Source organism: Equus przewalskii, chromosome X (genome assembly GCF_037783145.1).
Source record: "Equus przewalskii isolate Varuska chromosome X, EquPr2, whole genome shotgun sequence".
Lineage (NCBI taxonomy): Eukaryota > Metazoa > Chordata > Mammalia > Perissodactyla > Equidae > Equus > Equus przewalskii.
The window spans coordinates 120,958,468-121,030,556 of record NC_091863.1 but is presented as its reverse complement, the minus strand read 5'-3'; the positions used below and the strand labels follow the sequence as shown (position 1 = coordinate 121,030,556).

Here is a 72,089-nt window from a genome sequence, read left to right as displayed (position 1 = left end):
TCTTGAATTGCAGTCCTTAGACTGAAAATAAGCAGGTATATTGAAATGTGGCACGCTTAACTCTTTGGCTTTTAAGAAGGGAGGATTTATGTTGGATGTGGAGTTTTAGTTTTTGTTCTAAGTCTAATTTCTCTTCTTTCATCTTGTTAAAAGGAGCCCCTAAGGCTAGTCATTACATTTCTTTGTATCCACTACTTAATTTGGTCTTTCCATAGATGTCAATAAGACAATTATTTAGGATGAGGGTTCTCTAAAATTTATCAGATATGGGTTTTTCCAATTCACAAGATCCATTGTCTGGCCATTGATGTGTAGGGTCTATTAATCTCAATAGCAACTCACACTAATAAGACTTTTTATGGCTTAACTAAGGATGCAAAAGCCATCCCACAAGAAAGTGCAAAAAGTTGCAACCCTCACTAGATCCGGAAAGTTCCCTCCCAAAGTTAGTCTAAGAAAATAAAAGACCTTCATTTCTGTATGAATAATAAGACAATAAGGATGTTGTAGTGAAAATAGTGTCTCTGGTTTCCTATGAGAGCATGAAACATCTCCAGTCACAGACCTACTAATCTGTGATAATGGGCAGGCACTACTGCAATGGGGTTTTTCCAGGACTAACAAAGCAACGAAAGTTGAGACAACAAAGGTCCTTTATGGACTAAGACCTCTTATGACAAATTTCCCCAAGAGTTGGCATGGCCAGACAAAGGGAGTCCTACTTATGACCTTGTGTCTTGGAATCCCAGTCTATTCAATTGGCCACCATGGTACACTCTGATAAGTGCACCTTCTGGATGACAAGGACCAGAAAGAATATTCTCACTGGTCACAAAGCCAAGTCTTCAGGACATAGAACAAGACAAAAGGGACAAATGACACTAAAGATAAAAGAAAACAATGACTATCTCTGGGAGGAAGAGTATCAATAGTAAACAAGAGTACTGGTAACAAATTTTTACCAGAGCCTCTATATCCAAGAAACTAATTACACAAATATTTTCTCCCGCTGAAAAGAAAAGGACTCTCACCACTCTTGCTTCTATCAGACCCTGCAGGCAGAGATGTGGGAGACTGACATGGTAAGAACTCTCATCTTCTTCCAGCTCTTGTCAGAGGTCCCAGGATCTCTTAGCTGCAGCAGTCCCAGAGTGAGCAGTGCATAGCCATTGAAGTATCCAGTCAATTATGCTGATGGTTGGGGAGGAAAAGTTTTTCCTCTGTCTTTCTAGGTCCTTCTGGCTGGTCTAAGAACTAAATCGACATGAGACAGATTAACAGGAAAAACATCAAATTTAACTACACACGTACGGGGGTTCCATAAGAATATGAGGCCTGAAGACTGTAAGGCTATTTTGAGCTAAGGAGAAGGGGGTAGAGGTCTGGGACTTTGAGGGGAGGAAGACAGTTCACAGGGAGATGGGAAGAGCAAATGTTTGGTCAATCAATATTTGCCATGCCATGCGGAACAGTATTTCTTGTGTGAAACAAAGTTGTCTTTGGTAACAGCCCCCTCCTCCTGGTCCAGACTCCCTACCTAAATTGTTTTAGACAGTTAAGGGGGAGGTAAATAGTTCTTCTTGAGTCTGTGGGGCCTTTATTGTCTTCAGCTTGAAATAATCCACAGGCCAAAGTAACACATTGCGGGGAGACTTGCTCTGAACTTTGACAATAGTAAAATGAATATTGCAAAATTAATCAATGAAGTTATGAAGATTTTAATAAATAAGGAAAATTAAAAGGCTACCTCGTTCAACATTATATCTGGGTGCTTTCAGAAAGCAGTTAAAGCCAATTTAAAAGTTTATGTCATTTCTCATACTGAATCCTCTACTTTGATGTAAGAGGAAAAAGAGTTAATGAAGATTTTAGCTAGAGACAAGACGTGTTTGTGCCTTTTTTTGTTGTGGTGATTTTATTGTTTATAGTCAATAAACTTTCTAATCAGCAGTAATTCAACTATGCAGTTTCAAATATTTTGAATGAAGTTGAACCAAATATATTGTATATGTTCTATTTTTAAGATTAACATGCAGACGATTCTTTTAAATCCTGCTACATTTTAGACAAAGCCTATATTTGGACACAGCTTACTTGCCAAATAAGAGTCTGAATTTAAGAAAAAAATCTATATATACACTGTCTACGCTTACATCTATTATTAACTGAAATTCAAGACTATACCCCTATCCATAAATTCATGCTCTTGTATTATTTGCTAAATATTTGTGGACCTGGGTCGCTTCTTCTTCACTAATATATTTGTAACCCTACAAATTAAGCCAGTGGCTTTAATTCTCAATTCAGTTTGACGCCATAAACATATGTTGACTATCTATTATACACAAAGCAACACATTTTATCAGAAATATTTCAGCAGCAACATTTCAGAGCTATTTCCTCAGAGAAATACATGGCTTGTTAACTTTAGAATTGCTTCTTTCCATACAACGGTGTTTATGTTGGCGAAGTTGATATTTACGTATTAATCAAATGAAATGCAACATTCTTCAACCACTTCCCCCACCTCCTTTCCAGTTTCTAGCCCCAAGAAACTATTTTTAAATGGAGGGAGCATCAATTTTCCAGATGCTTGATATAACTGTGCTCTTTTTGTGTCCACTTTCTCAACTTCCTTTAAATTCACTCGTTTCACCTCCTTAATTAAACTCCCATCCATTTTGTCTAGCACTGATATTTGCTCCTCTCTGACTACTTTTAATATTGATCCTCTTTCATATATATGTTTTTGTATTGAATTATCTATTTATAAATTATAAACATTCTCTAAGACTTTCTTCTCCAGCCAGATGGTAATTTTGCAATAAATAAGGACCACGTCTGATGGTCCTTGGTTCTTTACTCTTGGGCATGCCGTGAGAACACAAAAAGTGAATGTGTATCGATCGCTTGCTAACCCTGCAGTACAATCTGCAAATAAACTGCAAGCAACTGATAGACATATTGTCTCTTGAAAATTCTGGAAAAGCTATAATCAGTCATTCAAAAATTCAGTCAAGTCTTAGATACGCTTACAGAGGCTGGGAGTTGTCCTAAAACATTCCAAAGTTGAGCTTAAAGAATATTTTAAAAGACAGCCAATTTCCTTATTTCTATGTTTATCAGCAACACACGTGAAGATTAGAAAACAATTGCCGGGAGCCTGTACCAGGGGAGTGATAGGAATGACATGCAAACAGGATGCTACTCCCTCGGAAATGGATGATTTTAAATTTACTTTAGGACTGGGTACTCCTTAGTTGTGTTCACCTATGTCCCCTCCCTAACCACTCCCCCAAATTCATGCACACACATTACTTAGCGAAGGTCACCCTGAGAGCTACTGTCGATGAAAATAATCCATAACCAATCTATAAATGAAAATTTGGGTGAGTTTATTCTGAGCTGAAATCTGAGGACCATGGCCTGGGGCCTTTCTTCCCGAAGGAAGAAAGGGCACCAAAGAAGTGAGATATACAGAGTGGTTATATACCCACAAACAGGACGTTTCACATATGATTGAAATGTCCCTCCCACAATAGTCACAAGATTGCCCTGTCGGCACAGCGCTTGATGGACACAGCAGGTAGTGGGTCTGCTATCCCAGAGGGCGTAGCAGGAGGCGAGTCTATTGTCTTGAGCTGGGTGGTCACAGGTGAGCGCAGCAGTCAGTTCCTAGCCTAAGGAAAGATACTTAATCCTTAAGGGAATGCCAACGTTGGGAGGGGGAGGGAAGTTGCACCTTTATCTCAAGGGCCTTTGTTCTTGCCATAGGGAATGTCTAAAGCAGATATACAATGCATGCTCAACGGCCTCGGTCAGGCCCTTTTGGAAAGACAAGGTCAGGTCGAATTAGGTTTATAATAAATGGCTTCCTCATATTCTCCAATATATCCTATTGCTTGCCATTTTTATTTGTCACTACCAAATATGTAATTTCAGTCTTTTTTGTCCTGATTCCTCAGAAATTCAGAATGTTTAAATTAAGAATTTGTAAGTTTTGACTGTGGAGGAAACTTGTGGCTGGTCAAGTCAAAAAAATCTCCTGGGGAGCTTAGTGTTTCTCTCCTGAAGGAAAATGACCAAGCCCTGCCTAATGTCAGCCCCAGGGAAAGACTTCAGAATCAGGAAGAAGGATTTACAAATTTTTTAAATTGCCCTCTGTTTATACTATAATTTTGAAGACTCAACAATTCCTTTAAATTCTGCTCAATGCCTTAACCAGAGTGTTTCCATATTGAAAGCATTAAGTGGATAGCTTCTGGCTGGAAAATACAAACAAGTTTATCAGTTATCTTGATAACTAAGAACCAGAGAACAAGGCCCACTCTGCCTGGCAAATAAGCACTTCGCTTCTTGGATTTGCGTGGCTAGTTGAAAATAGTTAATGAACTTTCTAATAGCTGCTGCCTGTTGAGAAATTAGCTAATTTCCCAGCCCACAGACAGATTGTGAGGGGCGGAAACTCTCAGTCAAGTTGTTTCCGCACTTCTGGATCCCACCAGTAAAAAAATCACTTAATGATTTACGAGAGAGAGAATATTCAATATTAACAAGCATCTCAAAAGCCATAAGCTTCCCAGTGTACAGAAAGAATAAGGTCCTTCAAAATAATACCTGAACAAAAAAGTTCAAGTCTCCTTTGGGGGCTGATTTCCCAAAACCTCATGACTTTACATTCCATGGGATGCAATCGCCTGCACCCTATAGGACACTAAGTTTTGTCCTTCTCTTACATGAATTCATTATTTATTCACACCTAATACTTGAAAATGGATTGACTTGCAACATTGGGCTGGGAGACTGGACAACATTCAATGCCAGGCAAAATTGTGGAAAATGATTCCCTTCGAATGTTTTCAAATTGTGTACTTCCTTACTGATGTGGTAAAATAAGCTGTAATTTAGATGGCCCTTCTGGATAGTGTTGCAGGTTGGTTTGTTGTTGAACATCCACATATCTCTTTTCAACTCTAATTATTTGTTTATTTGAACTAGTCTTAACTATGGTCAGTGATGAAATGTGAGGGGCTGATTTCAGCAGATGTTTGAAGTCAGCTTTGCTGAGAGCTCTGCAGGGTGTCTCTACACAGGACCCTTGTGTTAGGATGAGAGGGAAGGGGCTAAAGGTTGGGGTCATAGGTAAATCGGCATCAGCTTCCAAGGAGTGAAAGAATCAAACTAGAGACAGGCCAGGGTCTGATCCTGGGAATTTGGAAAGAAAGATGTCACACAAAGACATAGGAGATTGGAACAGAATGGGGGAGACGATGCAGGGAGGTCAGGACTGAGTAGCTGAGGGCAAAGACAAGCTAAAACAACAACTAAGTGTATGGTTGGGCTGTGAAAAGGGTGAGATCCAATTTGATGGTTAGTTGGTACCTTCTATGAGAATGAAGAATAGGAAGAAGGATGTGTGTACCACTTCCCTTCTAATTATTGCTACCCAGACACTGTCAACCTACCATTTTGGAAATGCATGTGGTTGATCACAAAAACAAGTTGAGAAGAGAATGGGCAAGGCTGAATGTACCTCCATCCATCCACATGGCTAGACAAACAGCACCTACCGCCTATGAGTCAGCACAACCTTGGCGCATAAAGGGCCCTCTGAGCATTCATTTCAGGACACATCTCCTATAGAACAGCTCAAAAAGGTCCCTTGCCCCTTTGTTCGTTTCAACAGAGATTGATCAGCGTCTGAGAGACGTATCTGTCAAATGAGGACAGGACAGATGATCCATCAGCTGATTCGAGAGCTGTTAAGGCTCCTAGGACCACATACACACAAAGAGTATTCAAATGAAGGTAACCTTTCTGCAAAAAGGTCCCTGCCAATTAAAACTTTTAAAAGTTGTCTTTGTCCCCTTGTGGAATACCATGGTTGTTAAAAAGCTGCCATTCCATTATGTTGAACTTTAAATTGAATATTCAAAATATTTACGTAATACCTCTTCAAACTAAATTGAAAATTTCAAAAATACGTATATTTAAATTACACTCTCATTGTATGAAATTAGAGGACGTGGACAAAACATTATTTTTTTTGGAGAGTAAGTGACCTTTTCATGTAGTAATTTCAAAGGGTCACTTAATCAACAGAGAGATCTCTGGGGCCATCATTTGTGCCTTTTACCAACATTACCCCAGCACTGTATTGGTAACTGAGTGAAGAGTATACATTTTGCTTTTTGAAAACAGGAACTAATAGGAATTGTTTTCCCTATAAATAATGCATCAGGAAGAAAGCACAATCCTCTTCATTATTATTTGTGGAGTACTTTGTTCTAATCATTTTGAAATAATTGAACATACATCATCGTTGTCTCTTTATGATTATAAAAGCAACGCACATCTTTGTAGAAAAATACAAAGTTTGAAGAACAAGTTTAAAAAAACATAATCTCTTCAGGCAGAAGCAATCATGATACTATCTTGGTCGATTTCTTTTCATTTATATTTCTTTTACATAATTGAGACCTTATTGTAATTATAATTTTATATTCTGCTTTTAGAAATTAACATTATAATGAGTTTCTTCTTTATCTTATTAAATAAAGTTCTAAAACCTTATTTTAATGGCTGCATAATATTATGTGGAGATATCATAATTTATTTAAACATACCCCTACTATTGGACATTTAGGCTCTTTCTACTTACCCCTATTATAGTGTGACAATTATCTTTGTGCATAAAACTATTTCCTTAGAATAGAGTCAAAGAAATGGAATTAATTATAATATCAAGAAAAGTCTTCTGGCCCTTGATACACATTGCCAGATTGTTTAACTAAAGATGGCTAAAAATTACTTTTCATAATGACTAAATCCTTCACTTAAATTATTCTCTAGCCAGCTCTTAAATAGAATAGAATTTGAATAATCTTAAAAGGGGCCATATTTACTTACAATTAAGCTTCGTTTTTATCTTTTAGTCCTGGACTTTCCGATATCAAATAACCAATAACCTAATACAAATGAAAGTATTTCTAGAATTCTGAGAGCTTGGAGGCATCTTGGTGAGCATCTTGTTTCATATACGATATTGCAAGGGTTGTTTTAATATTAAAAATCCCTGTAATTTTATTTTAACCTTGACCAAGCCAGCCCATTAGCATCACTACTTCAATACAGCAAGCTAGATACTCTTATCACTATTAACCAAAGATTTTATACAGCGAGGGATCTAGAATAGATATACATGATTATTTACTTTCTGATCCTTATTTGATCTGTACCTTATGGTTTGTGCACTTTTCTCTAAGTATGTTACACTTGAACACTTTTAAAAATCGTATATTATATAGAAGCAAGTCTGGAAGCTGGGGGTATATGGATCCCTTGGTCCTGAGCTCAGCTGGGAAGAGTTGAGCTTCCAATATGCTGAGCTGGGGATGGATAAGGAAGAGCTCCTCATGTTGCCATTCTGTAAATTGCCTCTCCAGTGTGGCATTCCTTTTGATACCAGATGAATCTTTTCCATTTTAAATGATCTCCCTTTCTTATGCTAGGTCCTCCCTGGACTTGTCCAGCTCTTTGTGTGCTCTTTGTCCGTATGTGTCATCAACACATGTGTCAGGAGAGCCCCAAGCTTATTCCTGTCAACTTGATTCCTGCTCCAGTTTCGTTCCCTCTCCTTCTGTCTTTATCTAGGCTGTCTGTCCTTCATTTCCATTCTTGCTGCTGATTCCCATGTACTTTCTAAGGTGGCAGCTGCCACACTCCAGAAGGCACCCACTAGACATAAACCAGTTGGGGAAGCAGTGATATGAGGTGCAACTTCTTGCCAAGTAAAGACATATAAAAGAAGTCCAGTTACCATCTACTTAATTACCACTGTTTCAAAAAAAGACGAGTACCTATTATCAGGAAAGTAGGCAAAATTAAAAATTTTACATTAAAACATTTTGAATACGTTTTTCTTATGAAAAACTCTCCACACTGTTCTGCGGTATACATTCACACAACAAACACTGGTTCATGGGAGGGCAATTTGGAAGTGCTCACCTAAAGAACACATCTGACTGCACCCTCAACCCTCACCCTCACCTCCACCCCAGCAACTGCACCATGACTCCCCTAACAACCCCCACCCCCGACCCCGCTCTCTGGCACAGTCTTGTTATCGGCTATTTATGGATGAGTTGGACTGCTTTGCAAGACAGTGAACATCTTGAAAGCAGAGATCCCATCTTTCTCATCTCTGCATGCCTAGCACCAGGAGAAGGTGCAGGGGCTGGCAGAAAATAGAATCTCTACAAATGTATGCTGAATGAGTAAACGAATAAGTGAATGAATTATTGCCCATTGTCAGAATCAGGCTCTCAGGGCTCTCTCGATCTGACCCCTGCACACTGTCCTACCAGTCTTACTACATTCAATTCTTCTTCCCAACATGGACTCTCCTTTCCAGTCCAACTGGTCTACTCCCTTATCCTCAACAGTGTCCTATATCATCTCACGTGCTCACCATGGCTGTGCTTATAACTGCAGGTCCTCCAGGACCAGTCCAACTGACCCCATCATATCAACAGAGTAATTAAGAGTGTTTTTTGAGGAACTGAGACCCCTTGTCCAGTTCAGGCCTGTTGAGACCACCAACCCATCAACTGGGCCTGCGCAAATGCTTGATAAGTGATCTTTTTGACATCAAGGAGCTATAAACTCCACCTTCAGATCATGGTAACGCTGCCGTTTTGTGAACATGCATCCTATGAAGAGGCAAGAAGCTCGACTACACTTGCGCAGATCATCGATTACCTCACTTTTCCTCACCTCCAATCAACTATCTCCACATTTCAGACCACCCTGCCCTTCATCCCCTAAATTCTACCCCAAACCCTGGATTGTAGATACAGATCTGAGAGCATATGCCCCTATCTCCTTGCAGATCAATCTAGCAATAAAGCTGATTTCTTTTCCAAAAAGCTGATGCTAGAATAATTGGCTTTTTTGGGGGCACATCAGGCAAGAAAACCCCAATTTTGTGTGGTAACATGCTCTTGCCCACAGCTCTGCTTATTTGAATGCTCCTCCTCCCTTATTCAAAGCCACTCTTGAACCCGGCCAAACCTTTTCACCGGTGGACATCTCAGAGCAGACCAGGCCTATTTCCATGAGGGCAGACAGAGAACTCTCAAATGTGACCAGCTGGCTCGTATGTCTTCACCTATGCTATTGATAGAAGTAGTGACTGGAACAATGCCAGAGACAGTCTTGTGGCACATGTCATTAAAAGACATTTCTCCAATTCAACAGCAATTTTTTAATCAGCTCACTTTGGGAACAGATGTCCAACGAGCCTTCAAAATTACCCCGTCTTTAGTTTTTGGAATTCATCTCTTTCTGTTTATGGAAAGTCAGAGTAACTCTTGCCTCTTTCAAGTCTCATTCTTCATGATACTGCAAAGAAATTTGTTTTTTGTTTAAAAAATATTTAAATGATCACCATGAGCCAAACAAGTACTGCTGTTACAAGTAGTGTGTTTGTTATTCCATCTAAAAATGACTCCGGCCCAGGGGATGGATTATGTATGGGCAAAGGGGCTTTGATTTCTTTAAAACTGCTATGTATTCTTTCACCTTTGTCTCCTTAAACCTGGGCTGCAAATCTCTCTTTACTGTAGGGGATAGTTGAGGGTAGCTCTTCCTGGATTGGATGTCCCCCTGGAGCCACTGTTCTGTGTTACAAAGGGATACTCACTCCCCTTGTTACATGAGCCATCCTTGGAATTTGACCACTGCAAACTTTCTGCACATCAAGGGTAAGGCGTTAGTCCTTCTGGGCCATCCCTGCATCCATTATAATCACACTGCCATTGAAACAATGAGCTGTGGCCTCAAAGTGTTTCATCCTCTGTTAAATTGCTATGATCTAGCTTTTCAGGAAAGAAAAACAGTAAAATCTACACCAGAAGGCTGGGTTGGGCTGGAACATATGCTTTCTCTAATGAATGCTTCCTTTGGTTGCACAGGAAGCAACCAACCCACTCCAGGGTTCCAGAGCATTGCACAGTGCTTGACGTTGGAGAGCCTTGAGAAAATCTTTGCTGGCAATAACCGTGACAATTAAGGAGGGACATTAACAGTGATAGCCATTCTCTACATGTGCACAGTGCATCATTGCTTACAGAGTGCCATAGGACAACTTGTCTCACTTGATTATTGCTAAAGTACTGTGAGGTAGGCAGGACAAGAATTATTATTCCCATTTATCACAGGGGGAAACTGAGGCCCAGAGGGGCACAAGGTTTATTTAGGATCGCGAAACTAGTAAGTAGAAGAGCTGGAAGAAGAACCTAGGATTCCTGACCTCTGAGCCAGAGTTCATCCTTCTGCGATCTGCCTTCTGGCTAAAGTGGAGCTATGAGAGCGCTGAGTCCCTAGAGTGGCTGGGTGACGGAGGAGCAAGTCAACATGGCTGTTCTTGGGCTGTCTACCTCCAGGAGTGACAGTGCTGCCTGATCTTCCAGATGGTCATTCGTTTCTTCATTCATTCAACATATGTTGAGCCTCTAGTATGTTCCAGGCACGGGGAATATAGCGGAGAACAAAACCGAACACGGTTGCTGACTTCCTAGAGCTTATAGCCTAGTGGAGGAGAGAGCCATAGGACAGAAAATTACCAAAATAATTACAAATTGTCACGGGTGCTATGAAGGAAGAGTATAGGGTGCTATGAAGCAGAATAAAAAGGAGAACTCATCCAGTTTTGGAAGGTCAGAGAAGGTCTCTCTGACAAAAACATGTTTAACAAATTGAAACCTAAAGGATGGAGTAGGAGTCACCCAAAGACTGGTTGAGGATGGCCAGGTAGCAGGTGTTGCAAATGCAATAGCATGAGTGAAGGCCCTAAGACAGGATCAAGCTCAGTGCATTAGAGGAAGAAAGAAAAGACGCATGTGGCCAGAGTGGAGTGAGTGAAGGCGAACTTGGAGAAAGATGAGCCTGAAGGGTGAACAGAGGCCAGATCATGTAGGCCAGGGACAATCTCCTTTTGAGCTTGCTTTGAATGTACTTGATTGAGCCCTTGACTCCTGAGGACCCCGTGAATAATTATGGATTATTTATTCAGGCCCCTTCCAGTTCATCTTAGATGTTCTGGGGCCACCTAGAGGCCAAAATGCAGTGCCCAGTGGGGCAATTAAGGCTAAGAAAGGCAGAGGGTGTTCCCTGCTAGGGAGATAGAGGGTCGGGGGTTGCATGGGGCATTGACCTTGGCTGGCAGCTTCCTGGCAGCCAAAGCAGAAAGGGAAACTTATTGGGTTTTATGGTATTTATTCTCTGGCAACAAAAAATTAAAGTGAAAACCAACTGAGCAGCTTCCAAGGCCAATGAGTCCTGAAACTCAGCTACACAGAGAAGTCTTCACTTGGGACCTGGGTAAGAGTGTACTATGTCTAAGCAGGTGCTGCCCCAAATGAATGGCAAGCTGCCCACAGCTCCATCAAACCCGGGAACATGAACTGCACTCTGCAGGAAGAGGGGGACAGAGGCATTTCTGCAAGCTGGGGAGATAACAAGGTTCAGATACTCTCATCTCTGATGTCTGAGCTTAATGCAGGAAAATGAACAAGCACAACTTGATGATGGAGGAATTAATGTGTGCACTAGCTTACCTCACTCCATTGGAAGATCTAAATACCTTTGGAACTGGGCTGAATTGCAAGTACTTTCCACTTGAGGCCCCCAAAAAGTGCTGATAATGTGGCCCACAGTCGGAAACCCAAACCACTTGGAAAATGAGTCCAATTTCTTCATCTTATATGAGAAAATAAGCACCTTCTTTTTACCCTCCAGAAACTGATGATGGAGTTTCTTAAAGGTGGAAACTTCATACCCTGGACCAAGTCAGCTGGATTTCCACAAAAATAGAAATCTTAAGTCCTGTTAAAAAAGATTCTGGAAGCCTGGGGAGCCTTAACTACAAAGGCAGACATGACTTGTAGAACATTAAAGCTGATGTTACAAAAGCCAAATGCCATATGGACAGAACAGCATGTGACCGAAGGTATCTGTGCCTAAGTGGCTAAAAGCTCCAACTTAGCCAGGATGGCTGTCCCTGCCATGGACTGGAGTCTGAAAGAAGGAGACAAATCAGGCTTGGTGACAAATGGGGCTGCCTTCCCAATGGTATACCTGTATTCCTGGAACAGGGTGGGGATAGGCAGGAAGTAGGCAGGAGGTGGGCAGGGCGAGGCAGGTATGCTTCACGTTGGCTGGCATCAGGGGCTCAAGGGGTGCTCATTGACACAATAGTAAGGAAGGAGCTCTAACCTCTTCCTCAGTGAATGTGCTGACTTTGGCCAAGAGATGACTGCATACTGGGCCAGAGGCCCAGGATCTGGGAGAGAACCTAGAACCTGGTAGTTGTAAGTGCCCTTAAGGCTCCGAGGTATGATAAGCGGTATGAAGTTTCAAGAATTTGAGGGTGAGATCAAGCCAAAGAAAGGTCTGAAGAAGAGCCTGAGGAAACAGAATTATAGCCTGTCCTAAAAAGATATTGCCTAGCACCACGCTCTTTGTGTACAGATAGGATCTGGAAGCCAAGAGAGGGGCAAGGGACATACTGAAATCACACAACCACTGAATGGCAGAACCAGGGCTAAAATCAATTTATTCTACTTCTTGGGCTACCACTTGAGCATAGGTTCAAGTATTCTCAGGATAAATATGGCTGACTTGGTCAAAGACTAAGGAGAAGTCCAGGGGATAAACATGGAGGATTATTAGGCTGCCCTCAGACAGGACAGACAGTATATGGACACCAGGAAGAGCGGTAGGCAGAAGCACGAGGATACCATCATTTAAAGGGCGGGCTGAGGAAGAGTTCACTAGACTGCACACTCTTTCAGGGCAGAGACTGACTCTTACTTACTATTGCATTAATATGACACTTTGCACATCGCAGGTTCTCCGGAAATATTTATTGGATGGACAAAGAGGAGTTCACAAAAAAGACTGGGAAAAAGGACACAGAAATGTGAGGAGAACTAGGATGGTGCAATGTCACAGAATTAAGAAAGCAGAAGGCTTCAAAAAGAGGCAGATGTCAACTGTCAAATGCAACGGAGGAGCCAGATAAGGTCAGGAAGATGTTGTATATGTCGAAGAAACACCTCCAAGCTGGTGGGCTCCCCAATCTTGACCTCTAGTCCAGATCTTTCCCCTTGAGCACAAACCTGAATATCTAAGTCGTTGCTGACCATCTCTACCTTGACATCCCATACGTAGATAGATGTTCCACAATGCGCCAGCTCCCCAAATGAATGTATTATCTATCTTCCAACTCTTGATGCTCCTCTTCTGTTCTCTATCTTATAAATGGCAACACTGATTCTGGTTAACAAACTAAAAACCTAGGAGTAATTCTAGACTCATCCGATTCCCTCTGCCACACAATTAGTCAATCACCATGTGCTGTTTATTCTACGTCCTTATAGTTCTCAAATCTGTCCACTCGGATCCAATTCCTCTGTCACTACCCTGACCCAGTCTCCCATTATCTCTCATGTGGAAAATTGGAATAATAACCTCTTAACCGGTCTACTCGCATCTACCCTTGCTCCCTCACAAACCTTTATCCAAAAATCAGCTAGAGAGATTTGTTTTCCATTTATAATTTTCTTAAATTAAATTTGTTTTTATTTACATTTAAAAACATTCCCTCTTTTGGTATACAGTTTGATGAGTTTAGACAACCACTACCACGGAGTCATGTATCCATTACCATAACCAAGACACAAAACGGTTCCGTCACTAACTCCCAAAAAGTTTCACGCTACCCTTCATAGTCAAAGCTCCTGCCCCACACACATAACCGTTGGCAGCCACTGATCTGGTCTCTATCCCTATATTTTTGCCATTTCCAAGATGTCATAGGGATGAAATCATAGAGTATGCAGCCTTTTCAGACAGGTTTCTTTTACTCAGCATAATGTATTTGAGATTCATCCATGCTGTTTTTCACATCAATAGTTTGTTCTTTTTATTACTGAGTAGTATTCCATTGGATGGATGTTTCCCCGTTTAGCCATTTCCCAGTTAAGGGATGTTTGGGTTGTTTCCAGTTTTCGTTTGACAAGTGTGAATAAAGTTGCTGTAAGCATTCACATACAGGTTTTCATTTCACTTGGGTAAAGACCTAGGAGTCGGATTGCTGGGTCGTATGAGAAGTGTATGTTTAACTTGAAAAAAGTCCTGCCAAACTGTCTTCTGAAGTGGCAGAGGTTTATGTCTATTTACTTTTCTTTCCTTTTTTATTTTTGAGCAAGCTTACCCCTGAGCTAACTACTGCCAATCCTCCTCTTTTTGCTGAAGAAGACTGGCCCTGAGCTAACATCCATGCCCATCTTCTTCTACTTTATACGTGGGATGCCTACCCCAGCATGATGTGCCAGGCGGTGCCATGTCCGCACCTGGGATCCGAACCGGTGAACCCCGGGTCGCCGAGAAGTGGAACACGTGAACTTAACCGCTGCACCATCAGGCCGGCCCCAGTTGATTGAATTTTGAATGTTGACCTAGCCTTGCATTTCCAGGATAAACCTCACTTGGTCATGATGCATTATCCTTTTTATATATTGTTGGATTCAATTTGCTAATATTGTGGAGAGAACGTTTTACGTTCGTGAAGGATGTTCATCTGCAGTTTTCCTTTATTGTAATGCCTTTGTCTGGTTTTGGTAATCAGGTTAGTGCTGACCTCATGAAAGGAGTTTGGAAGTATTTCCATCTCTTATGTTTTCTGAAGAATTTGTGTAGTGGAATGAGTATTATTTCTCCCATAGATATTTAGGACAAATCACTGACGAAACCATCTGGACTTGAAGTTTTCTTTCTTTCTTTCTTTTTTTTTATTAGGAAGATTAGCCCTGAGCTAACATCTGCCACCAATCCTCCTCCTTTTGCTGAGGAAGACTGGCCCTGAGCTAACATCAGTGCCCATCTTCCTCTGTATATGTGGGACGCCTGTCACAGCATGGCTTGCCAAGTGGTGTGTAGGTCCTCACCCGGGATCCGAACTGGTGAACCCCGGGCCACTGAAGCGGAATGTGAGAACTTAACCGCTGCGCCACCAGGCTGGCCCCTGAAGTTTTCTTTTATGGAAGGTTTTTAACTATAAATTCAATTTCTTTAATGAAAATATGACTTCTCGGGTTACCTTTTTCTTAAGTGACTTTTTATTAGGTTGTATCTTTCAGGGAATTTGTCCATTTTATTGAAGCTGTCAAATTCCTGGGCATAGAGCCTATGACTTAATCACTGGGCATATTACTTAATCATCCTTTTAATGTCTATGGTATCTATAGCAGTATCCTCTCTTTCATTCCAGATTGTGGTAATTTGTGTCTCCTCTCTCTTTTGTTTGGTCCCTTGGGCTAGAGGTTTACCGGTGTTACTGATTTTTACAAAGAACAAGCTTTTGGTTTCATTGATTTTCTCTGATGATTTTCTGTTTTCAAATTCATTGATTTCGGCTTTGATCTTTATTATTTCCTTAGTTTTGCGTTCTGCTTGCTTTGCATTTACTTTGATACTATATTTCTAGTTTCATAAGGTGGGAGCTTATATCATTGATTTGAGATTTTTCTTCTTTTCTGATGTAAGCATTAAATATTATAAACTTCCCCAAAAGCACCGTTTTAGCTACATCCCACAAGTTTTGGTTATGCTGTTTTTATTTTCATTCAACTAGTGATATTTTATAATTCCCCTTGAGATATAACCTTTGAACCATGAATTGTTTAGAAATGTTATTAAGGAATGTCCCACATCTTTCTCTTAGTGATTTCTAGTTTAATTCTGATATAGTCAGAGAATATACTTTGTATGATTTCAATTCTTTTAAATCTGTTAAAGTTTACTATATGCACCATGATATCACATATTCTAGAGAATGGCCCATATGTGCATGAAAAGAATTTGTAATCTACTGTTTGGGGTGGGTTGTTCTATAAATGTCATTTAGGTCAACTTGGCTGATACTATTGTTCAGCTCTGACTTATGCTTTCTGATTCAACCACCTGTGCTCTGCATTACTGAGAGAGGAGTGGTAGATTTTCTGGGAATATTTGTGGATTTTTCCTTTTTCCTTTCATTTCTGTTGTTGCTTAATGTATTTTGGAACTCTGTTATGAAGTACATACACATTTAGGATTGTCATATTTTTGAGGAATAGATTATTTAATCACTAGATAATGTCCCTTTTATCCCATGCATTTTGCCTTATTCCGAAGTCTCCTTCTTGATAGTAATATACACATGCTTGCTTAATTTTCATTGGTGTTTACTTGTTATATCTTCACCAATTCTTTTACTTATAGTTTATGTAAATATATTATTGTTTGTATATTTGTTTATGTTTATGTATATTTGTATATGTTTGTATATTACTTGTTTCTATAAATGTATATTGTTTGTAAAGCACGTATAGTTGGGTCTTGTGATTTGTTATCCAATTTGACAGTTTCTCTTTTAATTGGTGTGTGTATCCTTTTATATTTAATGTAATCACTGATATGATTGCATTTAGGTCTTCCATTATATCAGTTTTGTTTGTTGCTCCTGTGCTCTTATTTCTTGTTCTTCCTTTCTTGACATTTTAAAAATTATTTGAATGTTTTAAATATGCCACTTTGTGTATTTGATTTTTGGCTGTATCACTCTTATATATATATATATATATATATATATATATTATATATATATATATATGTATTTTTAAAGACTTCATTATTTTAGAGCTGTTGAAAGTTCACAGCAAAATAAAGAGGAAGGTACAGAGATTTCCCACTTACCCCCTGCCCCCACACATGCATAGCCTCCCCCATTATCAACATCCGCCACCAGAGTGGGACAGTTGTTACAGTTGACAAACCTACATTGACACATTGTAATCACCCAAAGTCCATTGTTTACATTAGGGTTTAGTCTTGATGCTGTACATTCTATTGGTTTGAACAAATGTATAATGACATAGGTCCACCATTATAATATCATACCAAGTACTTTCACTGTCCTAAAAACTTCTATGCTCCACCTATTCATCCCTCCCTCCCCAGGCCCTGGCAACCACTGCTCAATTGACCATCTCCATCATTTGCCTTTTCCAGAACGTCATATTGTTGGAACCACACAGTACGTAGCCTTTTTGGATTGGCTTCATTCACTTAGTAATATGCATTTAAGTTTCCTCCATGTCTTTTCATGGCTTGATAGCCATTTCTTTTCAGTGCTGAGTAATATTCCATTGTTTGGATGGACCACAGGTGATCCATTCACCTACTGAACAACATCTTGGTTGCTCCAAAGTTTTTACAATTATGAATAAAGCTGCTATAAACATCCCTGTGCAAGTTTCTGTGTGGACATAAGTTTTCAGCTTATTTGGGTAAATACCAATGAGCATGCTTAAGGATCATATGGTAAGAGTATGTTTAGTTTTGTACGAAACTGCCAAACTGTCTTCCAAAGTGGCTGCACCATTTTGCATTCCTACCAGCAAGAGAGTCCTTGTTACTCCACATCCTCATCAGCATGCTGTCTACTTTATCCATTAGAGACCTTAGCATTTTAATCATCATTTTTTAAATTCCTGGCCTGATAATTCTAACATCCCTACCATGTCTGGTTCTGAAGCTTGCTCTGTCTCTTCAAATTATGTTTTTTACCTTTTAGTATGCCTTGTAAGTTTCTCTTCGTAGCCGGAGATGGTGTACTGGGTAAAAGGAATTGTAAATAGGCCTTTATTAATGTTGTGGGAAGTTGTAGGAGAGGGGAAGTGTTCTGAAGTCCTATGATTAGGTCTCACTCTTTTAGTGAGCCTGTGCCTCTAGACCTAAAACTTCACAAATGTTTCTCAGTGTTTTCTCCTCCACTTAGGTGGAACAGGATGGCTAGAGTGGGCTGGAGTTGGGTATTTCCCTTCTCCCACATAGAAAGCTAGAGCTGACTGGAGTTGGGTATTTTCCTTTCCCCAGGTCAGTTTGGCTCTGATATTACCACAGCAGGTTAGGCTCTGGTTAACTAGGTTCTCCTGAGGGCAAGCCTTGTTAAGAAGAACAGAGTTCTCTGGCATATTTTAAAATAGTTCCTTTTTCCCTCCCCCTGCCAGAAGCATAAGGGAAGTTTTCTCTGATATTTCCTGTGGAAGCTGGTTGAGGTCCTAGATGTAGATCTCACATTATTCACACTATTGCACCACACCCGACCCCCCCCCACCCCCGCCTGCCTCATGACTGGTTCCCCTGCAGTTTTTAACTCTGAGAGTTTTTGTCAACGACTCTAAGTTTTTAAGTCCAGCAATTCATCAGTTACAGTTCTGGTTTTCCGACCCCAGCACTGGTTCCTGTGGTGGCTTCAGCTTCTGGTTTTCTGTCCTAGTAAGCTGAGACTCCTTGTATTCACCTGTCTGTCTCTCCAGTCTTGGGGACAGTGGTTTGTCCTGTGTTCTGCTCTTAAGAGTCTGAGAAGAGTTGATTTTTTAGTCCATTCAGCTTTTTACTTATTGTTAGGATAGAGTGGCAACTTCCAAGCTCCTTACATGTGAACTAGAAACTAGAAGTCTTTTTTTAATGGTGGCTCTAGAGGTTATAATGTACATATGTAATATTTTATAGTCTGCTTAAAGTTGATATCACCCCATTTCAAGGAAAATGTAGAAGACGTACAAATTTATAGGCCCCCTTGCACTTTCTTATGCCATAGTAATTATATATATTGTATCTACATATATTGAACCCCACCCAGATATTACAATTTTTCTTCAAGTGCCATTCATATTTTAAGAACTTGAGGAGAAAATATACTTACCCAGTTATTTATCATTTCTGCTGCTCTTCCTTCATTCTTGATACCCCAAGTTTCTTTCTGATATTATTTCCCTTCATCCTAAGAAATCCCTTTAAGTATCTCATTTAGAGCAGGTGGAAATGCTCTATGGAAAATCAATTAGCATATGGAAAATGAATTGTCTTAGTTTTCCGTCATCAGTTAATGCCTTTATTTCACCTTCATTACCTGAGGATATTTCCACTAGGTATAGGATTTTGGGTTGACCATTCTTTTATGTCAGCTCTTTATTTTGTTTCGCTGTGTGTTCCACCTTCCATGGTTTCTGATAAGAAATCTGAGGCCATTCAAATGATTGTCCCCCTATATGTAATATGTCATTTTTCTCAGGTTGCTTTCAAGATTATTTTTCTTTGCCTTTAAATTTATTCAGTTTGAGTATATGTGTCTAGCACAGTTTTCTTTGAGTTTATCCTGTTGGGGATTCACTGGGCTTCTTGAATCTGTAAATGTATGTTTTTTACCAAATTTGGGAAGTTTTCAACCATTATTTCTTCAATAGTGCACCATATTAATACAAGATGTTAATAGCATGGGAAACTGGAGGAGGGGGGAGGCGAATATGTGGGAAATCTATGTACTGTATGTTCAATTTTCTATAAATCTAAAACTGTCCAAAAAATAAGGTATATTAATTAAAAAACTAAACATGCAACTATCATATGACCCATGAATGAGTCTTCTGTGCATTTATCTGAGAGAAATGGAAACTTTTGTTCACTCCAAAATCTGTATATGGATGTTCATAGAAGCTTTATTCACAATAACTAAACAATGGAAACAGCCCACATGTCCTTCAGTGGGGCAATGGTTAAACAAACCGTGGTATATCCATACCATGGAAAATTACTCAATGTTAAAAAATGAGCTGTTGGTACACACAGCAACCTGGATGAATCTTCAGAGAATTATACTAAGTGAAAAAAACAAATCCCAAAAGTTTACTTACTGTATTATTCCATTTATATAACATTCTTGAAATGATGAAATTATAAAAATGGAAAACAGATTAGTGGTTGCCAGGAGTTGAGGAGGAGGAGGTGGGTATGGGAGATGTATTAGTCAGCTCAGTCGGCTATAACAAAATACCATATACTGGACGGCTTAACAGAAATTAACTTCTCACGCTTCTGGAGGCTGGGAAGTCCAAGATCAACATGCCAGCCAATTTGGTTCATGGCAAGGGCCCTCTTCCTGGTTTGCTGATAGAAGCCTGCTTGCTGTATTCTCATATTGCAAAGAGAGCAAGCTTAGATCTCTCCACCCCCTTATAAAGGCAGCAATCCCATCATGGGGGTCCACCCCCATGACCTTATCCAAACCCAAGTATCTCCCAAAAGTCCCACATCCAAATACGATCACATCTGGGATTAAGGCTTCAATATAGGAATATAGGGGGACACGAACATTCAGTCCATATTAGGAGGGAAGTGGATGTGTCTATAAAACAGCAACATGAAGTTTCATTTGGTGATGAGAATGTTCTGCATCTTGACTATGTCAATGTCAATATCCTGGTTGTGATATTGTACTATAGTTTTGGAAGGAAGATGTTACCATTGTAGAAAACTGGGTAAAGAGTACATGAGATCTATCTGTATTATTTCTTACAATTGCATGTGAATCTATAGTTATCTAAAAATAAAGTTTAATTAAAAAATTGTCTGCAAACAATCCTCCCTTTTATTGCCTGCACCAGGGGTGAACGACTCCTACTGCCCCACCATTTGTAGCCAACTGTTCCATCCCAAGTTTCCTTAACAAGACAGTGGCCTAATCAGTGCTGTGTTTGTAGCCTACAAACAGTATTATGTCAGTCCTTGGGGGTGCCATCGTTGACTTTTAGTAGGGTGAGGTTTTTGGTCCTTTGGGGGGGCCTTTAGTTTAGGGCAGGATGTAACAATCACTACTTTGAGGTAGGTGGCCTAAAGGGGATGTATTTATCTGCCTTTTTGAGGGGTAAGGTGGCACTGTCATTCCACACACTTTGCCCAATGGGTTCCTGAAATCTACACCCTGATATTGCTGGCCCCAAACCCCCTGCAAACACATGCAGAAACACCAGACATTTTTCCTGCTTGTCTGTGGGATAGTGTTAAGGAAGAAGTTTGTCTTTAGTGCTGAGTCCTGACCCAATCCTTATCCCCACTGTCAGGCTAACTGGACCTTCTGATCTGACCCCCGACCCCGCAGGACTCACCTCCCTCCCCCTCACACAGCTGCCTCTTCCCTTCCTTCCCCGCTCCCCCCATGAGAGAACTCGCAGAGACACACACATTTTCACAACAGGTCCGTTTTATTGAAATCACCATCAGGGCACCCTGCTGCTGTCAAATGACGTCGGCACCACTGGCCATTTCTCAGGGGTCAGACGTTAGAGACTTCTCAGATGATTCCTCTGTGAGGTCTCTGGCCTCGCTCTGAAGTTGCTGGTGGTGCAGGTAGGCACATGAAGTGCTGGGCTTCTCCATGCTCTCTGTGTCCTCCTCTGGCTTATCTTGATTCAGCTGTTCATTCAGCCTGTGATAGTGACCGAATAGGGTTGTTCCTCTCACTTCCTTAGATTTGACTGAAGAGGTGGGACGTTTTCTAGAGGCTTTTTTAGTGGATCTCCTTCGAAGGGGTCTTTTGGCCCACGTAGTTTTCTTGGCCGCCTGGAAAGACAATAGGGTGAGCCCAGAAGGGCACTGGTTTGAGGGAAGAGTGGGGGGGGGGGGGATGGGTGGGAACAGGGGCTTCCTGAGAAGGGACGTGGGCTGAGGAGGGGCTGTGTGCCAGGCAAGGACAGGGGCGGAGTCTTGGTGGGGGGAGTCAAAGGGGAAGAGGAGGAGCTTGGGCGGGGTCATCTCACCTTGACACTGCCTCCGGACCTGGGTTGACAGGAGCCCTTCCTCATCTTCCTCTCTTTGTTCTTTGGCGAGGGTTGTTCCGTGACTGTGCTAGAAGCCTGGGATTTCCCGGTCGCCTTTGCCATGTCAGCGCCTCCCAGGGGTCTGTCTACTCCAGGCCTGCTGACCTGCCTATATATACCCCTCTATAGGACAGAGAGGGGCCACACCCTTCAGCTTTGTTTGGTCAGCAAGGCTCTCCTCCAGCCAATGGCAGCCGTGGGTTGGGCTTAGACATCACAAAGCTCCACCTTGACACCTCTAGGGGAGGATGGGGAGCAACCAAGATGTTCTGGTTGGGGGAAGGGGGCACCCCTAAAGAGCCTTCCAAACTGACCTGCCCCCCTCCTCATCTCCCCAGTCAATGCTGGTGGCACACATGGCAGGGAGAGGATGTTTCCTCCAAACCGTTCCCCACAGCCACCCTATTCACTGCTTCATTCTCTTCCTTCCCCCTTCACCACTACCCAGTTTCTGTATGTCTCACCTTCAGTCTATCCATGGTAATGTGGCCATATTGAACTCTACGAGCAGGTGTGAATCACCTAATTTCCCTCCTACACACTTTGAAGACCATTCTTCACTTGGCCACTACCAGGGATCTTTTTCATCCACCTCCTCCTCCCAGTGTCCACATAGCTCTCCTCAGTTTTCGGTTTTCCATTCTGAAATCACTGCCTTCAAGCTGTCAAGACTTCAGTGAATAAACTTGCTCTGCTGGGTATTCTAGTCTTGTTTCAAACGTGAGGCTCTTGCTCATCTCAGTGGGTGTCCTATCCAGGCTGAGGTTTTAATATGTAGGGGGATGAGGCAGATGCTGCAAGTTGTGCTGGGTGTTTGCATGCAGAAAACTACAACCTAAAACTGATGAATGCACCTAGGAAGGGACTTGGCTTAACCGGAGGCGTGTGTGCCTTATATACAAAGCTCTTCTCAACATGTATCTCCACCCACAAGATATTTTTATTACCTTATTTTACTACAGGCACTGTTAGCATCCTAACTCCTTTCCTTCTCCTGAGATTGTCTGGAGAAATAGACCTTACCTTTCTAGAGGGACATTGGTGGAATTCTTTGTTTTGAACAGCTATAACAAGCTTCCAGCTTCTTGGTGGAGACACTTTGTGATCTTCACCAAGTCCGTTTATCTCCCTAGACAGAGGGCCTCTCATTTGGGTTTTGTCCCTGTAGGAAAGAGATGATGGAGTTAGCCATAGGCAGAGTGGCTATATTAACATTAGACAAAAGAGATTTCAGATGAAGCATATTATCAAAGCTAAGGAAGTCATTTCATAATAATAAAGTTGTCAATTAATCAAGAGAACAAAAGTGTTAAATATTTTGCTCCTAATAGCAGAGTTTCAAACTATATGAAACAAAAACTGATAGAACTGCAAGGAGAAAGACACAAGTCCACAATCATAGTCAGAGGTTTCAATACCCTTCTCTCAATAAGTGAAAAATCAAGTAGACAGAAAGATATAGAAAATTTGAACTATGTTCTCAATTAACTTAACTGACATTTACAGAATAATCTCAATAGCATTAGAATTCACATTCTTTTCAAGCGCACATGAGACATTTACTAAGATAATATTCTGGTCATAAAGCAAGTCGCAATAAATTTAAAAGGATTCAAGTCATGTGAATTTTATTCTCTGACCACAATGGAATTAAATTTGAAATCAATAAGAGAAATACATCAGGAAAATCTCCAAATATTTGGAAACTAAATAATACACTCTTAACTCATGAGACAAAGAAGAAATCAAAGAGAAATTAGAGTATATTTTAAACAGAATGAAAAGGAAAACACAACATAACAGAATTTATGTGATGCCACCAAAGCAGTACTTACAGGGACATTTATATTACTAAATGCATATATTTTCAAAGAAGAAATGCCTCAGATCAGTGACCTGTGCTTCTCCCTTAAGAATCTATATAAAAAAAAGCACATTAAACCCAAAGACAGCAGATGAAAGAAAATAATGAAGACCAAAACAATATCAGTGAAATAGAAGACAGAAAAACAACAAATAAAATCAATGAAACCAAAAGGAGATTCTTTGAGAAAACAATAAAATTGATAAACCTCTAGGGAGACAAATGACAACAAAAGGAGAAAAGACACAACTAATTGATATCAAGAACAAGAAAGGTGACATCACAACAGATTCTACAGATAATAAAATAATAAGAAAATAGTATGAATGATGTATGCCAATAAATGTGACAACTTGAAGGAAATGGACAAATTCTGTGAAAGACACAAACTACCAAAGCTCACTCAAGAAGAAATACATTTCAACTATACCTGAGATTATGCTAATGAGGTGACTTGGTGGAGCCCTAGATAACTTCTGGAAAGGATGTTGGCTGCCAGGGGAACCAGCCATGTGGTTAGAGGGTTGGAACTTTTAGCCCCACCTTCAACATTTGGGGAGGTTGGAGGGGCTTGGAGACTGAGTAAATCACCAACGACCAATGATTTAATCGATCATGCCTATGAAATCGAATCTCCATAAAATCCCTAAATGAAACTGTTTGGAGAGCTTCCAGGTTGCTCAGCACATCAAAATTCTAGGAGGGTGACACGCATGGAAAGGGCATGGATTACGCGTGCCCCTTCTCCCATACCTTGCCCTATGCATCTCTTCCTTTCGGATCTTTATGAGTTGTATCTTTTATAATAAACTAGTAATATTGAGTAAAAGAAGGAGGAAGAGGAGGAGGCCAAAAAAAAAAAAAAGAGCAGAAGAAGGAGAAGGAATACATAACCCAAATAGCCCTTTATACATTAATAAAATTGAACTTGCAGTTTAAAACTATCCCATAGAGAAAATTTCAGGCCCAGATGGCTTCACTGGTGAATTCAACTAAATGTTTAAAGAAAAACTAACACTAATTCTTCACCAACTCTTCCAAAAAATGGAGGAGGAGAGAACACTTCCAAACTCATTCTCTGAGGCCACTATTGCCTTGAAACCAAAGCCTAAGACATCACAGGAAAAGAAAACTACAGACCAATAGCCCTTATGAATATAAGCACAAAAATCCTCAACAACATACTGACAAACTGAGTCCAGCAACCAATAAAATGATTATATTGCGTGACCAAGTACTGTTTATCACAAGAACGCAATGATGGCTTAACATCCAAAAATCAATCAATGTAATACCCCATATTAATTGGTTAAATGAAAAAAACCCACATGGTCATCTCAATAGACACAGAAAGAGCATTTGACAAAATCCAACATTCTTTCATAATAAAAACACTCAACAAACTATGAGTAGAAGGAAAATTCCTCAAGCTGATAAAAGCAATATACAGAAACACCACGGCTAACATCAAACTTAATGGGGAAAGACTATAAATGTTTTTTCCCTAAGATCAGGAACAAGATAAGAATGCCCACTCTCACCACTTATATTCAACAGGGCAATTAGGCAAGAAAAAGAAATGAAAGGCATCCAGATTGGAAAGGAAAAAGTAAAATTGCCTTTATTCACAGATGATATGCTGCTAAAACTAATAAATGAGTTTAGCAATGTTGCAGATTACAAAATCAATGTACAAAATCAACTTTACTTCCATCTGGTATCAATGATCAGATATTGAAATAAAAAAATACAATATCATCTAAAAATAAGATAAAGTGAGGGGAAAATTTAACAAAATATGTGAAGGACCTGTGCACTGAAAACTATAAAATGTTGCTGAAATAATTAAAGAAGGCTTAAATAAATGGAGAAGTAGCCCTTGTTCACTGGTAGGAAGACGCAGTAGTTTTAAGATGTGGAAGTCTTCCCAAATGGGTCTACAGGGTCAACTGATCCTGATCAATATCCAATAAGTTTTTTGGAGAAATTGGTAACATGATTTTAAAATTCAAATGAAAACACAAAAGACTAAGTCAACTTTAGAAAAGAACAACGTTGCAGGACAAACAGTGCGTGATTTTGAGTTATTACAAAGCTACAATAATCAAAGCAATGTGGTTTGGGTATAAAGATAGATAAATAGATCGATGGAACAGAATAGAGTCCAGAAATAAACCCACACGTATCTAAACAACTGATTTTTGACAAGTGTAAAGGCAATTCAGTGGAGCAAGTATAGTCTTATCAACATATGGTGCTGTAAAACTTAAATATTAATATGCAAAAAAATAGCATTCTGATCATCTATATCTCCCATCACATACAAACATTGATTCAAAATGGATTAAAGACCTAAATGTAAAACTGAAAACTATAAAACTTTCATAGTAAACTATAGGAGAAAATGGTTGTGATGTTAGGTTAGGCAAAGATTTTTAGATGTGACGCCAAACCACAATCCATAAAAGAACCAATTGATAAATTGGACTTTATCAAAGTTAAATAAAAACTTCTACTCTGTGAAGGACACTGTTAAGGGAATTAAAAGACAAGCAGCAGACAGGGAGAGAATATTTATAAACCATATATATGATAGAGAACTTGTATCCAAATATGTGAAGAGTCCTCAAAACTCAATAATAGGAAAGCAGATAGCCAATTTTAAAAACTGGGCAAAAGATTTGAACAGACGCTTCACCAAAGAAGATACTTGAATGGTTAATAAGCACATAGAAAACGCTCAAAATCATTGGTCAGTGGGGAAATGCAAATTAAAACCTAAATAACATACAACTACATGGTCATTTGAATGGCTAAAATCAAAAAACCTAACTATACCATGTGTTGGCAAGGATGCAGAGGAACTGGAACTGTCCTACACAACTAGTGGGATGGCAAAAGCACATTGGAGAACAGTTGGGCACTTTCTTAGAAAATCAAAAACATACATCTGACAGCATGATTTAGCCAGTTCACTTCTACGTATCTATCAGAGAGAAATGAGAGTATGTATTCACACAAGGACTTGTACACAAGTGTTCATAGCAGCTTTATTCGTAATAGCCCCAAACTGAAAAGTGTACAGATGTCCATCAACAGATGAATGGATAAACAAACTGTGGTATAGTCATACAATCAGCATACAAGACTACTGAGCGATGAAAAGAATAAACTATTGCTACACTCCAGATGGATGAATCTCAAAACAATTATGCTGAGTGAAAGAAGCCAGAGCAAAAATTGTGCATACTGAATGATTCCATTTACATAATATTCTAGAAAATTCACACTCATTTATAGTGACAGAAAGCAGGTTGTGGTAGCTTGGGAAGTGGGGGTGTGGAGGGGGTAGGAGCGAGGAATTACCAAGGGGCACGAGGAATGTTGGGGGTGATGGGTAGATTCACTATCTTTATTTGATCATGGTTTCCTGGATGTATACATGTGCCAAAACTTATCAAATTGCACAATTTAAATATGTGCAGTTTACTGTATGTCTACTATACCGCAACCAAATTATTAATAATATAATGAATATAATAAAAATAAATGATAAACCTTAGTCAAAATAGGTCAGTCCTTCTGAGTCTGGCCCTAACCTTAGCGCTGTGGGTCCACTGTGGGATTTGCCCGACTGTCCAGGCTGACAGTAACAAGAAAAAACTGCCTTTACTGGGCACTTACTTCATTCCCGGCACAGTGCTAGGTCCTTTCATAGGTATTATCTCATTTAAGCTTCAGCAAACTTATGAGGAAAGTTAAGAGGCTAAGTGACTTGCCTAAGGTTGACTTGGGGTGGAGTTGGCAGTGTACTCAGCATAGAAAAAGCAGCCAGACTTCTTATATGCAGTGACTCACTTGGCAGGGTCTAGAGCAGAAAATTCAATAAAGGGCCAAGTTTTGGGCATCATTTTAGCTAGTTTTCACTTTATAACAACACCAGACAAATGAAGCCACTTTTGTTTTCGTGTCTTAATTTTGAAAATCTCACCAATTACCCTGACATACACAAATATCTGAAATGAAGCTATTTGAGTTCTGAAATAGCTATAGTATTTTTTCACTAGTGCCAGATGAATCTTTCTAAAAATACTTCCTTCCTCTAAATCCTGCCTTAGCTCCCTACAATTCACAAAAGAAATTCCAAAACCCAACATTCATGATAAACCCAGGCTACGAACCCAGTTATTTGTTACTAATACTTGATGAACATTTTATAGTTTTCTAAGCTCTTCTTTATAATTATCTATCTATACTTCTCATAAAAGAACAGGAATTAGAGTCTCTGTTTTGCCTCTGTGTATCCACTAGGATGGCTATAATCAGAAAAGACTGACAATAACAAGTGTTGATGAGGAAGTGGAGAAATTGGAACCCTCATACATTGCTTGTGGGAATGTAAAATGGTGCAGATGCTGTGGAAAACAGTTTGGAAGTTTCTTAAAAAGTTAAACATAGAGTTACCATACGTCCCAGCAATTCCACTCCTAGGTATTGACCCAAGAGAACTGAAAACATATGACTACACAAAATTTGTAAGTGAATGTTCATGGTAGGATTTTTCACAATACCCAAAAATTGGAAACAACCCAAATACCCATCAACTGAAAAACAGATAAACAAAATGCAGTGTATCCATAAAATTTAATACTTTTCAGCCATAAAAAGAAGTGAAGTACTGATACATGTTACAACCTCAAAAACATTATGCTAAGTAAAAGAAGCTAGACACTGAGCCACATAATGTATGATTCCATTTACATGAAATGTCCAGAATAGGCAAATCCACAGAGACAGAAAGTAGGTTAGTGATTGCCAAGTGCTGCAGGGAGGGAGGGAATGGAGAGTAACAGCTAATGGGTATGGGTTTCCTTTTAGGTTGATGAAAATGTCCTAAAATTGATTGTAATGATGGGTTCAAAAGCGTGAACATACTATCAACACTTCAAAAGGGTAGATTTTATGGTATGTGAATTATATCTCAATTAAAAAAAACTCCATTTAGCAGATGAGGAAACTGAGGTTAAGAGAGGTTAAATGTCTTGCCAAGGTTTCCTGCCTCCAGCTTTGTGAGCTATTTTGAACCACAAAGTGTTCAGAGAGAACTTGGGTTATATCCTCCTTTCCATCTGGGCTCTTCTCTGTCCCAGAGCCTGCCTTGTCCTTGCTTGTAAAAGCCACCACTTACTGAGCACTGACTCTGCTCGGCACTATACCAAGCACTCAACATGTATGACCTCATATCTTCTCCCATAAGATAGGACTATTATTTTTCTTCCCTCATTTTAAAGAAAAGAAATTGAGGCTCAGAGAGTTTAAGAGACTTGTCCAAGGTCACACAGTAGTAAAAGGCAAAGAGCCTAGATTCAAGTCTAGGTCTGCATTTGGGCTCATTGCCATTGTCATTGCGTTATCTCCTCTTCTCATTTTTCCCCTGCCCTCCATACGTTCATCCCACCCACCAGAATGCCTTTCCCTCTCTTCCACATATCCAGAGCATACTCATCCTTTCCCTAGGAACTATTTGTTTCTCTACTGTAACTGGAGGACCAGATTCTAGCAGCATGTTGGAAGCATTAGATAATTAGATGTTTTGATTTTTCTAAGGAAATCAGCCTGATTCATTTTATTTTTTTTTCAAAGATTGGCACCTGAGCTAACATCTGTTGCCAATCTTCCTTTTTATTTTCTTCCTCTCCCCAAAGCACCCCCGGTACATGGTTGCATATTTTAGTTGTGGGTCCTTCTAGTTGTGGCATGTGGGACCCCACCTCAGCATGGCCTGATGAGTGATGCCATGTCCGTGCCTCGGATCCAAACCCACGAAACGCTGGGCTGCCCAAGCGGAGCATGCAAACAACCACTCGGCCACGGGGCCAGCCCCAGCCTGATTCATTTTGATATTCAAGTTCCTACCTTGAAACAAAAGGGAGAAAACAAAGTTTTGTTTGTATAGGATGCACGTCAGAAATGACAACTCTCAAAACATACTGCTTCTGCCAAGAGTAAACTCGCCGCCCCCATTTAAAAGACTGCACTGGCTCGCCACCTGTTTAAGTGCCATCCTACAGAAAGTCTGATGCTGGAAGACTGCAGCTTTTCAAAAACTGCCCAGCGGATTCAAAGGTGCAGTTGGGGCCACATTTCACTGGGTAAGGCCCCTGGTGCAGGTGAGCAGGGTGACGTCTTTCCTAAACCCCTCTTGTAGAAGTCACCTTTCACTTCTCTGAATCCCCTTCCCTGCCTCCCCAAACGACACAGAGTTCTACTACTACATGTAGGACACTGCCGAGTATTTTCCCATGTATTCACCCTTCTGCTCAGCCAGACGCAAGGTCCTTGAGGGCAGAGCTGTGCCTCACTTGACTTTGTATCCCTTACTGTGGCTGACACAATGCCCAGCACACAGTAGGTCTTTCTCACATATGTGATTGCACACTGAATTTGAGACTAAACAAAAGAGAAATCGGATCTTTTTCAGCCTTGGAAGAAAAAAATTCTCACCACCTTATAATGATCAATTTCACTTGGCAAAGTTTCCCTTTTATCTTGTGAAGATATGAAAACATTTCCCAGACTTAATCCTGAGAAATGTTGCAGCAACATTACATCAAAGTTAGAGGAGACAACAGTATTGGAACAAGGGAGGGAAATGAGGAACTTTGCTCTGCCCTTGCCTACCTGAGGGACGACTGCTGTAGAATGGGAGATGGGTGGCAGCAGAGAGTTGCTACGTAGAGCCAATGAACCTGTTCTTGTCTGGGGAGCTGGTGAGGCATTTTGCTCCTGACATCTGAAGGTTAGCACTAGAGAAAGATGCAGGCCAGTGGAAATTAGTGTGAGGGCATTAGGGTGGGAGGGAGCTAGTGAGCCCCAGGACAGAGGAGAGGTTGGACGACGGGAGCAAGGGAGGTCCTGAAAGGTAGGCACTGAAACACCAGGCAAGTGATGACGACAAAGGCAGTTCCTGAAAGGTGAGGGTGAGACCAGCAGCCAGACCAACCAGCATGCTGAGCACGCTGAGATCCTGACCTGAGGTTGCTCCAGACTTCCTGGGTAACAGGTTGGGTCTCAGCATCTGGGCACCAGTGGTTTCAGATGGGAGCAGAGAAAGACTATTTCCTGGCAGAACAGAATTACAGAATTCAGCGCTGTCGCTGAGGCCCCTGACTTTTCACCCAGAGTTGTCTTGATTGTGCTCATTGCTTTCACATGTCACTGCATTTAATCATCATGGCGAACTAGGAATTGAGGTGTCATTACCCTTGTTTTAGTGGCACTCAGATAGGTGAAATAACCTGTGCATGACTCACGCTAAGGTCTGTCTGACTGCAAAGCCCAGGCCCACTCGTTCGCCTACTCCTCATTAGTAGAGGCTGCTTGAACATTTGTTGGGGATGTTGGAGAAAAGATTCAAGCATCACATGGAAGGTTGCGTAGTTAACCTCCAAGGTAATCCAAACCAGAGAGCTCTTGAGTCCTTACAAAGGCAGGAAAGAGCAGCTGATGGAGGTGCTCAAATGCCAAGCATGGTGAGAGCTAGAAATCGAAGTGATGACCATCAAGGAGTCACATCAGTTCTTGAATAGAACAGTGACCTAGGTAACCTCTTCGTTTCAAAAATGGTCTCAAGTAATCTTCTATTTTAAACGCATGTCTTTTTACATGAGGCATATTCTTGAAGACAACGTTTTAATATGCATTTCTGTTAAAATTAGATTTGATTTTAAATGTTCTGGGGGACTATATTATTGAAAAGAGCTCACAGTAGCTCAGTGTGAGAAGGCTCTTTCCACAGTTAGCACACTCAAGAAATATTTATTGTGCATCTACTAAGTGCCAGGTGCTGCTCCAGGCACTGGAGAACACAGCAGTGAATAGGGCAGACATGAATGGAGCTGGCATTCCTTAAAGAGAAAAACCACATGCATATTCATCTGTTTATCAGGTCACCTCTTCAGTGGGTAGGCTGAGAGCGCTCTTGAGGTCTTTCTTTGGGACTGCTACCGAACCTGAAGTGAGTTCGCTCACCCGTTGCGCAGCAAGCCAATCTCTGACACCGGGGGTTGTGGAAGAAAGTAGGAACTTTATTTTTGCACAGCGCTGAGCAAGGAGAGAGGGCAGCTAATGCTGAAATCCCAAACTCCCCGAAAAGCTAAAAGGAAGGGTTTTTATTTGGGGCTTTAGGTAGGGGAGGGGGAGCATATGGCCTTGCTGGTTGGAGCTTTCCCACCAGCCTGTCTTTGGCCTTGAGACACTTGCGGAGAGGAGGGAGCTCGTGACCTTGCTGGTCAGCAGCTTTCCCACCAGCTCTTATCTCTTTGTGGGAGGAGATGGTCCAGGTGCTAGTCCTTGACGGTGTCTGTCTCCATGGAGGATAGCGGATTCTGGAGCCAGGAAGCCAGAGAGTAAGCAGGGAATGAGTGTTTTGGTTTTAACCCCATATATGCTGGGTTTAGTGTGGGGAAACTGATATCAGGGTCGATATCAGGACTTGCCGTTTGGTAAGTCTGTTCCACTTTCCAGAATCTTGCCCTTTGCTCAGTATACCTGCGGTTCATAGAGCCCACCTGCTTTTTAAGGCTGATAGAGCTGCAGACCACTGAAAACACACAAGGAGACTGGTACCTCACTAAAGATACAAATATTTGTTGAATTCAATAAAAAAAGTAATAGGACCAATAGCAGTATCACTGTGCATTCACATTTTTCAAAGTCAAAAAAAGTCAAGATGGTTTTGATGCGGGGTCGGTGAGCCGAGGAGTCGAAAGAAAGATTTCTTAGACTCTCAAGATCTGGCAGTAGTGCTCTTTTATTTAGAGAATAGTGTGGAATAGCATGGGGACAGGACCCATGGGCAGTCAGAGCTTCTGCTGCCGCCGCTTCTGCTGCCCCCGCTGGCATGGGGACAGGACCCATGGGCAGGCAGAGCTGGTGCGTGGGGACAGGACCCACGGGCAGTCAGAGCTCCTGCTGCTGCTGCCCCGAGTTGAGGGTTAGTACTAAATTTAAGGCATAGGTATGTGAGTCATCTCTTTACAAGACAAAGAATATGTAAAAAAGTTAAAATGGTATCAGTGCCCGTATGGTCTGGCCATTTGGCGGTCCCACAACTTTTAGATAAGAATCAAACCGGATTGAGTAAATGGCAGAAGTCACCGCTTGAATTTTATCCTCGGCTAAAGACAAAGGAGGATTTTGGGGGGGGGGGGTCAGTTACATGAGGTTGGCAGACAGTAACCAATTTAAGTTCTTGCCTCTGGCATTGATTAAGAGCTTCTAGAGATAAGACCATCCCCCCTTCTTCCTGGCACAGAGAGGGAGGCATCTTCACAGATAGAGGTTTCCCTTAGAAACGTAAATGTTTCCCAACAAAGGGGCAAACAAATTCCACTCCTTTGAGCCTGAATCTCATCTGTAGTTTTAAAACTAACCAGCCTAAAAATCCTCATCATAAGCCATTTTAAAATTAAGCAGCCTAAAAATCCTCATCAGTTTGAGCCTCAGACCATACCAAGACTTGCAGAAGAAAAGTAATTTAATTTTTAAAATAGGTTGTAAAGCTCAAAACAGAACAAAGCTCGAATCAGGTTCTGACGTAAAAGTAGATAACATTCTGGATTTTGTTTCATGAAAAGAATAATCAGACCAATACTTCACTAAGCAATTTCAGTTATACTGACAAAAATAAAACTATCACTAATTTGTAAAGTGGCTACTGCAAGTGGACTGTCAACTTTCTGAGTGCGTCTGTATTGGACACTAGCTTTCCTTATCATGAAAATCTCTTTTAAAATGGAGGATGTGGGAAATATTCCTTCATTTCCTCTATAATTTTTAACAGTTCTTCAAAGAATAGCATCGATTATTTTTTAAAGGATATTAGGGGGAGGCCTGGCTGAGAGTCCAAACTGCAAAAATGAAACTCCAAGGAAAATGTTCATCACCAAAATCAATATAATTCCCAGAAATAAGAAAATTTCATTGCTTATTTTTGCAGTCAAAATTTCTAATAATGTCAGTCAAAACTTGACTACTTTGCAGAGCAGTAACCAGGTTTAAAAAGAAAATCATTTCACCTCTACCTCCCTTCTTGAAGCAGGCGGAGATGCCACTGAAATCCTCTAACTGGAATATGTGGATGCTTAGGGAGATAAATGGAGAAGTATGTCTTTGAAGAGCAAGGCTAACTCATCAGACATAAGATTTCTGTTTCCACAAGCCATATCTACTGAAATTCCTGGCTGGATGGGACCTTGGACATCGGCTAGCTCAACACCTCAATCCCTCAGAAAGAAACTATCTCTGGATCGTCCATCAATGCAGGGCAACAAAATAGGCCCTTCCAGGTGAGCAAACCCCACTTTAATATGGCCCAGTACATGACGTCAGAACAGCTGGATAAAAGATAGGTGATTCCCTCTGACAACCGGATGAATTGTCTAAGGACCCAAACCAGGATCTTGTTCCTAGTGCCAATGACCAGGCCACTCTCGGCTGGATCCCACTACATGGAGTGCCATATGTTGTGTCAAGGCCCACAAATGGATCTCCGTAGGCATCCATGGGTCGGGTAATGCACAAATGTTGGTGGTGTAATGGCTAGATTCTGAGTGCTGGCAACCCAGTTTCCCGGTATGATTTGATGCCTGCACCTTGACCCCTCCCTGCCACAATGCATTAAACAGTGCATTCTAATGCAAATGAAGAAGCAAGAAGTTAAACTAAGGGATGTTTTAATACAATACTTTCAATGATGTTTCTGCAGAGTAGCAAACACAAGTGAGGAAATTGACAGGAGTTTGACATTTTCTTGTTTGACTTTAACATTGACTCATCACAATGATAAGAAGGTTAATACATCCAGAGAGACGAAATGCCAGAGGCATTTAAAAAGTATTGACACCATGTCAGTCTTTTAAGTTGGTAACGTTCTTAGAAATCATAGGGTGTGATTGCAAATAAACTAAATAATGAACAATAACATAAAACAGTGGGAGAACTGCAACTTAACTCTCTTTACTTCATTGCCCAAGGTTCACTGACAGAAAATAAAACCATAATTCAATTCTCTCTACATGTGATACCAAGGCCCAGGGAGGACAAGGGACTTCCCCAAGTCGATAGCAGAGACAAGACTGAGGCTCAGACCTTCCTGGGCCCTACGCCCGTGCTTTGTGAGTCCTGCTGTATCCATAAGTCTCTTGTTAGGAGTCCATGAATTCTAGCGCATGGCTCTTCAAAATTTATAGAGCCATCAATGTCTGCAGTAAAAAGCTCAGCTAGATTTCATTTTTAATGAAAATACTAAAAACACCATTTGAGAGAACATTGTTTATTTGCAATATCTCCTCCTGTTAAGCTTGATTTAGTGGAAGCAGAGAGATCTAATCTCATATAAATCACAACAGAAAATAATTCAGGTTTCAAATCAGATAAGGTATGAATTAAAATTCTAGTTTTGTGTTCCTTTCTCTAATCGACATGCAGCCTTTTGCTGCCATTTGTACAGGGAATAGTGTCTCACCTATAATCAGATGATTTCTTTAAATTAAATGCTGCTCAGCTCCCTTCTGCTTTGAAGTTTTCTTTAAACAATCAGAATCCACTAGTTTCTCAAACTCGAGCAGACATTCATTTTTGTTTGCTGAAATGTTTTTAAATTTCTATGTGGAGGTGGAAGAAATCCGTAGAGTTTTGAAGTCTTAATTATAACTGAGTTTTGTATATTGAAATTCTAACACTTAAAGACAATATTAGATATTTGGATGCCATGTGGTGTACACTCAAAGCTCATCTGATTTCCCATGGGCAGATGAAGAGAACAGAATTTCAATCATTTGCTCATTCTGACTTCTGGCTTTCCATGTCAGCAAACATTTTCTAATTGCCCATTCTGAGCAGGGCACTGTGGTAGACCCAGAGACGAGCTGTGGAGCAGGGGGTGCAGGAGGGGTAGGGCTGGACAGGTACAGGGATGACTAAACCCTGTCTTTGTCCTCCCACCACTTGTGATCTAGAAAGAGTATTAAGACTGGGACATATGTATCACTCAGGAGGGTCTATGGAGAGACGAAGTGTTCCAGGGCAGAGTTTCAGAAGGGCCTCCCAGAGGAGAGTGGATGGGAACTTGGCCCTGAAGGATGGGAGAATTTCAACAGCGCATCCGGGAGGGCTGGGAGCAAGAGAGTATTCCAGGTGGAGGGGACAGCAACAACAATGGTAGAGGGGGGAAAGGGCACATGAGACTGGGGACTGAATGGAAACAAGCCCATAAACTTTGATTGACTGTGTTTGGTAGGGCTCATGTGTGCAGCAAAGCCATATGGCTGGCTAATTAGAGGCATTCATTTCAATGCTCTTGTGACATTAAGATAAGCTACAGGCAGGTCGCAGTCCAAGGCTGATTTTTGTGACTTTAATCCATCTAATGGCAATGGCTTATGGACTATTGTCTAGCTAGGCCCCACTGGAAGCTTCTATCAAAGCTAATAATGAGAACTGGGAGCTCCAAGGACCTGGGACAGATGTAGAGCCTTCCTCTGTGTCTGACAAAGTACCATAACTCTTGTGTTCGCTTGGAACTTTGCAAAATCAAGGCAGAGCAAGACAGCAGAGGCCAAGGTAGGCTGCTTCCTTTTGATGGGCCCCATAAGAGCTCTGAGGGAATCCTCAAGCTGCAAGACTCTAAAATAACTGACTGATTTCAGAATGTGCAAAGATAGAATCTGGAAGCCTGAGGCTGGAAGCTATAATTCTCTACAGCTGCTATCTAAACAAAAACCCACAGATGTAAACTAGGGCAAACTATTTAGGAAAATCAAGAAAAGTCTCTTTGGCTAAATTTGTACAATAGGCAACCTTAAAAAACCCTTCCAGAAATTTCCATTTTCCATTTCCCATTGGGGCCCAGCTCAAAGTTGCCCTCTGATACACACGAAGCACAGCTACAAACCCCACAGCAGAAAGGCACAGACCCAAATGCTTTGTATGACTGCTTTCATCCACATGCTCTTCCCTGACTAAGACCATCAGAGTCTATGATGATCATACATTGTGCACTTGACAGTAGTGGCCAGGATTGCTCACCACTTTCAGATGCTAGCACTTGGAATCAAAATAAAGGTCTTTACTACTTTATAAGGATCTAGAAGGAAAACCTTGATTCACAAAAGGCAATTGCTCTTCCGTATCAGCAACGCTGCCTCACGTTCATTGATTCATTTATTTTCATTCAAGTAGTATGTGTTTTACCCCAGCAACTTGAAGAATGGGCTATACGATATTTTAACTTGATTTCTTGAAGTGTAATTTACATACAATAAAATTCACCTTTTTAGTGTATAGTTCTACGAGATTTGATGAACACAGAGTGTGTAACTATCACTAGGAGCAAGATATAGAACATTTCCAATACCCCTAAAAATTTCCTCGTGCCCCTGTGTAGTCAACCCCGCCTGACATCTCCATTCTTTGACAACTGTTGATCTGTTTTCTGTCTCTTTAGTTTTGCTTCTTGCAGAATGTTATGTAAATGGAATGATACAGTATGTAGCCAGTTGAGTCTGGCTTCTTTCACTTAGCCCAATGCATTTGAGATTCATCAATGTGGTTGTGTGCATCAATAGTTGATTTCTTTTTATTGCTGTATAGTATTCCATTGCATGAATGTACCACAATGTGTTTATCCTTTCATCTGTTGAAGGTCACTTGAGGTTTTTCCAGTTTTGAAAGTTGTGAATAAAGCCTTTACAAACATTCACATACAGGGCTTTGTGTGACCATAAGATATCTCAAACTCAACATGTCTAAAACTAAATTATTGATCTTTTTCTCCAGCTTGCCCACCCATGACTTGCCCTTTCTCATTGAATGGGACTTCTATCCTTCCATTTTGTCATGCCACAAACATATGCATCCAACTTGTCACTTCTCTCATGCTACAACAATCTGTCAGCAAATTCTGATGGCACCACCTTCAGAATATATCCAGAATCCTACCACTTTTCACTACCCCCACTGCTACCACCCTGGTCCAGTCCACCCTCGTCTCTTACCTGGATTACTTCATTCGACTTCCAAAGGGTCTCCCTGCTTTGGCCCTTGACCCCTATAGTGTATTCTCAACATGGCAGCCAAAGAGATCCATCCAACATGTTAAGTCAGATCATGTCACTTTGCTCCACATTTCACTCAGAGGAAAATTCCAAGTCTTTAAAATGTCCTGTAAGGCCATGTAGTCTGGTCTCTTTTCCTGGTACCTGTCTGATCTTCTTCTGCCACTTACTTTGCTCTCTCTGTTCCAGCCACACTGGTCTCCTTGCTGCTCTTCAAACATGTGTGCCTCACTCCTGCCTCGGGGCCTTTGCATTGATGGTTCCCTCTTCCTAGAATGCTCTTTCTCCAAAATTTCATGAGGTTAGCTCCCTCACCTCCTTCAAGTCTTTGCTCAAATGCCACTTTCTCAATGAGACCTGTCTGTACCATCCTAGTTAATACAGCATACTGCCCCAACCTTACCACATCCCCCGCACACATACATTGTACTCTCAATCTACCTTACCCTATTCTACTTTTTCACTTTTATAAATAGCTGTTATCTTCTAATATACCATCATAAAATTCATGTATGGATCATGTTTACTATCTGTCTTCCCCTTGTAGGGGAAGAAGACGTTTCCTCTACCTATTGTGGGTTCTTCTGGCCAGAGAACAAATTAAATTCACATGAGACAGAATAACAGGAGAAAATTAAACAAAGCTTTATAACATGTATACATGGAAGAAGCTCAGGCAAGCTGAGCAACTCGCCAAAATGGCTGAAGCCACCACCTTAAATATCATCTCCAGCTAAAGACAAAGGAGGATGTTGGGGGTGGAGGGAGTCAGTTACAGGAGGTTACCAGACAAGCACAGTAAACAAGAATGATTATTATGCAAATTTAAGTCCTTGCCTTCTGCATTGATAAGAGTTTCTAGAGATAAGGTCATCCCCCTTCTTCCTGGTACAGAGAGGGAGACACCTTTACAGATGGAGATTTCCCTTACAAATGTAAATGTCTCTTAACAAAGGGTAAGTAAATTCTACTTTTCAGTTGCTTTCCTGTCTGCAGTTGATTCAAAGTAACCAGCCCCAAACAATCCTCATGCCAAAGAGACATCTCTTGGGGTGGCCAATTCCAGGCCCCCACACCCTGCTAAATTGTAAGTTCCATGAGGGAAGAACCTTTGCTTTATTCACTGCTGCATTTCAATCATCTAGCACACTGCCTTGCACAAAGCAGGCACTCAACGAATATTTGCTAAATGACTAAGAGAACTCCCACAAGAACCATCCTCTGTGTGCAGTTTGCTAATACCCAGTTCCAAACTGGTCTTTAAAGGCCCTCATGAGCTGCGGTAGCCTGAGGGTCATGTGAAGAGAAACTGTGCAAGTTGGGAAGTTGGGGAAAGGCACTGCCAAGAACCCACTGCTGCCACGCCTATACGGGGGCATCAGAGAGGTCTGAGCATCATAGTGCCAGGCCCTGGCACATTTGGCTGATCTACATCAAGGTCCAGCCTCCCTGCTACAAACAACAGCTCTCTTTAGTACCAGCAGCTTTTTTGGACTGCAACATCAAATGTGTTCTAAGTAGTAATTATAAAAGAGGACAACTGGTCAGCATGTACAGTGCCTCCAAGGGAATAAGGGAAATGCCATACTCAACCAGCAAGCTCAGAACTTGAAAATAACCAAATAACCATTTGGGTTGGGCTGATCCAGCCGATATCTTAGTTGAGATGGCAAAAATATGAGGGGCTTTCCACCACACTGAATGAACCCTGCTGCCTATCTGCTGGTTAATATAAAAGTGTTCTTTTCAAGAAAAATTGACTCATGGTTGGTGTTGCTTTCCGGTAAATACTGAGATGTTCTTAAAATTGTCTGCTGCCCCAAAAGCACAGAACCTGGGACACATAATCAATTAGCTTTGGTTGAGTGGACAAATGAAACTCATGGATCATGAAATTTAGTATGTGAAGTGGAAGAGCATTGGATTTAGGGAAACATTTGACAAGCCTGAATTTGAGTCCAAATACTACTATTTATTAGCCTTGTGATATAACATCTTTGAGACTCAGTTTCCTCATCTATAAGATAGAATAATGATTCTTGCCCTGACTACCACACAGAGTTATCTGGAGAAGGAATAAATGAGAAAATGAATATGAGAGTTATTGGTAAATTGTGAAGCACAAGACACATGTATGTTGTTATGCATTTTAGAGCTGAAGAGTCATCTCAAGCAATGCTTTTGTTAAACAGACAGAGGGGCTGGCCCCGTGGCCGAGTGGTTAAGTTCGCGCGCTCCGCTGCAGGCGGCCCAGTGTTTCGTTAGTTCGAATCCTGGGCGCGGACATGGCACTGCTCATCAGACCACACTGAGGCAGCGTCCCACATGCCACAACTAGAAGAACCCACAACGAAGAATACACAACTATGTACCGGGGGGCTTTGGGGAGAAAAAGGAAAATATAAAATCTTTAAAAAAAAAAAAAACAGACAGAGAGATCCTGAGGCTCATAGAATGGCAGATGCATGATCAAGGCCATACAATGAGGCAATGGTATGGCAGAGTCTAGGAACCAGGCCTTTTGACTCACAGCCCAGTTCTTTTTCCACTACACCACACCTGATTTGTGTTTCCCTGAAGATGAGGAAGGATTCTGAGACCCTGAGGAGACCAAGGCAGCTAGAGTTAGGTAGAACAGAGTACCAAAGAAGAGAGACCTGCACAAAGAGAAAATGATGGAGATTCACAGAGGATCTCTCTCAAGTATCAGCAGAGTACTCATCAGCACATACATCTGAATAAAGGAGCCGAGGCTGGAGGAAGATCTTCCCCCAAAGTTCAAGGACTCTGTACTTGGAGTTAGTCCTCATAGGGCTGGGAATAGAGTCAGTTCCCACCAGCCACACTGGAAACCTCATGACCCACAGGGCATAGGGTAGAGTATTCAGAAGAGTCTTGCCTTGGTGGTAGGAAATAACTAACTCTAGAACAAATGCTGCTCTGTTTCCTCCTACAGTTTTAAAGAAAGACCAGAAAAGATCAAACTATTACAAGTAACCTAATTACATACCAGAAAAAAAGTTCCAAAATGCAAAAATATTCAGCACAATCAACAAAATACAGGCAAAGCGAATCCAGTAACATGTACATAACAAATGATCAAGTGGGATTTATCCCAGGAATGCAACGTTGGTTCAACATCTGAAAATCAATTAATGTAATATGTCATATCAATAGAATAAAAACCAAAAATCACATGATAATCTCAACAGATGTAGAAAAACATTTGACAAAATCCAACATCCTTTCATGATAAAAAAACACTCAACACACTAGGAACAGACAGGAGCTTCTTCAACCTGACAAAGGGCATCTACAAAAAAACCGTAACCGAGAAGACAAGCCACAGACTGGGAGAAAATATTCACAAAAGACATATCTGATAAAGGACAGTTATCCAAAATATACAAAAAAAACCTCTTAAAACTCAGCAATAAGAAAACAGACAACCCAATTAAAAATTGGGCCAAAGACATTAACAAACACCTCATCAAAAAAGACATACCGATGGGAAATAAGCATATGAAAAGATACTCCACATCATATGTCATTAGAGAATTGCAAATTAAAACAATGAGATACAGCTACACACCTATTAGAATGGCCAAAACTTGGTACACTGACAATACCAGATGCTGTCAAGGAGCTGGAGCAGCAGGAACTCCCACTCGTTGCTGATGGGAATGCACAATGGTACAGCCACCTTGGAAGACGGTTTGGCAGTTACTTATAAGACCAAATATACATATTCTTACTACGTGATCCAGCAATCGTATGAGTATTTACCCAAAAGAGGTGAAAAACATATGTCCACACGAAAACCTGCACATGGACGTTTATAGCAGCTTTATTCATAATTGCCAAAACATGGAAGCAATCCAGCTGTCCTTCAGTAGGTGAATGGATAAAAAATAGTGGTACATCCAAATAGTGGTATAATGGAATATGATTCAGTGCTAAAAAGAAATGACCTATCAAGCCATGAAAAGACATGGAGGAAATTTCAATACACGTTGCTAAGTGAAAGAAGCCAATCTGAAAAGGCTACATACTGGAAAAGGCAAAACAAGGAAGACAGTAAAAAGATAAGTGGTTGCCAGAGGTGGAGGGAGGGAGGAATTAATAGGTGGAGCACAAGGGGTTTTTAGGGCAGCAAAACTATTTTGTATGATACTGTGATGGTAAATACACATCGTCACACATCCGTCAAAACTCATAGAATGTGCAACACGAAGAGTAAACCCTAATTTAAACTGTGGATTTTAGTTAATGATGATGTTTCAATATTGGCTCATCAATCACAACAAGTGTACCACACTAACGCAAGGTGTTCATAACAGGGGAAGCTGTATGGGGGGCGGGTCGCCAGGGCATGTATGGGAACTCTCTGTACTTTCCAAGCAATCTTTCTATAAAGCTAAATCTGCTTTAAAAGGTACAGTCTACTGAGCTAAAAAAATATCATTTATAGTAGTAAAAAAATAAAACTTTTAGTAATAAATGTAACAAGTTATGTGCCAGCCCCTTATGGATAAAATTATGAGACTTCATTGAAAAACTCTTTTAAAAACCATAAATAAATGGAGACATATAACATGATCTTAGATAGGAAGAGTCAATATCTTAAAAATATCAATTCTCTACCAAATGGATCTATATATTCAATGCAATTCCAATAAAATTCCCAAAGTTTTTTTGTGTAATACAAGCTAATTCTAAAATTTATGCTGAAAACTAAAGAGCAAAAAGTAGCCAAGACATTCCAAAAGACAATGATCCAGATAGGAGAATAAATTCTGCCAGGCATCAAGATTCACAGTACTCAACAGAAATAAAGCGCTGTGAATACTGTGTGCTTATGATCCTCTTCTGATGATAATTAAGGATTTGTCGGATGAGAAATTTGTTATTTGATGTTACACTGATGCCTAAAATAATTTTATTTATGTGTTTCTTTTACATCACATCTTCCTAAAAAAATAATTCAAGAGAAAAACTATAGTAATTAAGACCATGTGGTTTTAGTGCAAGGGTAGACAAATACTCCATTGGAATAGAACAGAGTCCAGAAACGAATGCAAACACACAGTACCCTGACTGATGACAGAGAAGGAATTGCAGGGCATTGAAAAGGATGGACTATAGTACAAATGGTTCTTGGAGAACAGTTTATCTATGTAAAAAAAGAAACGAAACGGTAAGAGATTCATACCTCACACCATGTGAAAATCCCTTACAGATGTATTGAAGGCTTAAACGTAAAATGCAAAACTATCAGATATTTAGAAGCCCATACAGGAGTACAACTTTAGGACCTCAGTTTAAGGAGCAAGCACAAACCAATAAGGAAAATGATAAACTCAACTACATTAAAATTAAGGACTTCTGGGGACTGGCCCGATGGCACAGCAGTAAGTTCGCATGTTCTGCTTTGGTGGCCCTGGGTTCACCAGTTCACATCCCGGGTGTGCACCTACACGCTGTTTGGCAAGCCATGCTGTGGCAGGCGTCCCACCTATAAAGTAGAGGAAGATGGGAACGCATGTTATCTCAGGGCCAGTCTTCCTCAGCAAAAAGAGGAGGATTGGTGGCAGATGTTAGCTCGGGGCCAATCTTCCCCCTCCCCCCTCAAAAAATTAAGAACCTCCAAAAAAAGAGAGCCTCCAAGGAAAGTAACAAGATGAGCCACATGCTGGAATAAGATATTTAAGTGTATAAAGCTGGTAAAGAATTAATATCTAGAATATATAAAGAACTCCGGGGGCCAGCCCCACGGCCGAGTGGCTGAGTTTGTGCGATCCTCTTGGGCGGCCCAGGGTTTTGCTGATTTGGATCCCAGGCATGGACATGGCACCACTCGTCAGGCCATGCTGAGGTGGCGTCCCACATAGCACAATCAGAGGAACTCACAACTAGAACATACAACTGTGTACTGGGGGACTTTGGGGAGAAGAATAAAAAAAAAAAAGAAGATTGGCAACAGATGGTAGCTCAGGTGCCAATCTTTAAAAGTATATATATATACTTATATATATACTTTATATATATATAAAGAACTCCTAAAAATCAATAAGAAAATTATAACCTAATAAAAAAAACTGGGCAAAAGACACATTTTGAAGGAAATGAACTGCATGAGTCCCTAAATGTATGCTTAAGATCATTTTAATAAATAAAATGTAAATTAAAACTAAAATGAGATCTATTCCATACTTACCAAATTGGCAAACGTTAAAAATGTTAGAGAATATTTGTTGACAAGTTGTGTGGCAACGTGAACTTGCATCTACTGCCGGTAGCGATGGAATGACTACTTTGGAAAAGTTTGTCACTACCTGCCCAAATTGGCGTGCCTTACTCTAGAATCCAGCAATTACATTCCTTGTTTGGGGGAAACTCTTTCATCGGTGCATCTAGAGGCATATAAAAGGATAGTCATTGTAGAACTATTTGAAACGTGCATAAACCTGAACAATTACCCACGTGTCTATTAATAGTAGAATACACTGTGGTATATTCATACAGTGGGATATTACGTAGCAAGAAAAATGAATAAATTATAGTTACATGCATCTCACAAAGCTGAATCTCAGGGACATAATGAGCAAAAGAAGCAAGTCACAAGAGAAAACATGTAATATGTTTCCATTTATACAAGGAATGGGCAACACTAAAAAATATATAGTGGGGTTACATAAACAGTTAGTAAAACTCTAATGAGAAGCAGGTGAACGATTAAGCTGGCCTTAGGGACAGCCTTCACCAGCAGTCTTCGGGGGTGGAGAATGATGTGATCGGGCAGAGGTTTACAGGGGTTTCCAAGGTACTAGTTACGTGTTCATTTTACAATTTAAATTGTACGTGAACAATTTCTATATTCTTTGGTATGTATTATGCATCTCACGGAAAAATTTTAAGAGTAAAGGATTAAGAATAACCAAATATTTTGAAGAAGAAAAGCCAAGTGTGGCTACTCAGACTAATGGAACAAAATAGAGAATCCAGCAACAGCTCCCTACATATATGGAAATAAGTGGGGGAAATGATGGCACGTTTACCATATAATCCTAGGACAGCTGGTTATCTTTATATAAAAGTTAAAAACATAAAATTGTATCTTTACCTAACCTTATATCAAAAATCTTTGTCAATTTTCAGACAGATTAAATAACTAAATAGGAAAATAAAATTCTTAAAACTCTTAGAATAAAAATTTTAAGAACACTTTTATAACTTCTGAGTAAGAAAGAATTAAATAGGTAAGACTCAAAAAGCATAAACTGTAAAAAGAAATTGATAATTTTGATAACATTAAAATTTTCTGTGCATCAAAAGTCGTCTTGGGAAAAAATAAATGTCAAGCAATATCATGGAAGAACTGTTTAGAACACTTATTCCTGATAAAGGAGTAGAATATATAACGAATATATTAAAAACTCTTATTAATCAATACTCAAAAAACACGTAAAATTAAAAGTTTTGCAAAAAACAGTAATAGGGAGTTCGCAGAAGAGGGAACCTAAATAAACTTATGAAAATATATTCAATCTCAGTAGTAATCATGGAAATGCAAACTTAAAACATACTCCTCAGGTTGGTAAAATTTTAAAAGTCTTATAATAGCAAATTTTGACTCAGATGTGAGAAACTGGAACTCCAAAACGCTGCTGCTGATTGTACATACTGTCACGACTGCTTTGGAGAGCGATTTAGAAGTATTTGGTGAGGTTACAAACGTGCACAGCCTATGACCCAGGAATTACCCTGTGAGATGTGTACCCTAGAGCAGCATTTCCCCGGATGGCCGGGGTTTCTGAGCGCCTTTAAGGGAGTCTACTAGATCAAGACTATTTTCGTAATAATACTAAGGCATTAGGTTTTTTTCTTTCATGAGTGTACCGTGGAGTTTTTTTTTTTTTTTAAAGATTTTATTTTTTTCCTTTTTCTCCCCAAAGCCCCCCGGTACATAGTTGTATATTCTTTGTTGTGGGTCCCTCTAGTTGTGGCATGTGGGACGCTGCCTCAGCGTGGTTTGATGAGCAGTGCCATGTCCGCGCCCAGGATTCGAACCAACGAAACACTGGGCCGCCTGCAGCGGAGCGCGTGAACTTAACCACTCAGCCACGGGGCCAGCCCCCCGTGGAGTTTTCAAGAGGCTGCATGGCATATATCACAATAGATTGAAGGGAGAAACAGGAAAATCCAGCCATCTTCTATGAAGCCAGATGTTAAAGAGATTCGCAAAGATACAAAACAATGCCACGGAAAATGAGTTTTTTCATAAAAAATGTTATTCAAAATGAACAAAGAAATATTTAAATTTTCTTGGCTTTAATTTCCATTATATTAAATAGCAATAGATAGAACCCACATAAACAAAAGCTCTTTTGGGTGCTTGATAATCCATGAGTCTCCAATTGGACTCATTCACCAAAGGTTTGCTAAGCACCTTCTCAGTGCCAGAGCCTGGACTGGGTTCTTTACGGCGCAGAGCGAGCACTCACTTCATAAGTGACACAACACACCCAGTTCCATCTGCCCTGAGACTCTAGCTAAATCTGATCCCCCCCCCGCCCCCCGAGGCAGGTAACCCCACAGAAGCTTCAGGTTATTTGGTTTATAGCACTGAAAGCCTTGGCTACTTTCCCTCCTCCTACCCCTGAGATGTTGGAATTCCCCAGTTGTTCACAATCATGTTGCCGCTGCAGTCATCTACCGACCTCAGGGCACAGAGCCCGGGAAGATTCCAATCAGTTCCAGTGGCATCTGTGCTCCTAGTTTCAGTCAGTTCAGTTGCTTAGTCATAGGAGAAAAATGAAAGCAGATCACCTCTGTGCCCATGTTTAATTGCCAGTCAGGTTCAACTAGTTGCCACTGCAGAAACTTTGACTTGAATGCTGCTCCCACTTAGCCATATTCCCCACTGTTTTTAGGACCTAAAATGTGACCCCAGAGAGCTGTAGTTATTAAGATTATGGGACTCTTCACAAACACCAACATAAGATCACTGTTCAACTCATCTGAGCACATGGGCATTATTGGCCACTGAGAGGACTTCCTGATACACTCAGAGCTGTCTTTAATTCATTCCACAGATGTTTGGTTCACCACACTTTTCCGAAGGTCTCCTGTATGCCAGACTCTGGGAGAGGTACTCTATCCAAATATATGCTGAATCCATCAGTGATATTTTCTTCACCTAATTCTTATAACAGCCCTGACAGTTAATGACATCACCTTTGTACAGACCCAGCATACAGATGGATTTCAGTGCTAATGCTAATGCTGCTTGGCCGCTGGTGCCATTTGAAACCTAAAGGATGGTGGTAACAATGACAAGAGGGACATGGACTTTGTGGGCTGCCTATTTATGGGGAGTGACATCACTCCATGGGTTCCCTATCTATCTATCATCAATCTCTACCTATCTATTAATAGAAATGTCTACTAAATGTCTATTAAACATTAGACACACACACACACACACACACACACACACACACACACACACATATATATATATATATGTTGTTCTTTCATTTGATATTCCCAAGAATGAGTATTACACCCATCTTGTAAGTAAGGGAGGGCTCAGAGACCAAAACTTTGGTTAAGTCACTTGTCTGAAGTCATAAAGCACCTAAGTGGTGGGCCGTAGCTTCCTGCCCAGTCTTGTCTGACTTCTATGAGCTTTCTTGATAGAGTCCCCAAACCCTATCCTATAGCCTTCTCTGACCCCTCAGTAGCCATCTCCCTTGCATGCCCCTAAGCCAAAGAAGCCCGGAGTGAAAAACAAAAGACTGGGAAGCTTCCTCAGAGCCCACCCAAATCTGCCGTGGGTCCCGCTCCCAAGCCTTGAAGACTCACGGGGAGAATCTGCTCCCTCTGCCCCATGGTAGCTCTTCTGAAATATGAAGAAAAGACGTGGCCCCTGTAGCTCACGTCTGCCATTAACAAGCTGGGTGACCTTGACTATTACTCCCTCTAAGCCTCGGTTTCCTAGCCTATTGACTGAGAAAATTGGGTTAATGATCTAAATTTCCTTCCAGCTCTAAGATTCTGTGATTCTAGATATAAAAGAAGTCTTCTTAGTGAAAACCAAAGTACACTGATTTGAATTTCCAAGGTCAGAGAGCACGCTTGTGAATTAGCTGATCTGTTGAAGGCACAGATATTTGTCAGGAGATAACCTCTTGAAGAGCTGAAAGCCAAAGCAATCTGACTCCGCACCACTTGAGCAAAGTTGCAAAAATGGCAATGCAAAATGTTAAGCCCAATTCGGCTGCCACCCCTCTCCAACATGACTATTATGAATGTCATTTGCCAACTGGCTTCACATGAGCCCTCGCAGGCAAAGCACTTGCTAGTGTGAGGGAGGGAAAGATGTATTGACCTGGAAAAGGGACAATCTAAGTTCGGGTCTCGGTTCAGCCACTTTGGGGCTGTTTCACCTCGGACCAGTTTTTTCACCTCTTTCAGCTTCAGCTTCTTCATCTATAAAATGGGATGACAATTCCTGTCCTGTGTGGCCTTCACTAGATTTTTGTGCAGTTTTAATGAGATAGTGGCTGTCAAAATGCCTTAAAAACTATAATGTCATCAACGTGAATTTTACCTCACGAATTACTTGAGAACAAGAGCTAAGATATCACCAGGCCCAAGGATTCCCAGAATTCAGTGCGACTAGCTAAACAGGGAGGTAACCCATCACACTTCAAATTTCCCCTTTTAGCATTTTGGAAAAAGCCAAACAATAGAATATTCCCAGAAGAATACAAAGATGGGAGCTCGTAACTGAGGCAAGCACTTGATTTAAGAGTAGGATTTGGTTTGGTCATGATCACAAACGATGCACTTACCTTGTGTGCCCAGAACCAGAGGAAGGTGCTTTCAAGCTCAGCCAACCTTGATAGTTCCTGAAAGGGCCAAGTCTCTCCATTGTTGGCTGCTCAATGGCAAGTGGTGAAAATGTGCTTGGTGGGTAGAAAACAACACCAGTCTCCCATGGAGAGGAGGGTAGCATTATCCAGCCTAGTCATCTTCCTGAGCCAGGTTCCCTCATTTCTTGCCCAGAGTGGTCTCTGCAGAAGCCCCAGGGAAACAGGCTGTCAGTCCTGGGCTCAAGCAGCTGGGTGATTCTTAAAATGTCATCTGTTCTCACCAAAGCCTGAGGAACTACGAAGAGCAGAATTGGCTAAATTGACCAGATTGTCTTTACTGTATGACTCATTCCTTTCACCAGGAGACTCACAAGTAGATTACCATAGGAAGAATCCTTTTTGTAGGTATTCCTCTGGTCTAGGCAGCCAAAGCAACCGGGACTGAAGCAACTTGAGGGACGTGGGTAACCAGTGGCCAAGTGGGTGGGGAGACATACAGACAGGCGGGCTGCTGGGTGGATGGGCTGCCAGGCGAGGACTCTGGCTTGGTAACCAGCAACCTGTTGAGAATGGGAAGGAGAACAGTGACCAGAGGGAACCAGTTGGCCAGGAGGGAAGAAGACGTAATCTGACTAAACTCTATCATTTGCTCACAGATTGAAATCTAGTCTAGATATTTGCAGTTGTTGAAAATCTTCAGAAATTTCGAAGAGCAAGAGGAGTACTAGGTGTCACATTTCTGTTCTTTATCATGTCCTGAGAGCTAGAAGAGCTAGAACTTCGGTCTGCTGAGCCTGGGCCATTGGTAAGCTGGCTCAATAGATCTCTGCCCAATGACACTGGCTAGTCAGACTCCACATCATTCCCTGTTTTCCAAGCTCTAGCCAAAAAATCTCCAGCTCCTTAAAATATCAGCAAGAAGCTAGTCTAGTTGCCTCATAAAAAGCGTCTCCTGACCATAAGCTCCTGAGAGGCACACTGCCCCATGCCCAAATCAGGTCTAAGCCCTCAGGATGATAGTGGCCTTTGCATTTTTTCTGTTGTTTGGGCCTTGGTCGCCCATGGTAAAGCTGCTAATAATACTATAGAGTACCTAAGGATTGTCTACAGTGCCTCCTGGATCATTATTGCCTATAATCTCATGACATTTCCTCAAAATTCAATGTCTCTAACTAAATTCATTATCTTCACTTCCACACTTACCCACTCCCACATCTGCTTCTCTCTACCTCAGTGGACTGTTGGTGAGTGCTATGCACCAATATGCTCCTAGAATTCCAAACCAGAAACCTGGGAGGCAGACTAAATTTCACCTTGGATATAAAGCTAATAATGACTACCACTTATCGAATGTCTACCTTGTGCTGGGCCCAGGGCTAAGTAGTTTATGTGCATTTTGGTTAGCTGGTCCTGTTGACCTTATCTCCTTAATATCACATGAAACTTGTCGCTGCATAGTTCAGCCTAGCACCATCTCTTGTCCGGGCACTTGCAGCGACTTCATTCATTTATTTATTCAACCAATATTTGTTGAGGCTCTGCCGTGTCCTAGGCATCGGGCTGAAGATTCAATGGTAAGCAAAACATATACAATCCCTCCTCCCATGGAGCTTACATTCTAGAAGAGAAAGAGTTAAGCCATTTTTCCAATCCATTCTCACACTACAGTCAACTTGCTGTTTCTAAAACACAGATCTAACCTTTCAGACCACTACCATGCAATCTTCAGGAAAAGGTCCAAACTTGTTAACTTGGCATTCAAGGCTTCACAAGCCTTTCCCAATTTTCCTCTCCAAACTCAATATCCAGCCCCCTCCCTAAGACAGATGGGGACACACATACACACACTCACATCCCTCCTTTCTGCTCCTAACATCCCATCAACTAGCCAGACTTGACTGGATCCATGTTCTCCTCACATTTCATGCATTATCACACTTGCATGACTTCAGAGTTCCTCTCTGAAAACTAGTCCCTGGGGGTTCTCCCCACCCCAAAGGTTAGTGTCCCATGAAACAAGACGGCCCATCATGGGGCTGAATGTTGGAAGAAAGCCTTTGCACTCCTTACTTCCTCTGCCTGTAATACCTTTCCCCTCTTCACCTGGCGAACTCCTACTTATCCTTCAGGTCCCAGTTGGATGGCTCTTCCTTGTGAAGGCCTTCAATGTCCCCTCCTGCCTTCCTCTGCAGCCCCGTACTGGATGAGATACCCATCCTTTGTGCGTCCCTGCTGGTCCCACTATCATTGTTTACTGTCTGTCTCCCCCTGAGGGCAGAGGTCTCATCTGCTTTATTCACCACTCTATCCTTAGTGTCTGCCACAGGGTTGACACTGAGTGAATAAATTGTTTACTGGATAAAGGAATGAATGAATGAATCTTTGAAAAAAAAAAAGAAGTGAAAGAAGTCCTAACCGAATGGATTGATATACTATGTCCACGCTTTGAAAGACAATATTGTTAAGATGTCAGATCTCCCCAAATTGATCTGTAGATTCAAGGCAGTCACAATACAAATCCCAGAAAACTTTTTAGTAGATATAGCAGATGTTAAAAAACCAAATTCTAAATTATATATAGATAAAGAAATTAGAATAGCCAAAAATATTTAGAAAAAAAAGAATAAAGTCAGAGGACTGACATTATCTGATTTCAAAGGCCCATGGAATATATACCAAGACAGAATATACCCTGGGCCACAGGGAAAACCTTAACAAATTTAAAAGAATTAAAATCATATATAGTGTATTCTCTGACCAAAATGGAATCAAACTAGATCTCGATAACAGAAAGATAATGGGGAAGTCTGTGAACACACAGAAGCTAAACAACACACTTCAAAAGAATCCATGGGTCAAAGAGGAAGTCTCAGGAAAATTAGAAAATACACTAAACTGAATGAAAATGAAAATACAACATACCAAAATGTGGAGGACATAGCTGAAGCAGTGCTGAGAGGGAAATTTATGTACTAAATGCATATAGAAAAAGAGGAAAACTCTCAAATCAATAATCTAAGCTCCCACCTCAAGAAGCTAAAAAAACAAGAGTGAAACAAACTCCAAGCAAACTGAAGGAAGGAAATTATAGAGATAAGAGCAGAAATTGATGAAATTGAAAACAGAAAAAAAAAGAGAAGTCAATGAAAAAAGAATTGGTTCTTTGTAAAGATCAATAAAATTGACAAACTTCTAGCAAGACTGACGAAAAAATATAGACACAAATGACCAATATTAGGAATGAAACAGAGATATCAAAATAGACCCTACAGACATCAAAATGATAAGAAGGGCGTACTATGAACAACTCTACACACGTATATTTGATAATTTAGACAAAACGGACCAGTTCCTTGAAAAACACAAAAAAAACCACAACTCATCCAATATGAAATATGTAACTTGAATAGTCCTATAACTATTAAATAAATTAAATTTCACTGGAAAATTTTACTGGAAAAATTTACCAAACACTTAAGGAAGAATTAACACCAATTCTATACAATCTCTTCCAGATAATAGAAGAGGAAAAACACTTTCTGATTAACTTTATGAAGCTAGTGTTACCATGATACCCAAACCGGACAAAAACATTACAAGAAAATAAAACTCTAGACAATATCCTTCATGAGCAGAAACACAGAAGTCCACAAAAAAATAATCGCAGACTGAATTCAGCAAACATTAAAAGAATAATACAATGTGAGTAAGTGGGAAGACAGTGAACCTACAAAGGAAACAGGGAAGGAGAGAAAGAGATGGGAAAAAAAGACAGAAGAACACTATGGCTTACATGCCAAAGGAAAACCCTCAGGAGAAGGGGTATTAGTCAAGTTCATCGACTGTTGCAGAGAAGTCAAGCAAGATGAGAAATGAAACATTGCATAGTGACAAGGATGTCGTTGATGAATTTGGTAAAAGCGGTGTATGAGAAGTGTTGGAGACAGGAGCCAGATTGCAGTGGGAGGGGAGTGACTGAGAGGTAAGGAAGTAGAGACATTGAGTGTAGACAACTCCTTCCGGAAGGAAGGCTATGAGAGCAAGAGAGAGAGAGTTCATTAGCTTGAGAGGCAGCTGAGATAAGGATAAGAGGAGGGATTTTTCATGCAGGAAGATTTTTGGACATATTTATATTTAATTGCTGCGGCAAAAGAGACAGGCCAGAGGAAGAGGTTATTCCCACACATGACAGGGAAGAACTGATGAAGAGCCAGATCCTCGAGAAGGAGAAAGAGATGGGATCCACGGCACAAGCAGAGAGGTTGGCCTTAGCCTGGGGAAGGAACCCGTATTCTCGATCGTAAGAAAGAACAACACGGGTTTGAGTCGTGGACTATCTTGTGACTTTGGGCAAGTTATATGACTTTGTTAAACTTCAGCTTCCCCATCTGTAAAGTGCTAATACATATATCTAACTTCTGTTTGTCCTGTCAAAATGCTACCCTCAGTCCTATTGGATTAAGAATCTACCTCATATATGAAGCCAGACCAAAAAGAGCTCACCTGAACTCTGTCCTCTGACAGACGTCCATCGATGTGATATGGTGGTTAAAGGGCTATCCAGAGTGTGACCTTGGACAAGCTACTTAACTTCTCAAAGTCTTAGTTTCCACATTTGTAAAATGGGGATGATATTAGCTCTAACCTCACAAGGTTACTGTGAGGATTAAAGGAAGTAAGACTTGTGAAGTACTTAGCATTGCTGACCTATTGTAAGTGTTTGATAAATTGCAGGTATAACCTCCAACGCAGAAAATAACTTGAGAGGAAGATTTGTGTTTTGCTCATCATAGCATATCTCACAGGACCTGTTATGGAGTTGTCACTCAGAAGATATTTGCTAAATTGAACTGTATTTCACAGAGCGACAGACATCCAGAGAACTAAGTGATTATCTAAAGTCACAGAGTGGGTTAGAGACACGGCTGGGACTAGACGCCAAGTCTACTGTCGCCTAGTCTAGAGAGAGCTCTCTCTAGCACATTACACAGTGGAGGGTGACATGCACACAAATGTCTGAGAACACAGCTACCGTGTAGGACGACATAATTATGTATAAGTAAAGACCCACTTAGTAGAATAGAAAGAGACTTTTAGTTTCATTCGCTAGCGGAACCTCATAGACAGGCCGTTCCCAATTGCTGTTTTCTGTTCTAACATTTCTATGATCTAATAGCTTTGAAGTTTCCCCTTTTAGTCTTTCAAAGGAAAAAATTGCACTTTTATACATTTAAGTTCTTATTCATCTCACAATTCTCTATGGCTTCAGGCAAATTTAATTGTTAAAATTAGCTCATGGAGAGTTGAGAGCAACGGTGATCAAGTTAAATTGATATTGCATGATCACTGTTTAATTAGATGTTGCTGTAAAATCCTTGTTAATTACAACGTTGGTATCTTTACAAAATTATGATTCACTTTTTTAATATCTCAGAGGAAATTAAGACAATGTATCTTGGGACCAGGAGTCAGATAAAGCCCTGAAAAGGTTAAAAACCCGAGGAAGTGTACACAAATATGCCTAACTGATTTTTAGTAAATGCTCAGAATAAATCCAATAGAGGAAGGACAGCCTTTTCAACTAATGGTGTTGGGGCAGCTGGACACCCACAGGCCAAAAATGAGCAGAGACCAAAACCTCACACCTTATACAAAAAGTAACGCAAAACGGATCATGAATTTAAATGTAAAACATAAAACTATAAAACTTTTAGAAAAAATAGCACAAAATCTTTAGGATTTGGGACTAAGCAAAGTGTTCTTAGACTTGATACTAGAAGGACGATCTGTAACAAGGAAAAATCAATAAATTGGACCTGATGAAAATGTAAAAATTTTTCCCCACAAGAGCTCCTGTGAAGAGCATTAAAAGACAAGCAGCAGACGGGAAGAAAATATTTTCAAATCACATATCCGACGAAGAACTTGTATCTAACATGTGTGAGGAACTCTCAAAATTCGATAATGAAAAATAATGAGCCAATTAGAAAATGGGCAAGAGTCATGAAGATATATTGCACCAAAGACAGTGTACAGATTTCAAAAAGCACATGAGAAGATGCTCAATGTAATTAGCCATCAAGAAATGCAAATTAAACCACAATGAGATATCACTACACACCTATCGGAACGGCTAGAATAAAACTAGTGACACCGTGAAATACTGGGGAGGATGTGGAGAAATTCGGTCACTCATACACTGCTGGGAGGAATGTAAAATGGTACAACCACTCTGGAATATTCTTAGGCAGTTTCTTATAAAACTAAACATGCAACTTCCATACAACCCAGCAACCGCCCTCTTGGACATTTATTCCAGAGACTTTAAAACTTATGTTCATACAAAACCTTGTACACGAGTGTTTATAAATGTTTTATCTGTAATAGTGCCAAACTGAAAACAACCCAGATGTCCTTCAACGTGTGAAGTACCAGCCATAACATAGGATTCCACTCCCCAATAACAAGGAGTGAACTAATGATACATGCAACAACCTAGATGAATCTCCAAAGAATTATGCTGAGTGAAAAAGTCAATTCTAAAAAGTTACATACTGTATGATTCCACTTACATAACATTCTTGAAATGACAATGTTACAGAGATGAAGAGCAGATTAGTGATTGCCAGGGGTTAGGGATGAGACGAGAGTGTAGACAGTGGAGGGAGGTGAGTGTAGTTATAAAGGGCAATACGAAGGATCCTTGTGGTGATGGAAGAACTGTTCAGTTGATGGTGGTGGATACACGCACCCGTCCAGGGTATAAAATTGTGTAGAATTTAACACACACACACACACACAAGAGAGCACAAGTAAAACTTGAAAACTGAATAAGATCAGTGGATTGTATCCATGTCAATGTCCTGGTTGTAAAATTATACTATAATTTTGGAAAGTGTTACTATTGGGGAAACTGGACAGAGTTTCCGGACAGATCCCCAATACGAGATCTCTGTGTTATTTCTCAAAATTGCACGGGAATCTACAATGATCTCCTTAAAAAATAAAGTTCCAGCAGGCATTAAAGACCTAAATGTAAGAAACACAACTTTAAAGCTTTTAGAAGAAAACAGAGGAGAATATCTTTATGAATTCATGGAAGGAAAGATTTACAGCATTTTAAAAAGAAGGAGCACAAACCATAAAGTCAAAGATTGATACCTGTGACTGCATTTAAGTAAAAATTCTGTGCGCCAAATACCGTTAAAAATATATAAAGACAAGCTACCGAGTGCTAGAAGATATGTGCAGCACAGGTGTCTGACAAAGGATTGATATCCAGAATATATAGAGAATAGGTCAATAAACTAAAAAAAAAAAAAGATTTTTAGAAAGTGGGCAAGAGACAGGAGCAGGCAATTTCCAAAAGAGGAAACCTGATTGATGTACATGTCAAAATGTACTCAACCATTCTGATCATCCGAGGGATGCCTAAACACCACAAGAAACCATTTCATACCGATCAAATTGGCAAAAATTTAAAGTCTGACGATATCAGGTGCTGATGAGGAAGTGGGACAATTGGGACTCTCATACACTGCTGGTAGTGTGTAATTTAGTGCAAACACTTTAGGAAGCAATTTGGTAATATCCAGTAAAGTTAAAGATGCATATGTTTTGTGACTCAACAATTTCACTCCCGGATCTATAACCCAGAGAGTGGCTTGAAGTATTTTTTGGTCATGAGTTACAGCATGAAATAATTTTAAATTGTAAGCCAATGTATATTTATAATTGAAGCAAAAGTTCCCTGCAAGAATTCATATCCTTCATGCAAAGCCCTCTAATATTTTCAATTTTATTCCACTTCATTTTTTAATGTTCAGCACGATTAATTAAGTTGGTTTCATGATGCACTAATGCAGTGCTTTTCAACCTTGGCTGCATATTACAATCATCTGTGGAGCTATGAACTCTCCATTACCCAGGCCACAACGCCCAAAATTAAATTAGGATATCTGCGGGGTGTGGTCCCAGCATCAGTAGGTGTTCAAGTTCCCCAGGTGATTCCAATTGTAGCCAAAATCGAGAATCACCGCATTGATGGGTCACAAGGTGAACTTTGAAGAACTCTGCTCTAACTACTGAAATTCTATGAAGTCTGTAAGTTGGTTAATAGTATTTTGCCAATTAATGTTTTTGGTTTTGATCATTGTACTATTGTTATGGGATATTAAAATTAGGGGAGGCTGAGTGAACCTTGTATGGGAACTCTGTACTATTTGTGTAACTTTTCTGTAAGTCCAAAATTATTTCAAAATAAAAATGCTTTTAAAAAGAAAAAAAAACTGCCCTAGAGAGATTATTGCACCAGGAAACATGTACGAAAGTGTTCAGAGCCACACTGTAAAAGCAGAAAACTGGAAACACCAAAATGTCCCTCAACAGCAGAAGGGATAAATATACCGTGCCACGTTCCTACAGTGGAATACTATACAGTAGTTAAAATACACGAACAAAAGTATATCTATCAACACGGATAAATCTCAAGAACAGCTAATGAACAAAGCAAGTTGCAGAAGTGTAATTTACAGCATGATACCTTGTGAGGCTTAAAAGTATGCAAAACAAGATTACATATTTTTATGGGTATATACATAATGAGTAAAAAATTAGAGAAATGGGAATGAAAAGCACTATTCAGAATAGCAATTAACTTGAGGAGGAGGCTGGAGAATGACATCGAGGGGGATGGACAGAGAACCTCAATTGCATTTGTACCATTCAATTACTTAAGCCGAGTGGTGGGTATATAAGCTTTGGTTGCATTACTCATCTTTTGTTCATTTGTATGTGTGACATATTTTATAATAAAAAATTAAGCCAAAGGGCTGGCAAATAATCAGGTAGGATAGAAAATAGAAGGCTGAACAGAAACTCTGAGTTTGGAAGCAAGTGAGTGAGAGCAGCACACCATTCCTACTCTCTCCCCAACCGGGGCATCTGTCAATATGCTTGACCACCAGTGCGCATAGAAGACGCCACATGAATGCCGAGCCCTCCAGGCTAGCATTTCATTAGTTATTTGAATAGGAGTAAGCTCACATGTCAGGCCAGTGGTCCCACTTTCAAGACAAACTCCTTGTTGGCATTCTTTTGGGGTAGAGCTGAGACTAGAACACAGAACCCTGGGAACAAGGCCAATCTATGTGATCACCATCCTCATCAACCACAAGCATTTCTGTAGTATAGCCCAATCTCTGGAGACTAAGCCTGGGACAGGAGTAGGGGAAAGCAAGGTGACATTCCTCATCCTTTGAATAAGAACCAGCCCCTGCTAGTGTCGTCAGTAATCAGATGTTTGCCATGACCACTTGGGGTGTAATCACATTACTGACCTCCATTGCTTAGCCAAAATCACTCGCCATCTCACTGAGGGAAGGAATGATGGAGGAGGTGAAGGAGTTGATTTCAGATCTAGGACTACTTTGAGGAGGTGACTCAGGCACCCATCAAGAATTGTGGGCACCTAAGGTCAGTGCGAAGGTACTGAGTGCCTAGGGGACTTTAGAATAGAATAAAGAAAGGAAAATAGGGGCGGCACCGAAGACACATCCCAGCTACTTCCTAATTTAGGCCTGGTCTTGCCTCCCACACTTTCTCCCAGGTAGCATATGGGAAATGCCTCTCAAGCAGGAAGGGTCTGGGGGTGGGGAGGTAGAGTGTGCCAACACCATCCATCCTGCTTCCATGCCCCATGGCAGAGCTTCTCCCCTTCCCCTTGCCCTAGATTTCTTCTTAAGAAAGGGAAACTCATTCCTCACATCTGCTGCCAGGAAAGGCTCCATGGCGATGCCTACTTACAGAATCTTGGGGAGACCCTTTCATAAATGGGTCCATTATGTGAATCTTCCATAGCAAGTCCCATCTGAGTATCTCCTTGTTCAGGGAACAACACTAAATAACTGGGGAGATAGCGAGGATGAGACGGTAGAAGAGATTAAGAAGACTGAGTTGACAAGGTTTGGCTACAGATATGGGGATGAAAGGAAAGTTGTTGAGGATGGGAACTGAAGAAGGTGTTGCAGAGCTTGGCACATCAGTGGGTATCATTTCCTGAGATGCTAGGCAGTGGAGGGGAAGCAAACTTGGGTGGGATAAGATGATGGTGATTTTCATCTTTTACTTGCCCGTACCAGAATGAGTTTGAGGAGTTTGGGGAACAACTGAGTGGAGGTGTCCAAGAGGCGGGTGGCTCTATAGCTCTGGCACTCAGAGGAGAGGTCTGGGCTGGAGAAACGTTTCTGGGCATTACCAGTGTAAGGATGGGAACCGGGGTGTGGACAAGATGGCCGAGGATGGAGAGTAAAGAGAGAAGAGTACTGACCTCTAGAGGACAGAGCAACTTAGGAAACACAGAATATGGTAACTTCCTGTTCAATGCGCACCTTGCTGCTTTCCCTGTAACACTTCTTCGAAAAAGATTTAACTTCCAATATGACATCTTTGCCACCACAACTCCTATATGTTTTGCGCAAATTCAGGCAGTGGAACTTACTGGAGAGGAATTAAGCCAAAAACAATTTGTGAGGAAGACACTGTACTTTGATGAAAAGAAGTTTGTTTGTTTGTTCCCTAAACCACTTTAAACAGCTCTTCATCTCATTTTTCAGGATCAATCTTTTTAGACAAAAATCTATTTGGTCAAACCTTTAGATGCTGGATTGGAAAGGGCTCCTTAACTGATGGGACTGGAGAGAATAATCAGACAGCAATTTCCTGGTTCTGGTTGAAAAATCTTGATGAGCTCAGTAGAGGTGCTTTGACCAACTACACAGAGAATAATTTTATGTCTAAGCTGCTGATGACAGTACATACTTCCCATAATAGGCACTCTAATTGCATGAAATAATGAACTGAGAGGAGGTGAGAGGCTGTTGATGGACTTACTAAAATCTTAGCAACGGCCGAGTGACACTGATTAGGGAGCATTGAGAGGCCATATGACTAAGTCTTTAGCACTTTAAGTTCCTTAGAAGAGCCCCTCCATCACAGCACTAAATTTTACCTCCTTTTTTAAGTGACAAGAGTGCATTAGGAGAGGGTTGTGTAAATCAGAAAACTTACCCTGTCCCAGGTAGCCTCTGCTGATGAATCATTAAGGTGAGGACACTTGATGCAGTCCCTGTTCCAAGAAAGGTGCTTAAAGCCCTTTGATAAAGAAACCCTTCATCACCAGTCTTCTCCCTCTCCTTCCACTTCTAGAACCTTCCGGTTAGGAAGAGACAGGAATGACCACTGAGATGGAAGCCTGTTCTGTACAGTGACTCACTCTCCCTGGAGTCCGGTAACATAGTATGCCTCTAAAGCCTGCTTGTTGGAGGGCCCTGAGAGGTGAGGTGAAAGGAATTTTCAGTAACTAAGAACAGCCATATGTCACACTGTCAGCTCCCAGTGAAAGAAATTTGGGGAAAATCTGCTTTACCTGCTGTATTAGTTTTCTAGGTCTCTTGTCTACCACAAACTGGAGAGTTTAAACAACAGACATTTTTTGTCTCAGTGCTGGAGGCTAGAAGTCCAAGATCGAGGTGTCAGCAGGGTTTCTTCCTTCTGAGGGCTGCAAGGAAAACTCTCTTCCAGATCTCTCTCCTTGGTTTGTAGATGGCCATCTCTCCCAGTGTCTTCACATGGTGTTCTCCCTGTGTGCGTGTCTGTGCCCAATTTTCCCCTTTTATTAGAGTAGGGTTCACACTAATGACTTCATTTTAACTTGATTACCTCTATAAACACATTATCTCCAAATAAGGTCATATTCTTAGGTACTAGGAGTTTGGATTTCAACATCTTTTGGGAGGGGGACACAATTCAACCCATAACACCTGTCAAGTGTGTGATCTGGTCCCTAGGGAGAGTACCATTCTCACATTACAGGGCCTATTGCTTGTAAGAGACTTTGAGACTTGGACCCATGGACTGACAAGGCTACAGGGGCCCCTAGACACATACAGTCCCACAAGCGACTGGTCCAAATTCACAAATCAGTGGCTCAGCTGAGGCCACAGCCCAGTTCTTAGAAAGTGCCAGAACTCTCAGGCAGAGGCCGTGGGGAAGACAGCAAAAGGAGTATCCTTTTCTAAGGACTAACCCACAGGGCGGGAGCCTCCCCAAGGTCTTGCTCTGATGGCGGGTGAGTGGTACTTATGGTCACATTTCTTGATGGTTGTCTGCCCTCTCCCATGTCCTCCTCTGTGCCCTTATGCATTCCTGGTGTCCATGAGCCCTGATAATGAGTTCAACTATAACTAGAAAGTCTTTATGTTTGGAAGTGAATCCGGGCTCAGTGAGCAAGGCCTGGAGAAAAGGATAAGGGAGGACAGAGAAGTGATGAGCTCATAGCCTCCCCTGCCTGCACACGTGCGTTTGTGCAGGGCACTAGCCCCAACATGCAGGGCAGGGCCTTTTGCCAGTAGCCTTATCTATTCAATCCAACTCAACACATATTGACTGAGTGCTGATACACAAAGGATTATGGGCCATGCATAATGGCCCATAATGGAGGGAACTTCGGCAGCTTAGAGCAGGCCAGCGCAATGGGCTCACCTAGAGAAGGCAGGAAAGCGAGGGGAGGGCACTAAAGACATCTGTGCAATTGGCCTTTACTCCTTGTGTACGTGTGGCCCCCCTCCCTAGTCCCTGGCACCACACCTTGGGTAACAGTGCCACAGCCATCGTTATCACTGCGAAGCCAAGTGTAAGGAATTGGCTGAGGTCTTATTCATTCACCCCCTGCCTCCTTCCAAAAAGGGTTCAAGGGGTCTGGTGCAGGTCATTGAACCTTTAAGTTCTCTGCACCAGAGCTTCCCAACCAGTGGGCTACAAATCAGTCACAAGCTGGCATCTATTGATCCCCTCGGCCCTTCCACTGGCTGGCAGAGCCTAGGACAAGGGCTCAGCCCGTGGGAAGGACATTTTGAGTTGTGAACAGCCTCCTTTGCCCAACTTCAGTGTGCTATACAACATTATCATTTTGTAAGTAGGTCTTTATGTGAAAAATAGTTGGAAAGCCCTGGACTATGTGTTGTCCTTGCTTCCTGTGACCATGGTCAACCTTACCCATTCCTACCTCCTCCATACAGTCTCCTCTCATTTCCAGCCCAGCAGTTAGGACATATTAATTTTCCCTTCTCAAGTTTCAGACAAAAATGTACCTATTAATTGCCTTATTCTGAATGTCGGTATTATACCATGTACAGGAGCTGAACAGGAAAAGGGAAAGAACCAACACTTACTCAGAGCATGCTAAGTGCAGAGAATTTACATACATAATCTCACATCACCCCCACCACAGTGACCACCCTTATCAACCACAACTGACAGATGAGAAAACCAAGGCTCAGAAAAGTTAGAATAAATTATCCAGGTTTGTGGCTATGACATGGTAGAGTCATAGAGTATTTGAACTCAGGGTGCTCTTGACCCAAAGCCAACACTCTCTTCATCTCATGCTTGACTGTAGACTTAGCCATGTCTTCTGGTTCATCTCCTTCTACCAGACTGACCATCACTTCCACTTCAGTACCACCACATTGTCTAACAGCGCTAAGGCACATAGTAGGTGCTTCCAGAATGCTTTTTGACTGAGCTTGTCTGTATTTTAACAAGTCTAGCTCCTTCCTCAGGTCTGAAGTGCTCTGTATTGTTTTGCAGCATGACACCATCAAGATTCGATAGCAGCCCAGGCTTCTCACTAGCTTCCGTGGATTGATGTGACCCAGTTCAGTCAAGTCTGTAATTTTCTCATTGGTTTTGATGTCTCCCAAAATGCAAGCGAAGACTTTCAAAAACTAACAACTGAAAGTTCTGTTTGAAATGTTGAAAGTTAGTACACCATAATTAGACATGGCCAAGCAATTTTAGCCCATTTAGTCTTATGGATCTATAACCACCTTCAGGTTACTATCATGACTTTATTTTCTGACCTATTTTTGCATAAAGTTTTAAATTGTTTCCATGTCACTCTGGATTGCTCTGTTGATCCATTAGGAGCTTTTAAACTCCCCATGACAGCAGAGAACACGGGTGCAGCCCTATGTTCTACCGGCACTGGAAATAGTGTGTTGATTTCAAAACACCACCTTGGCAGAAATCGACTGACAAGCCTTAAATCAAAACCTCTCATGAAGTATATTGAAGATGATTAGAGCACTTACCCTCTGAAATAAATACTTCAACTCCATGTAAAATTGGAAAAAAGTGAACCATTTTCAAGATTATTGATATTCAGAAAATCCTTCACAGAGTACTTCGCTGATTCCCCAAAAAACTGTTGCTGGGAGCCCTCATCACAACAGCCTTCTCAACACTGCTCAAGAGGAAGCAGGATGGGGCTGTAGGTAGGGCCCCCTGGGTGACACTGCATATAGTATCTTCTCTTAGCCTAATTCTCAAGCTACAAAATGCGGGGGCAGTGGACTGGTCAGTCCCACATTCTAGCAGTCTTTAAAATCACTACTGTTTTTTTTAATTAGGTTCAAGACTATCGTAATCAAGACAAGTGGTCGTCTAATTTTTGTGTTCATAGCCTACATTTGATTATTACAGTTTTTTGTGGCACATCCTAGGAGATTGAAAGACTCAAAACAGTACCAAACAAGCAAGCAAGAATTACAACACACCAAATCTCAGCATAACAATGCCTCTCTCTGTCTATGAAAGAATCCCCAGGCATTGCTCCAGGCACCCAGCTGCCCTTCAGTCCTGAGTCACTGTGAGGAGAAGTGTTGGGTGCTCTGCCCAGGGTCCATATACTTAGAAAGCAAAGTTCCTGCGTATACCAAAAGCCACTCTGGTTTTCTTTGGTTCATGTCTGATGTTACAGCACACGTGCCTTGCCTTTTCTTTGAAGCAAATTGTATCCCCTCCCCCAACCTTGTTCATTAAGTGCAAGGGGGAGAGAGTAAGAGAGGGAATCAGAGAGGCAACAGGAGATGGGGGTGGGGTGACTGAGAGAATATCATACAGGACTTTTGGTTTTCCCCTGAGAGTGCTGAGCAGAAGAGCGACATGATATAACTTTTACACTTAGAACATTACTCTGGCAGCTGTGCAGAGTACATCGAATGCAACAAGCGCAGAAGCAGGAAGAGCAGGAGGAGGCTACTGTAGTGATTCCGCAAGAGATGCTGCTGATGCGTAGGACTGGGGTGGAAGCAGTGGTGACAGTGAGAAGTGGCTGTATTTAGAAGGACATGTAGACAGATTTTGTTGATGAGTTAGATTTGGGTTACGAGAAAGTGATATCAAGTTAAACTACAAGGTTTTGCCCTGAGCAACTGCTATTTACTGAGATGCAGAGGGCTGCAAGAGGAGTAGGTTCAAGGGAGAAGATCTAGGGTTTGATTTGAGATGTCTACTGCACACCCCAGTGGCTATGCAAAGTTCACAGTTGGGTGTACAAGTTTGGGGTTCAAGGGAGTGGTCTGGGCTGAAAAAGTAAATTCGGGAGGAGCACATACATGGTTTTTAAAGCGATGATTTTGAATGAGATCAGAAAGGCAATGAGTGATAGGGAGGGAGGTAAGGATGCCTGAGGAATGAGTCTTGTGACCCTGTAACTTGTATTAATCACCACAAACCCTAAGTCCTTCCTTTCCCTCCCTCTCAAGGTGCAGCTAGGCCAGCAACAAACCTTGTTAGCACCACCTTCAAAAAATATATATATCAGAATCCTAAAATTCATATGGGGCAACAAAAGACCCTGAATTGCTAAAGCAATCCTGAGAAAAAAGAACAAAACTGGAGGCATCACAATCCCTGACTTCAAAACATACTACAAAGCTATAGTAATCAAAACAGCATGGTACTGGTACAAAAACAGGTGCACAGATCTATGGAACAGAATTGAAAGCCCAGAAATAAAACCACACATCTATGGACAGCTAATCTTCGACAAAGGAGCTGAGGGCCTACAATGGAGAAAAGAAAGTCTTTTCAACAAATGGTGCTGGGAAAACTGGAAAGCCACATGTAAAAGAATGAAAATTGACCATTCTTCTTCACCATTCACAAAAATAAACTCAAAATGGATCAAAGACATAAAGGTGAGACCTGAAACCGTAAGGCTTCTAGAAGAAAATGTAGGCAGTACTCTCTTTGACATCAGCATCAAAAGGATCTTTTCAGACACCATGTCTTCTCAGACAAGGGAAACAATAGAAAGAATAAACAAATGGCACTTCATCAGACTAAAGAGCTTCTTCAAGGCAAGGGAAAACAGGACTGAAACAAAAAAAACAACCCACTAACTGGGAAAAAATATTTTCTAGTCATACATCCGACAAAGGCTTAATATCCATAATATATAAAGAACTCACATAGCTCAACAACAAAAAATCAAACAACCTGATCAAAAAATGGGCAGGAGACATGAATAGACATTTCTCCAAAGAAGATATACGGATGGCCAATAGGCACATGAAAAGATGCTCATCATCGCTGATCATCAGGGAAATGCAAATCAAAACTACACTAAGATATCACCTTACACCCATTAGAATGACAAAAATAACTACAACTAATAGTAACAAATGTTGGAGAGGTTGTGGAGAAAAAGGAACCCTCATACACTGCTGGTGGGAATGCAAACTGGTGCAGCCACCAGTACGGAGTATGGAGATTCCTCAAAAAATTAAAAATAGAACTACCATACGACCCAGCTATCCCACTACTGGGTATCTATCCAAAGAGCTTGAAGTCAGCAATTCCAAAAGTCCCATGCACCCCAATGTTCATTGCAGCACTATTTACAATAGCCAAGACGTGGAAGCAACCTAAGTGCCCAGCAACAGACGAATGGATAAAGAAGATGTGGTATATATATACAATGGAATACTACTCAGCCATAAAAAAGAACAAAGTCGTCCCATTTGCAACAACATGGATAGACCTTGAGGGAATTATGTTAAGTGAAATAAGCCAGATAGAGAAGGACAATCTCTGTATGACTCCACTCATATGAGGAATTTAAAAATGTGGACAAAGAGAACAGATTAGCGGCTACCAGGGGAAAGGTGGGGTGGGGGGTGGGCACAAAGGGTGAAGGGGTGCACCTACAACACGACTGACAGACAACAATGTACAACCGAAATTTCACAAGATTGTAACCTATCATTAGCTCAATAAAAATTAAAAAGAATAGAAAACAAAAAAATTTAATCAATAAAGCTGGTTTTCAAAAAAATATATATATACACATATATCAACATAGCCATGCCTCTCTGCCCTCTGCAAGATAGAGGTCCGGCCTCTCAGTACAACACAGAGAGTTGGTGTCTTTGGATCACGACACTAGAGGTGATTTTAACTTTTGTTTTTGCTTATTGCTATTTTCTAAGATTTCCTCCACAAACTATCTCCTACCTCTCTAAATCCTTGTGATTCAAAGTGTGGTCCCCAGATCAGCAACATCAGTGTTATCTGGAAATTCAGGCCTGATCTCAGACCTACTGAATCGGCAGTTGAAGCAGCTTTCCATGCGATTCTTGTAAACACTTAGTTTGAGAAGCACTAGCCCAGTCTCCTGGCACTCCTGCCTCCCTCCTCACTCTCATCCACCTCTTGTGACTTCCCCACACATCTCAGGATGCCCCCTGCCTGCAATCTCATGGCTTCTCCCCACCATCCAATCTGGCCTTTTGTCTTTACTCCTCATCTCAGAAGAATAAACACTGAGGGGAAATAGTAGGTTTATGATAGGCAAAAAGTTAATGTTCTTATATAAAGATCTTAAAATCAATGGAAAAAAGACTGACACCCTATAAACATGATTCAAAAGGCATAAATGAGAGAAAGAAAATGGTCAATGACATTTGAAAAAAGTGTAAACCTCATTAAAAATCAAAGAAATAAAAAATATAGCAAAAGTGACATATTTCATTAGTTATCTATTATTGTATAACAAATTCCTGCCAAACTGACTGGCTTACAGAAACAGTGAATATTGATAATCTCCCAGCTGCTGTGGGTCAGGAATTCGGAGTGGCTCACCTGGGCGGTTCTGGCTCAGGGTCTCTCTGACAAGATGTCTGCTGGGACTGTAGTCATCTTGAGGCTTAAATGAAACTGGAGGGCTTGCTTCCAAGGTGATTCACTCACATGGCTGGCAAGTTGATGCTAGTGGTTGGCAGGAGGGCTCAGTTCCATACTACAAGGACCCCCATAGAGCTGCTTGAGTACCCTCAAGACAGGGTGTTGGCTTCCTCCAGAATAAGTAACCCGTGAGCAAGGCATAAGTAGCAAAGCTGTTTATGATCTAGTCTCAGAAATACTTACCTTATATATACAATGGAATATTATGCAGCCTTGAAAAGGAAGGAAAGCCTGCCATTTGCAACAACATGGATGAAGCTGGAGGACATCATGCTAAGTGAAAAAGCTAGACATAGAAAGACAAATACTTTATATGTAGAATCTAAAGTAGTTGAACTTATAGAAGCAAAGAGTAGAATGGTGGTTGCCAGGGGCTGGGGGGTTGTGGAAATGTGGAGATGTTGATCGAAGGGGACAAAGTTTCAGTTACGGAAGATGAACAAGTTCTGGAGACCTAATGTACAGCTATAGCAATGTGACTATAGTTAACAATACCGTATTGTATAAGAAGGTAGATCTTTTTTTTCCTAAAGTTTGGCCCTGAGCTAAGGTAGATCTTTTTCTTTTCCCCTAAAATTTGGCCCTGAGCTAACGTCTGCTGCCAATCTTCTTTTTTTCTTCTTCTTCTTCTCCCCAAAGCCCCCAAGTACATATTTGTATATTCTAGTTGTAGGTCCTTCCAGTTGTGCTATGTGGGACACCGCCTCAGCATGGCCTGACGAGCGGTAACATGTCCGCACCCAGGATCCGAACCGATACAACCCTGGGCCACCGAAGTGGAGTGTGTGAACTTAACCACTCAGCCTGAGGCCAGCCCTAAGAGGGTAGATCTTAGGTGGTCTCACAAAAAAGGTAAATATGTGAGGTGATGGAGGTGATCGTTAATTAGCTTGATTATGGTGATCATACGATGATACACACAATGTATATATATGTCTGTACATATATATGTATACATGTATATATGTATATGTGACATGTATACATATGTCACAATGTATACATATAAACATCAAATTGTACGTCTTAAATGTATGCAATTTTTATTTTAATTATGCCTCAATACACTAGAAAAAAAGAGAAAAATATCCAAAAAATTAATTTAACTTAAGTAAATTTTTTAAAAAGAAGTACATACTTGCCCCTTCTGCAACATCTTCCAGGACAGCCCTATTTATTATGAGACGGGTCCACACGAGGGGGTGAGGATCATTGGGGCTGTCTTGCAGGCTGGCCACCAGAGATATTTTTACCCGGCCAGTACTTTGAAATGACTCGGTATCAGCAAGAGGGGGAGAAAAGGGAAACTCTCACACACTGCTGGTTGGCATTTAGCCTTAAAACGTGCATAACCTCTGACCCAGCAATTTTCATTCTAGGAATCTGTCCTAAGGAAGTAGTGATGGATATGCAAAAAGACTTAAGCGTAAGGAGCTTCATCACAGTTAATAATAGTGAGATGTTTGCCACAACTTAAATTTCCATACTAGAGAATTGGCTAACTAAATTAGGGTATGCCATACAATGGAATGTTATGGAGAAGAATATTTAATGACATGAAGAAATATTCATTGTGCATTGTTAGGTTTGTTTTTTTTTTTTAAGGAAGCAACAAATCAGTCACTATACGAGAACATTTTTAAAGCATTTGTGTGTACATATAGATAGATGATAGACAGACAGACTGAAAGGACATACTTCAAATGTAAGCAATGGTTATCTCTGGTGGTGCTATTACAATGTTGGGTTTGGGGGTGATTTTTGGAAGTAGTAATTGTTTTCTACAATGAATACATATCCTCTGATAACAAGAAAAAAATGGCATATTTTAATTTTTGCAAAAGGCTCAGCCCAGGCATCAGCCCCTCCCAGAAGATTTCCCGAATCCCTAATTTGCTGCTCTTGCCCTCTAGCCTAAGTTAGCTGCTTCCTCCTCATGCACCCAAAGCAACCTGTCCATACCTCCTTTGGTGCACTTCCCACGTAGTGTTGGCCTACCTGTCTATGCCTCTGTCCTTCCGCCTCTTACCACACTCAGATGGTGCCATGTCTTATCCGTCTTCATACCCCTGTCGCCTCATGCCTGAATGCCACGTTGGCATTCAGTGTGGTTTGTTGAACTTAAGCGAATGGCACTGCTCAGCAAAGCCAAGCCAGCTGGTGTGTATGGGTTGGGTTCCATTACAACTCTGCAAGGCGCTCCTGGGAGGAGCAAGGGCGTTGCAGATGGTGTGGGGTAAGTCAGCTGTGCTTCTGGCACCTTCCTTTGGAATGGCTCCAGAATCAAGGAGAGGCCGTTGCACAGTACCTATTTAGTGGTTCTCTTAGAGAGAGAACTGGGAGAAAAATGGGGAGATGTTATTAATCCTACTGTTTAGTTTCAATACAGTAGACTGAGCCACAAATTTAACCTGAGCTTCATTTTGGTAGCCTTTAGTTCTATGCCAGGTTTCATCAATTAAATGATGGCAGGCCAAGCACTTGAGTTGAAGCAGAGATCAAACGAATTCAATTAATAGCGCCTCAGAAATGCACTAAAAATAGTACATGATCCAGTATCTAAGTTGGCTCTTTTACCACCACCATACAAACAGATCAGATAATGCTGTATATACAGGTTCTGAAATACGACTGCCCAGTGCTGCCAAAGCTTCTACATTCCAAACAGCTATGAGCAACTTAATCGAGACGACCTGCATTTGAGATAAGAACATATGGCAAAGTTGAGTTATAAATGTTCTTTCCTTACTGAAAAAACTTGGGACGTTTTAATCAGGTCTTGAATTGCGCTTACGTTACCAAAAGAGAAAACTTACTATTAATGAGGGAGGATGTTTCAAGCTTCTAAGCTTCCTTTCTAGAATAAATGTCATGAAATTAATCAAGGACGAAAGGACCACAGATTATTCATGCCTAAGACTCAATTCTGACTGGATCCATATTAACATCAGAGCAGGGAAGTTTCTTAACATCTGAAATGTGGGGCTGGCTAATGATAAACCCTTTAGTGGTCAGGCAAATTTTCCTTGGGCAAAGGGGCCCGGGAAAATGGTGAGTGTGACGAGATATGCACAGCTCAGCTCAGGAGTCCCGCCTTCGTTGCGCGGGCGTGGCTTGAAGGGCTCAACTCTGATGTGGCTCTGGTTTGCCTGGGTGACCTCAGGCCTGTCCCAGGCCAGCTCTGAGACCCTAAGCCCTCCATCACTAGAGGATTTTGGAATAGACCAGTCATTTTTCCGAGCTCCTCAAGGCTGTGAGCTTCCTGGAAGGATACTCGGAGTCTGCAGGTGGACACAGTGGGTGTGACAGAACATCCTGCAGTCCCCCAATATACGTGTGCATGCACACATGCACACGGACATGCGTGCAGGCACTTCAGCCAGGGTAGCTGTGCTCACAAAACTTTCCCATAATGACCCTCCACATTAAGTTTTGGTAGGAAAAGATGTTCTGTTTTAAAAAAGAAGAACATTAAAAAACTTCTGGACTCATGGAGCTCTAAGATTCTGTGATCTCTTCTGCAACTTTGTTGGTTCCATACTCAGATAAGAAGTCAGTGAAAATATGGCCAGCTGATAAGAATTTGGGTGGCAACTGTTTCTTGCTTGTTTTTGATTTTGATTTTTGGTCTTGTTTGTTTGTTGGTCTGTGTGTTTCCTTTCGAGGTTGCCAATTGCCTCCAAGGCTCCCTTGTACAGAACCAAACAAACTGCTCTGATAAATGACAGCCTGCCACTTTCGTAGTTCTGATTCACTTGGTGTTAGTCACTTTTTCCCCATTGGGAAGATTCGTATTTTCGTGACAAACACTTCATATTAATTTTAAAAGTAGATTCAGTGATGTCATAACTTCTCATTTTGTTCCATCCTGAGCACACAGTCATTCCCTGCGGAGAAGGGGCATGCATTCCACCAGATAATTTCTGTTCTTGATTATGGAGGAGAAAGAGTAATAATATCTTCTTTTTTAGCATATTCCTCTAATTCATAATAAGGGGATTAATAAAAGATTAAGAAATAATGAGGGGGTACTTATTATATTATGAATCATTCTTGTATTTACTGTTGCTTAGTAAGGTAACTTACTAAGTTGGGCAAGGTTAGTAAGGTACTTAGTAAGAAAGAATCTTGGACTTTGAAGGATAAAAAGGTCTTTGGAAGTTTTGCAGCTAATCTCTCATGTTTGGTGGCGGTTAGATATTCAGACTTGGCCTGGGGTGGCGGTGAGATTCACTTCTCAAGTTCACAAGGTGAAGACCAATGTCAGGCCCACTGGGACTCAGGAGCTATGTGGAAAATATGCACAAGGCAAACAGAAGGGCTGTGAGCCAGAAGACACAGACAGGAGGAAAGCTCAGAACCTTTTCCCGGGAAGAGGTTTTCTGTGTTTACAGAAAATCTTGGGTTTCTTTTAAAGTTTGCTTGAGTAGTGACCAATGGAAAGTGTAGGAGAAAGCTTTCTGCTCACCCTCTGACTGTCGGGCCTGCTAAAGTGTTCTGTCTTGGATGTGTCTGTCTGTTCCCAGGCCTGCAGTTACTAAACGTGGTTAACAGACAGCACAGGAGGTAATTGTGCCGTGGCTGGAAGGGTAATGAAATGGGCGCAGACTTGAAGGTGGTTCTATTAGAGGCTCACATTTTTAAATTGCAGTTATTTTCTGCAGAATGTAGCCTTTGAGTGAAATCTGTGATTTCAGAAAGTGAACCATGCTAGCAACAGGAACGGATTTCCATTTTGTTTGGGTACTTTTTCCAGAATCAATTTGAAAATCAGCACCATTAATCAGCAAATAAGAGTAATAATCTAAATAAAGGCACCTTGAATTCACGCCTGGAGCACACAAAACAACTTACAGATGCCATCTGGCTGGCCTTCGTACAAATCCATGTGCAACAGGCGGGTGTTGTTTCCACTCGCCTAGGAGGACATTAAGGCACAAGGTAATTATGGGAATTAGCCCAAAGCATCCCTCGGAACTTGTGATATACTTTCCCTGGTGTCACTGCTTTCCATGAGACATGCCTTTTGAAAATGGAAAAAATAAAAGCAGACAAATTGTCTACATCTAGCTTTAGTCCCTGGGCGCTATCCACTCTTGTATTTCTGAAAATCAAGAAAGAGAAATATATCTTTAAGTAGGAGTTTGTTAATGCCTCTTGTTTTATGAAACAAATTGAGCAACCTGTGCCCACCTCCGTAAATCATCTCTCCACCCTCTCTGTGGGTCCTCCTTCCCTTTCTCTCATTGAAATTGCTGGCAAATTCACTGGAGCAAGGAGCAAAGAATGTCTTAACGAAAGGCAAGGAAATGAGCAGGGTGCATTTCAGCTGTTGCATTAAAATCCAATGTGCGTGTTGGGGGTCGGGGGAGACCTT

At 41.1% G+C, this 72,089-nt stretch overlaps 1 protein-coding gene across 1 annotated transcript; it reads right to left on the bottom strand.

Annotated features, from left to right (window-relative positions):
- Window positions 1–21,130: 21,130 nt before the first annotated feature.
- LOC103564909 (uncharacterized) lies at window positions 21,131–49,185 on the bottom strand. Its single transcript, XM_008540839.2, has 4 exons — window positions 48,605–49,185; window positions 22,788–22,926; window positions 21,705–21,887; window positions 21,131–21,507 (listed from the first exon to the last, which is right to left on the bottom strand). The coding sequence occupies exons 1-4, from the start codon at window positions 48,766–48,768 to the stop codon at window positions 21,214–21,216; spliced, it is 780 nt and encodes a 259-aa protein (XP_008539061.2). The 5' UTR covers window positions 48,769–49,185; the 3' UTR covers window positions 21,131–21,213.
- Window positions 49,186–72,089: the final 22,904 nt, after the last annotated feature.

Coding starts and splice junctions, on each gene's coding strand:
- LOC103564909 (XM_008540839.2), bottom strand. CDS start 48,768: ATGCTACCCTCCTCTCCATGGGAGACTGGTGTTGTTTTCTACCCACCA. Junction 22,927..48,604: donor TCTGGTTCTGGGCACACAAG/GTAAGTGCATCG, acceptor TCTTTCCTACAG/GGACAAAACCCAAATGAGAG. Junction 21,508..21,704: donor GGTCCGGAGGCAGTGTCAAG/GTGAGATGACCC, acceptor TTGTCTTTCCAG/GCGGCCAAGAAAACTACGTG.